General features: G+C 39.3%; 1 protein-coding gene across 3 annotated transcripts; it reads right to left on the bottom strand.

Annotated features, from left to right (window-relative positions):
• Nucleotides 1-1,064: 1,064 nt before the first annotated feature.
• On the bottom strand, nt 1,065-50,669 carry pkn1a (protein kinase N1a). Of its 3 annotated transcripts, none has more exons than XM_088341732.1 (23): nt 50,093-50,669; nt 28,940-29,134; nt 27,239-27,344; nt 27,007-27,155; nt 24,923-25,043; nt 21,388-21,533; nt 19,242-19,455; nt 18,971-19,165; nt 17,964-18,073; nt 17,625-17,768; nt 17,366-17,441; nt 16,306-16,441; nt 16,040-16,124; nt 10,827-10,906; nt 9,220-9,295; nt 9,060-9,151; nt 8,800-8,976; nt 8,227-8,289; nt 5,202-5,278; nt 4,227-4,369; nt 4,012-4,119; nt 3,850-3,930; nt 1,065-1,868 (listed from the first exon to the last, which is right to left on the bottom strand). In XM_088341732.1, exons 1-23 carry the CDS (start codon nt 50,111-50,113, stop codon nt 1,665-1,667), a joined length of 2,799 nt encoding a protein of 932 aa, XP_088197858.1. In that variant the 5' UTR covers nt 50,114-50,669; the 3' UTR covers nt 1,065-1,664. The 3 variants fall into 3 exon arrangements, with proteins under 3 accessions (XP_088197858.1, XP_088197857.1, XP_088197859.1); XM_088341731.1 differs by lacking the exon at nt 50,093-50,669 and adding an exon at nt 30,624-30,757; XM_088341733.1 differs by lacking the exons at nt 10,827-10,906; nt 16,040-16,124; nt 50,093-50,669 and adding an exon at nt 30,624-30,757.
• Between the last annotated feature and the right edge of the window lie 2,699 nt (nt 50,670-53,368).

The raw sequence follows: 53,368 nt of genomic DNA, 5'->3' as shown, positions 1-53,368 counted from the left end.
TGTTCCACTTCATGATTGTGTCCCACTTATCGTTGATTCTTCACAAGAAATTACAGTTTTATATTCAGTATTTATGTTTGAAGTCTGAAATATGGCAAAAGGTCACAAAGTTCAAGGGGGCCAAATAGTTTTGCAAGCCACTGTATGTGTCTAGGAAGACACAAGTTTAATGTAACTTTGTGCATGAATAAAACAAGCATGGACAGACCCTCATCATGGAAAAGGTGTCAATCGAAAGTGGAGTGCAAACAATCATATTGGCTTTATTTGTAACTGGAATTAATGTGGCGAAACAAACGTCCAACAAAGCAGAAATGTTTTAGGCAGATTCCTATTCATCTGTTGTCATTATCGTGTTTTGGAGTACGGTAAATATTTTACACAGTTGAATTCTATGGATTGTCCTTGATGTAACGAAGCCATTTTTGCAGCCATTCAAAGAAGTTGAAGACGGCCCAGGGGACAGGAGTTATGCTGGCTTTATAGTTTTTGAGTATCTTGTTCCAGACTGATTGTGGTGTTTCTCTGATGAGTATATTTTAAAATGCTCATCATTTCTTGAATCCCAATCGTTTACACTTTCCAATGATATGTGGCATCTTACAGATAGTATTTGTTTATCAAAAGGCCGGGGGTCAACCAGTAAGCCATCGGAACGTTAGGGGTTAAGGTACCGTATGTTATTAAAACTATTTTTGTGTAGTCTTTCTTTGTAAATATCTCATGTTCAATGTGGGCACATGCTGCTTATAAACGGATGCGATCATGTATGTACAAAATGGGTTTTCCTTTAAAAATGTACTGGGTGCGGCTTATAATCAGGTGCAGCTTATAATCATTTTGACATCCTTTAACCCTATGTAAACAGCGCCCTCTTCTGGGAAACTTTGTTATGGTTGCAGTCTGCTCACACAAGGATAAAACCGCAGTGTCTTGCGATGACACAATCGCACAACATCACTTCGTAATATCAATAAGATTTTGGTTAATCGTGCAGCCCCCAGTTGGTAGGTATGCTCATGGCACCGCTATATGCATTTATTTAATGACAACTACTAAGAGGCTTTATGAGTGTGCGCTGACTGCACTCGGATGTTTTATTGCAATCATCATACCCCAAACAAATCCAACCAGAAAACAAACTTCAGGGTATTATTGCAAATGCCTGAAGTCCATTTGCGACAAACGCAGCGGTTAGGTGTGAAAATCCGTACAGCATAAATAAGGAGACACGTTGACATCAAGACAGTGGTCGTTTACCCCTTGTGATCAAAATCCTGCCACATTGACCATTCTCCATCACTCAATTCACTCTCGACAGGAGGTCATCATTTCGGATTTAAAAAAAACGAAAGAAACAGTGGAGAGTACGCGTAAAGCTCATCTCATCACTCTTCCGGCTGCTCTATTGTATACAAAGATTTCACAACATAAAAACTCAGCTGGTCCATGTGTCTGACACGAGTACAAATGTAAGGCATCTAAAACGGGAGGCAGCGAGTCGACGGTTAAGTACTTCATCCCGCTGAGAATTTCCTTCAGCCTAGAACAGCCTACAGACGTGGAAAACTGAACTTCAGTGCTAACCACATTCTTTCACAGTGTTTTAATGAAACAATCATACGGGAGGGAGTCGGTGCCACCGAGTAATATCTCCAGCACCACTAGCAGATGTCCGAGACGTAGTCAAAGTCCAGGAAGCTGTCTTGGTCCTTCCGGGTGAGGACGCGGGGCTCCCTCGGGGGCGTGAGAGCAGGTCTCTCCGTGGTGAACTCCTCGTCAAAGTTGCTGACGTCTTCCTTATCTCCTACGGAGGGGACGAAAGGTGGGGGCACCTTCCTCTGCAGCAGTAACTCCCAGTCCATGTTCTGAGAGAAACGGGTAGACAAGCAAAAAAAAAAACAGAAATTATGAAGACATAAAGTAAAATGTTGATGCGCTTTATTGGCACATGGTTTCAATGCACTGTGCAGTAATTCCTTGCTGTATAGAGGTTTACTTGTCCCGGTTTCTCTTGGTCTCAGATTTTTATCGTGCATTCTGCTCTGCATTGTTATCGCTCCGCCTCTTTTACACATACGTATAACAGCTTGACAAATCTACATTATGTACGCTCAAATCTTTTTCAACTCCAAGTTTCTCTAAAAGCCATGTCAACAAAACACTCTGACCGACAAAAGCATCAAAAGGCAGCAAAAGGAGGATGCTTTCTATCGCTAACAAAGTTGGACTTCTCAACCCGCTAAACTTGCTCTGGGCCACATTCAGTTCTTTTGCACCCCACAGTTGGCTCCCTGGCACGTTTTAAAAATGTTTGATTATGAATAGAATAGAATATACCTTTATTGTCATTGTTACAAAATGGGTTAACATATTGTGACAACGAAATTGGAAAAATATATGATTATTGTATGACAGTGGTTTTCAAATAGTATGGCGGGCTGGGGCTGGCAGCGAACCTCCGTCAACGAAGGCGCGGCTGCATTTGACTTTGGGGACCTTTTTTTTTTAACTTTACCAGAATAAAGTGCAATTGAACGTCCACTATACTAGGGGCCAGTGGCGTTCTCTGTGGTAGTGTTTTGTTTCCATCTGGTCTCCACGCAGTCCATTAAGCACACAGAGGATAAGCATTGAGTATTAAACACAGACGCGAATACATGCAAAGAGAAATGGAGTAAAGAACCAAAGAAAAGTCTCCACCCGTAGCACTTCACAGCAACCTTCGAGGGAGACAAGCAAAGACTGGTGTTCTTGGTATGTTAAAAATGTTGGCAGCAGACAGCACAAAGCCAAATTAATTACGCTGTCGCTGAAGACATTCATAATCCAATTACACTGATAAGACATTTCAGTTTTTATTCAGCGAAAATGTGCTGGAAGGCGCGGATTTGGTATGGACGGAGGTGACATGTTACCACTGAGATAGCGCCATCTTTGTTTCTTCCCCACCAATAATAGGTGATCACTTAAAAAAAAAAGGGGGGGTGCATGAGAGGATTTCTTCTTCTAAGGGGAGGCGTGACAAAAATACTTGAGAAGCGCTGCTGTAGGAGAACAAGATATAGTATGTGTTTCCTTCCTTATCAGGTTTATATAAGCCTTTTAATTTTTTGCGGTTCCAGTCTTATCCAATTGTTTGTTTTGTGGTCCAATACAGCTCTTTCAACTTTTTGGTTTATTCTTAAAATTATAATTTGACACTACAGAGGTTATTTTGATTTTAATTATTTTTACAAAGTACAGTACTTTTTATTTAACAAATACTTGTAAATTGGATTTGTTCTTTGTGTTCAAGGTATAATAGAGAATTTAATAAACAAATAAAGGCTTCTACTCTGCGGGTTTTGACTATTGAGGGACCTTTTTGGAACGCAACCCCCATGGGGAAGGTAATTAAAGCCTCAATAACATGTCCACCCATTTTGTGGGTTTAATCCCGTAATGTTCCAGTAAAATTCGCCTAAAATTCCAGACTACCCAAAGTAACTTGAATGCTGTTCTTAAACTATTAGGAGAATATGAACAGTTTTGGTTTCTTTTGAAAGGTCAGACTTAGAGGTTTTGTCCCAAACAGAAATAATCACTGAAAATGCTAATGTGTCACGAAATGTCATTAAAATAATGGTTCATTCGGGCAGTTTTGGTTGTACAATTTTAACTGTGAGACTTTATAGGCTATTGCGATTCCAATTGAACAGTTTTTGCTTTATTTGGACTCTTGTTTATCAAATTTAGTCCGTTGTAATTTGTCCTGTTTTTAGAAGAGTGTTATTTTTATGACTGCTGCAAAGACCCGATTATTTTCGAACTATTTCATGTTCAATTTTTGTAAGTGAAACTTCTTACCCTGAAGAAAGGCTGCTTCTTCACTTCCTCCGCATCCTTCTCGCCGGAGCCCAGTCGTCTTTCTGGGTTTCTTCTGAGCAGCTGTTTGTGTTCACATACACAAAAAATGTGTCACTAATTTGAGTGTGTTTTATGTATTTGAGCGTTTGGGTATAATCTCACCCGTCTCATGATACCGATGGCTTCGGTTGAGAGGAAACGCGGGTAGCGGACCTCGTCATTTACGATGCTGTCGAACACCTCCTCTTCATCGTCCCCGGGGAATGGAGACTGCAAGCATGCAATGATTAGGTTATAATCACGACGTGACGTGGTGAAGATTTAGCAAAACAGTCTTATTTTGTCTTGTGTTTTATGATGCAAATAGCAGTTCTTACCTCTCCCACCAACATCTCATAGATTAAGACCCCTAACCCCCACCAATCCACTGCCCTGGTATAGGACGTGTCTGTCAGGACCTCGGGCGCCAAAAACTCTGGTGTCCCGCAGAAAGTGCTGGTGCGGTCCCCGTAGCCCATACCTACATGTCAGGAGAAGATTTGTTGTAAGATGTCACTCTAGATATATAGTCATGATTGTAAAATTTCCTAATTTATAACCCATTAACTATTTCAGTCATTTATAAGTTCTTTAATTATTTAGTTGCAAGTGTGTAACTAAGTTCTGTTTTATTTCATAGGTAGAAGTGGACTTGAGAATATTTTTTGGACCATCACCCTACTTCTTTAGGTATAACACACAATGAGACACAGGAAACATTTATTTCAGTTTATGAGGAGATGTGAGCAGCTCCCCGTCTTGATTATAAACAACTTAGACACAGTCAGGGAAAGGGCTTTCTAACATAACAAAGGGACACAGATGTAAACAGGCACATTACTGAATGCCGGTATGGGGTAAGATGATCACGTGAAACAAACTCCAGGTCTTATCCCTGTTAACAAAATATAAGAGCTCAGCTCAGGCAAAGGTTAAGCGGCTTGAGCAAGACTAATACCTGAGGTGACAGGCCATCTCTCACGAGGACACTGCTCCTTTCAACTGTAGGATCCCTTTAATGGTTAACCTTGTCGAAAATACTCATGGACCGCCCATTAATTCAAGAATTATAGTCAGCCATTTTGGTCTAATTATTTACAGCCATCGTCATTTATGCCCAAAATGTTCGGTAAATCAAACCTCCGAAGGAACTGCTCATCCTTTTTTTTGATAAACTACTTTCATGCTACCAAGAACTAAAAAAACAGTCTTAAGAACAAAAAGACCGTTTACAACACAGTCAAGGACTACGGGGACTGGATCGACTGGATCCGACGCCGCTCCCCTTCTATCTGGATCTAATCAATATTCACCTTCTTTACACAGGCCAAAGTCAGCGATCTTCACGTAGCCGTCTGTGTCCAGCAGAAGGTTGTCCAGCTTCAAATCTCTGTAAAAGAATGAAACTTAGTACGGGTAGATTTTGAACCGGTTCTTTTCCAATTCTCTGTATCTGGGAATCGACACCAAACTTCACTCTTTTGTTACTTTTTCTATGTTGTTGGCGGAGATGTATGTTTATTCAACAATTAATCCATCCATCCATCCATTATCTGCACCTCAGTAGGGTCGCGGGGGTGCTGGAGCCCATTCCAGCTATCTCCGGGCAGTGGGCAGGGGACACCCTGAACTGGTTGCCAGCCAGTCGCAGGGCACACATGGACAGACAATTCACTCGCTCATTCACACCTAGGGACAATTTAAACCAGCCAATTAACCTGACATGCATATTTTTGGAATGTGGGCGGAAACCGGAGCGCCCGGAGGAAGCCCACGCAAGCACGGGGAGAACATGCAAACTCCACACAGGAGGTTCGATCTCATGACCTCAGAACTGTGCCGCACACGCGTCAACCACTGCGCCGCTGTGCTGCCTCAACAATATGCTATTATATATTAAAGAAAAAATCCAAGCGAGGTCAACCCAGCAGCAAAATTCACCCGTTCTATCCATATCAGGGGGTGGTCATTTTGATCCTCACTGTGAAGATGATTTCATAATTTAGTCAAACCTCAGGTAAAAAACAATCTACGCTCAGCTTAAAAAAAAGGCATACTATGATTGGTCGTTATTTGAGTCTTGGGAAACGTAAATATAATTTACAGTAGGCAGGAAGTTACAAAGTAGCCACCTCCTGAATAGGATTATAAAAAAGGAAGATGACGCGTTTCAACGCAATTGAATATTTATTTTAACAATTACAAACTTTAGAATAAAAAAATGTCATGAATTCAAAGCACATGTGCCCTGCAATTGGCTGGCAACCAGTTCAGGGTGTCCCCTGCCCACTGCCCGGAGATGGCTGGGATGGGCTCCAGCCCCCCCCGCGACCCTAATGAGGATAAGCGGTACGGCTGATGAGATGAGATGAGATGTACCTGATAAAGGAGTAAGCAAGATCAATACAATTAATTAAATATTGTATTAGTAAACTGAGATATTTTTTGTGTTTGTTTTAGTTTTTAACGAGTCATACATCTAAGAAATCTTGAGTAGCCCAAGGACAAGTTCTAAAAATGTCTCACCAGTGATGGGTAATTGTGATTTTCTAGAAAATATCAATTCTAACTGGAATGAATTGATCAATTCATCAATTTTTTTAAAATGGATATGACTCAGTGAGTGCCCTTACACAAGGAATATGCTTGAGAGGTTGACTGAGCTTATTTTAGCCTTACTTCTATTACTCAAAAAAACTGTAATAAAAACTTTGCTATAAGAGTAAAATAATAGTAAAAACATAGCAATAACATTATTATTATTTTATTTTAGAAAAGCATATCAAACTGAGAGCCCTATGCACTTATCAGCAGTGTTGGGAATAACGCAGTTATAGATAACACTGTTAAGTAAGGACATAATTTTTTTAGTAACAGGGTAATCTAACAAATTACTTTTTCTGACGTCACAACGCTGACTGATGGTCAAAAGCGGTGCGTTACTTTGAATACAGCAATTTTCCGCTGTCCTCCGAGTTGTTTATGTCACATATTTCCAGATCAAATAACCATTCAAAATAGAGACTACTCTATGGTTAGATAACTATTATGAATAGAGTATTGACTACAGTGCTGAAAGAAAAGGCGTATTGGTGAACGCGGCGGGAACGGACTCATGTCGTTCGGTAACAAAACGGCTTTAAGTGCCGGCACTTGGAAGTGCTAGCAGGCTACCTAACAATCGAGAGCCAGTTACCTTCGAGACGCTATTTTTCGCTTGTGATTGGTCAAAATGATTTTTTTTTCAGGAATTCTGTGCAGTTGACTTTTAATTTGTTGAGTATAAAAAAGGTTAAAATTGTATTGTGGGCAGCACGGTGGCGCAGTGGTTAGCGCATGTGCGGCACAGTTCTTGTCTTGGGAACCTCCTGCGTGGGTTCAAATCCAGCTCCAGACTTCCTGTGCGGAGTTTGTACGTCCTCCCCGTGCTTGCGTGGGTTTCCTCCGGGCACTCCGGTTTCCTCCCACATTCCAAAAACATGCATTTCAAGTGAATTGGCCGGTCCAAATTGTCCCCAGGTGCGAATGAGCGAGTGAGTTGTCTGTCCCCGTGTACCCTGCGATTGGCTGGCAACCAGTTCAGGGTGTCCCCTGCCCACTGCCCGATGATTGCTGGGATGGGCTCCAGCACCCCCGCGACCCTACTGAGGATAAGCGGTTGCAGCTAATGAGATGAGATAATGAGATGAGAAAATTGTATTGTAGTTCTTCTGTGTTTTTCAGTGTTAATTTTGCTCTTTTTAATTCATTCATAATAATACGTAATCAATGGTAATATAAGGTTTGTCTAACACAACAACCTGTCTGTTTTCTCTTCCACTGATTCAAACACTGCTCAGAAAATTTCAAACTCATTAACATACAACAACTTTTTTAAAGTAATGAAAAGAGATACATACCCTGGTAACTTGTTACTTTTACTATAGAGTAACTCAGTTACTAACTCAGTTACCCTCTGGAAGAAGTAGTGAGTAACTAGAACTAATTACTTTTTTAAAGTAACATTCCCAACACTGCTCATCAGTGACAAAAAAATTGAGCAATTAACTTCAAAACAATTGGTGACCCGTGGTTTAGAGTATACCAACTGCATGGATCAAATTCTTAATTGTAAGCATCATTTGTGTGAAGTTTAGGCACGAGGCTACAATGCCGAGTTCAAGTGTGTTACAAAAAAACTGCCAACTCTACTCATTCCTGCTCAGTCACATAGTATGAAATCCCAGTTTGGAAAAAAAACATGCCGCTATTTGATTTTAAACTAATTTAGGTTGTAAAGAACATAGTTGGACTATATACTCCAACTTAGCGTTGGTCGTTTTTATAACATGCACTCACCTGTACACAATCTTATGGTCATGCAAAAACTGAAGTCCAAGAACCACACAGGCAGCATAAAACCTGAAAATTCAAGAAAAGATGTATTATTTCCTCTAATGTACTTAAGTCCAGTCAAGTCATGTTTATTTGTATAGCCCTTAATCACAAAGAGTCTCAAAGGGCTGCACAGGTTATTGCACAGACCATTATTACACAATCCCCTGATTTGAAACCAACATGAGGGCAAGGAAAAACTCAAAAACCTCAACATGAGGAAAATGAAGAAACCATGAAAAGGGACCGCACATGAGGTAATCCCCCTTTCCGGATGACCAGGCTGCAATGGATGTTGCAATATCAAATAATACACAGATATTGTGAACATAAAATATAGGTTATTCATATGCTATAGAATAGAAGTGTGTTTTAAAAATAGATTTAAACAATTCCATTGAGGTTGCAGATCGAATCTCAGGGGAAAGAGCATTCCACAATTATTATTACATATATTTTACCGCGTCCCCAAAGTAGCTGTTCTATTTTGGTTTTGGCATGCTGCTAGATACCTTCAAAAGATTTGAAAGTACTTACACGGCTCGTGGCTCTGTGAAGACGTCGGTGTGGATGTGCATCATCAGGTCACCCCCCGCCGTGTACTCCATGACGAAACACACGTGCTCTGGAGTCTGGAAGCAGGCAAACAGGTTGACCAGGAAAGGGTGCTGTGACATGTTGACCGTCTCGAAGATGCGCTTCTCACACATCAAACTGGATCAGGAAAGAAACATTGCTTTATTTCCGGGGTCACCAGGCAAATTACAATGCAAGATACAGTGGAATTTAACACGAACCTTTCAACCTCATCACGCGCTATGATATCGCCTTTCTTAAGAGCTTTGATGGCAAACATGGTCCCTGTCTTCTTGTACTCGGACAATAGCACCTGCAGACAACGTGATTTGGTTTCTAAGGATTATGATCAGTGAGGCTGAGGTCGGCAAGTTTACAGACCTTCCCAAAATGGCCACGTCCCAACACAGCTATCAGCCTGAAGTCCTGAAGGGACAGAGGGCCTTTCTTCTGCCTACTGGAGACACAATGAAACGTTTGATGAGATGCTGATTTATGTAAATACTACGATTGCTTTATTACAATGCTTTAATAGTTGCAATGCTTTTTGGAAAATTGTGCTAAAGAAGTCCAAGTAATCCGATTAATTCAGCATTTGAAATCATTTTCATCCAGCCTGGATCTTTGATGTCAATAGCAGTCCATGGCAGCCTAACTTAAACGGATATTTGACTTCTCTAGTTCTATTGAATTGTCCTTATTGTCATTGATAACAACGTAGTGAAACATCACATGCTACGAGATTAGACATGGCCCTCCAAGTTAAACACGTGATAAAGACTTTACAGAGAAAAATAAGAGAAAAAGCATGCAAAAATATTTACACCGTTGTGCTTAGAGACTGGCCTCAGTTATAATAATAGTGCAATAAAAAGTAGAGCAATAACATTTAGCAGCAATCGAATTCCCAAATAAGTTGATTATATATGCAAGATAGATTCCCCAATTCATTTGAAATTAACTGGAATATTGCAAGACTTTGATTGTTTTAATATTTCTTCTTATGGCTTACAGTTTACTAGTATACTTTTTCATGATATTCTAATATTTTGAGGTATTTTAGTTTTTACCACAATATCAAAATTATAACAATAAAAAACTTATATTATATAATATTTCGGTTGATCTGAGATTAATCCAGACATTTTGTTTTTTAATTACTACACAAATAATAAAGTAAAATAAAATAAATTTTAACACAATATTCTAATCTTCTGGGGATGTCCTGACCATGGCACTTTAGCTAAAATGTATGTTTGATGTTTAAAGCTGTCTATGGTAGCAAATGTGTTGAAATCTGAGAATGTAAACATTTGCTAAGCTGTGAAATCGAAGGAAGTATTTCAAATTTTGCCCACGCTAAACGGGTGCTGATATTTAAAGGTTTTGGCTCATATAGGGTGATTTAAAAAGACACATTTACGATATTATACACTTAATTATGGTTAAGGCAAAAGCTATATGCCATTCTTTTTGCACAAGCTATTGTTAAGTTTGAGTTAAAAGTGATTCCAAAACAGTTAAAGTGAACCCTTGTTTATCGCGAGTGTTACATTTAAAAAAGAACTCGTGCTAGGCAAAATTCGTGAAGTAGAAACCTTTCTTCTTTAACCTTATTTTAAATTGAAATATTCAATTACAAATTAAAACCAAAGAGCAGACTCTCTTTACAGGCCCAAACACTCGTTTAACAACTACAATTGCTGGATACTGTGTCTGTAAATATACAGTATTATGATAATATATCATCATACTATATTAAGGATTACTGTATTGAGCTTTTTTAAACTCTTTTTTGCAATCAAACTTTACCCAAACAAATTTTTATTGGGTTGAAATTATTACTTTGTCTAAAACTAATTAAAACAAACGGATTGTAAAATCGAGATTGTTTTTATTTTTGACGGCATCGCCCAGCCCTAGTTTGTGCAAATATTCCAAAAAAGGAGTAACCAGTTGTGAACACGTTCCAGCATGCAAGGGCGTACCTGCTGACATTTGGGGTTCGGGCGGGGCACTCAGGGATGAAGTCTGGCGGGGAAAAGGGCTCGATGATGGGTGGCCGTTCCTGGCAGGGAACGCAAGAGGAACGAAGGAGAAGGTGTGGGGATGACATCAAAAGACAACAAAACGTGATGTTGTAGCAGGCCACACACACACACACACACACACACACACACACACACACACACACACACACACACACACACACACACACACACACACGAAGTTCTATTGAAGGATTTTGGGTCATTATTACACTATTTTCCACACTATAAAGCACACCCGATTATAAGGCGCACACCAAAAAATAGTTTTTGGTGATTTTTTTTTTAAATATCTAATGTGCACCGGGCTTTAGGGTGCATGAAATAAAACTACTGCAAGGGCTAGGGTTCCCAGAAATGAATAACTTCTGTTTTTGTGCATTGATTCATCAGCTGGAATAAATCACTGATCATAACTGAATAACATTGGATGCAATTGGAATGCAACCATAAAAGTGGTGTGGGGTGTGCCAGATCCTATTCACTGGACCAATAAGGACACAAATGACACATGAAAAGGCAATAGGTCTCATCATCACACTTTTTTTGTCACGGTACCAAACTGTTGACTTTATTGGTCCGGGCCGCGAGAATATCGTCTCACATTAAAACTGGTCAGTTGTACTGCCGACTCGGAAAGTCTTTAACAAGCTCATGAGATACTAAACTAAATGATGAAAAGAGCGTTGTTTTAAGTAATCAAGTTGTTCTGGAATGAATGAAGAGAACGGCGTTGTGGGAAGTAATTTGGTAGTCCCGAAATATGTAAACACATCGCCGCACATATTCAAAACGGGCATCACTTCCAATGCTTAGTTTGAACAAATAAAAAGTGAAACAACATTCTTTCTGCTCTAACATACAGGACTGTCTCAGAAAATTAGAATATTGTGATAAAGTTCTTTATTTTCTGTAATGCAATTAAAAAAACAAAAATGTCATACATTCTGGATTCATTACACATCAACTGAACTATTTCAAGCCTTTTATTATTTTAATATTGCTGAATTTGGCTTACAGCTTAAGAAAACTCAAAAATCCTATCTCAAAATATTAGAATATCATGAAAAAGTATACAAGTAGGCTATTCAACTAATCACCTGAATCATCTAATTAACTCGAAACACCTTGCGAGGGTTTCCTGAGCCTTAAAAACACTCAGCTTGGTTCAGTAAACTAAATCACAAGTATGGGGAAGACTGCTGATCTGACTGCTGTCCAGAGGACCATCATTGATACCCTCCATCAGGAGGGTAAGACACAAAAAGAAATTTCTCAAAGAGCAGGCTGTTCACAGAGTGCAGTTTTAAAGCATATCCACAAAAAGTCTGTTGGAAGGGAAAAATGTGGCCGGAAACGCTGCACAACCAAGAGAGATGACCGCAGCCTTAACAAAATTGTGAAGAAGAGCCGCTTCCAGAATTTGGGGGAGCTTCAAAGACAGTGGGCTGAAGCTGGAGTCCAGGTATCAAAAGCCACAGTTCACAGACGTGTCCGGGAAATGGGCTACAATAGCCGTATTCCCATGGTCAAGCCACTTCTGAACTCAAGACAACGGAAGAAGCGTCTGACTTGGGCTATGGAGAAGAAGCACTGGACAGTTGCAGAGTGGTCCAAAGTCCTCTTTTCAGACGAAAGCAAGTTTTGCATTTCATTTGGAAGTCAAGGCGCCAGAGTCTGGAGAAAGGCTGGAGAGGAGCAAAATCCAAGTTGCTTGAAATCCAGTGTGAAATTCCCACAGTCAGCAATGGTTTGGGGAGCCATGTCAGCTGCTGGTGTTGGTCCACTGTGTTTCATCAAGTCCAGAGTAAATGCAACTGTGTACCAAGAGATTTTAGAGCACTACATGCTTCCATCTGCTGAAAAGCTATATGGAGATGAGGATTTCATTTTCCAGCATGATCTGGCACCTGCCCACAGTGCCAAGACCACCAGTAACTGGTGCAATGACCATGGCATCACGGTCCTTGATTGGCCTGCTAATTCCCCTGACCTGAACCCCATCGAGAATTTGTGGGGTATAGTTAAGAAGAAGATGAAAGACACCAGACCTACAAATGCAAATGAGCTGAAGGCCGCTATCGAAGCATCCTGGGCATCAATAACACCTCAGCAATGCCACAGGCTGATTGCCTCCATGCCACGCCGAAATGATGCAGTAATCCGTGCAAAAGGATTCCCAACCAAGTACTGAGTGCATCAATGGACATTTTCAAATGTTTGATTTAGTTTTGCTGTTATAAAATTATTTTTTTACTTGGTCTGAGGAAGTATTCTAATATTTTGAGATAGGATTTTTGAGTTTTTTTCAGCTGTAAGCCAAATTCAGCAATATTAAAATAATAAAAGGCTTGAAATAGTTCAGTTGATGTGTAATGAATCCAGAATGTATGACATTTTTGTTTTTTTAATTGCATTACAGAAAATAAAGAACTTTGTCACAATATTCTAATTTTCTGAGACAGTCCTGTATATGGCACCGTGACTAAAAATACTGTAATGATGAGAAGACCCAATGCCTTTTCATGTTAGTATCCCTAGTCGTCTACTAGACATGAATCATCCCCCAAACCCCGCCACAATTTGGGTTTGATTGCATTCAATATTATGCAATTGTAAACTACCATCCATATTTCCATATCCTTAGCGACTTGGTAGTTAGGAAACAGTGATCTTTCCATTGCTATCCGATTCGAGCACTTTTGCTGAATTTGATATGCAATTAGATAGATAGATAGATAGATAGATAGATACTTTGTTCATCCCCGAAGGGAAATTCACATTTCATTAGGGTCAGAGATTAAATTAATTGACTAATCAATGATATCACAAATAAGGTAATGCATTTCCAATTTTGTCCACATATTAGGTGCATCAGATTATAAAGCGCGCATCCACATTTCTGGCCAATTTGGGGTGTTTGTGTGCACCATAAGTCTGGAGAATTGGAAACTGAATACTGTGGGTGCTCATTGTAGCCACTGGAGGTCGCTTTATGATATTTATGTGAAAATGTTTTGAAGAACAGTGGTAATATTGTGGGACACTTAACATTGTATAATACCACCAGCACCATCTCAAAAGAGGCTCATCATGCAATAATTGTTTTGTCTCCACCGGTATTGTATCATCACTTAAATAAATGTGTCATGTCCTCACCAATTCCAACACCAAGCTTTGCAACCTTGATCCAGGAACCGCTACAACTTTTAAAATGTTTGATTTGCACATTCGCAATACATCGAGATAACTTTTTCCCCCAAAACATAGTTCTGATTTGAGGTTTTTATAGTTTTAAGATGAGGAGGTTTTAGTTTTAAGTGATTATTAAATCCTAACAGTTGTAATGAAAATATTCATATTGCTGGCATCGGGTCAATTAGAAAAGTATTCTGTGAAAAATGTTCATTATAGTAAATAATTTTACTTAATTTAATTAAGTTTTAGTCTTGTTGTTTTAATAAAAATACATTTTGGGTAAAAAACGTGTTTTAAAATTATGTTTGAATAGTGAATTACTTCTTTTAGGAAATATAATTGAACTACAAAAGTAAAATACAAATTGAAAAAAAAAACAAGTAGAAATTTTATCTACCAGTGGAGTAACAACATCTGACTTGAAAATAAATCATGAATAATTGTGTTTCTGTAGTGGCTACAACAGTCCAAATCTTTAATTATTTTTAGTTTTTTATATAGTGGTCTTTCATATACTTATAATAGTAATAATAATAATAATAATAAGAATAATAATATTGATAATACAATTATACTTTCAAGCACATACTTATATGTGTCAACTTATACGTTTTTATACTTTTTTAATGACTTCAAATTGTGTACGCCGTATAAAAAAAGTTTATATGTGGAAAATATTTTTGAATAAGGCTCGTCTTGTCCATTTTGGCTCTAATCTGGATCATCTTGGTCACTAGTAGCAGACAACTACTTCCTTGTAGATTGCTAATATTATCACGAAATTCTACATAATCTGTCTTGCGGAAATAGGTGCTGTGTTCGGTTTATAAGGTTTATTATTTTCTTAATATGGGAAATTGCAACCATCAATGTGGGGTGTACAGTAATAGGCCAAGGTATAGTATCTACTAATTTTGAAAAGTCCACCCATCCATTATCTGCACCGCTTATCCTCAGTAGGGTCACGGTGGTGCTGGAGCCCATCCTAGCCATCTTCGGGCAGTGGGCATGGGACATCCTGAACTGGTTTCCAGCCAGTCGCAGGGCACACAGGGACCGACAATGCACTCAATCATTCACAGCTAAAGACAATTTTGTAACAGCCAATTAACCTGTCATACGTGTTTGTGGAATGTGGCAGGAAACCGGGGTGCCCGGAGGAAACCCATCCGTTCCATTATCTGCAACGCTTATCCTCTGTAGAGTTGCGGGGGAGCTGGAGCCCATCCCAGCTATCTTCGGGCAGTGGGCAGGGGACACCCTGAACTGGTTGCCAGCCAGTTACAGGGGACACAGAGACAGACAATTCGCTCACTCATTCACACCTAGGGACAATTTGGACCGGCCAATTTTCCTGACATGCATATTTTGGAATGTGGGAGGAAACCGGAGAGCCCGGAGGAAACCCACGCAAGCACGGGGAGAACATGCAAACTCCACACATGCGGTTCGATCTCATGACCTCAGAACTGTGCCGCACAAGCTCTAACCACTGCGCTGCCGTGCTGCCCTGGAGGAAACCCACACAGGCAAAGTCTGCAAGGGAAGGCTGGAATTGAACCCTGGACCGCCGCAGTTTGGGCCTGCGCGCTACTACCCATCTGCCGTGCCACCCCATCTACTCATCAAAACAACACAGTCCCGATTCTGAATAAAACCTATGCCTACAATAAAATGGTTTTGAAACTGAATTATAACATTATACTGGATAAATAAATGGTGAAGTCAAGAGCAGAGAAGTTGAATGTTTACTAACACTTCCCTCGCTAAATAAAATAACTACAATACATAATTGAATTACAATGCGAATTTTGAACTGTTTAATAATCTCTTAATAATAAGAAGATTTAAATTAGCCCCTATTACCATGACTCAAAACATGTGGACCTTACTACAACACACTTTCAAACACACCCCCGGACAACCCCATGTCTGTGTCTGTCTTTCCATCTCACCGGTGTTTGCAATTCGCCGTCTCGCTTGTAATCGCCCCTTATCGGCGAGTCGCTATCCAGACTTAGCTTTTCCACGGAGATCTCTCTGAGAACGCCCCACAAAACACCAGAGGGAAAGCGACAGCAGCGGCAGGAGACGGCACAAATGAACAGAGGGGATAAACATGAAAGGAAGATTAGACGTGAGGGTGGGTGCGCTTTCAACAAAAAAAGGGTTGGCGATGGGCACGAAGGGTCGAGCGACAACCGGTGCCGGGGGTTCTCACCCGGAATTAAGCGGCAGGTTGTTCGCGCTGGGACTGTAGGTTCCCGAGTTGTTGGCGGTGGGGATGGCGTTTCGGAGGAGCCGCACCCAAGTCCCGATGTCAACGTTCATTTGCCGGGCTCGCAGGAAAGCCTTGCCTGGAAATCGAAACAAAGCCAACAGCTTGAAAGAAATGCACCACCCAACCATCATGATATCATTCATTGAAGTTCCAAAAATAAGACTATTGTGAATGTATTGTATGGTGTCATTGTTTGTATTGGGATTGTTTTATTGTGTGGGGTGCACACGCATGTGTGGAGTGTGTGGCATTTTTAATTTAAAAACGTATAAGGTTTTGTTCAGCATAACGAAGACCTTATTTTTCAGCTATTACAAAAGTTTATCAATGCCCTGTCATTGTGAGGAGACGTCATCAAGGACTGTTGCTGAATTTAAATAAAATTATATTTTTTTGTCATTAGTTCATTCATTTAATGTCAAGAGCCAACTAAATGTATTCAATTGATGATCTTTCATTTCATTCATTTTTATTAATTTATATATATGTAATCAAGTCCAAAGTCAGCTTTACCAAACCTAACAATTTTTTGATAGATATTCTGAAGTAATGACCAATGGTATCCTTCATTTGACATTTTGTTTCTGATATTGTAATTTGTATTTATAAAATTTTTTAGAAATAGTGCCCAAAAGGACCTGGTCTAAAGGTAAACTGCAAACTAGAAAACATCAAACCCCAAAATACAACTTTCCTGTTTGAAAAAACAAAATCAAAGGATAAATAAAAACTGAATCATTAGTACAACTTTTGTATTGGACCTTTTGCTATTTGCGTACCTAAAACGTGTGAATATGTAAACGTGGCATTAACACATGCAGTACAATATTTCTTTAGTAAATGAAAATGAACAACGGTGGTTGTAGTTAGAAAATGTAGTTAGATTATTCAGTCACTGAAAAAAAAACCCCGTTGCGTTGCGTTATTCCCAACACTGGTCATCAAAGATTCACTCAAAGTATTTAAATCAGATAAGTGGTTGGAGGGCTGATATTTTTACCTTGCTGCTTGGAGAAAATCTTCTTCTGCCTTTGTAAGCGAGGAACTCGCTCAATGACTGGGTTGAAGAATGTGACCTGGTGAGCATGTGTTAAAGATACATTTGAGCCTGTGTTGTAGTCCAAGCAAACAAATGTTTCATTCATGCTGAGATCTTCTTTTTCCACTAAATTCACTTAAAGAGTGATGTTTGACGCACATGGCCGTCAATGAGACCAAGTGTAAAAAGTTGCATGGAATGTGAGATGAATGTGTTGTACCTCAGCTAACAAAAGGCCCTGAGGTTCCAGCTCTAGCTGAACGGTGTGCTTCTGGTTGTCCAGGAACTCTTCAAGCTTCAGGTATTTCACAGCACACAGAGAGCGGTAGTCCTTCCAGTACACAGCAATCTCCATTTCCCTTGACTACAACATTGAAAAGAGTGTTTTTAGCCAACGTCTATAACAAGAACTAGAAAACTAAAACTAAACTAAAAACAAATAGTAAAAAAAAAAGAGATTTTACAAAATAAACTCTTGATGTGTGCCATTATATGTAGAGCCAAAAATGACTAATAAATATACTGTATGCATTAACATGAATACTCATGTGTGGCTGACCCTCTCCAATTCTACAGTGAAGGTCTGGTCCCACGCCTGCTCCCCGACAGTCTTCCAGGCTGTTTGGCCCACCACGGTGTTATCCAGCTTGAGAACGGCGCTCACCTCGGCTACACGCACACAAACAATAGATTTGGTAAACATAACTACAACGTGATGGCGAGATTGGTAACTAGCCAAGTATTGACAATTCTCAGCGCGTCTCACATCTTTGGTATCATTTCAATCAATATGGATTTGCTTGACCCTTATCAGGCAACACATTGTGCTGTATTGATGTATACTGTATTTATTTAGATATGTATTCATTTTTAGTCAAGGACTTTTTTTTTCTCTCGCTAAGATCTCCCAAGTTATTCAGTGGCTATTGAAAAAGAGAAAGCAGAAATTGCTCAAAATTTAAAAATGTGAAAACAACAAGGATCGACTACTAATACAATTACAAAAAACATGAATACACAAACAACTACGAGCACAATTGATATAAAATTTAAAATAAGGTTTAAATCAATAAAAATATATCAGCATCTTCAGTCTGAAATAAATACAAGTCTAGCATGATTTTATGTATGGCTTATGAAGTAATTGTTTTTATATTATTTTTTGTATTCAGTGTTTCTTTTTTTGCATTTATTTTTATTTATTTATGTGTACTTTTATTTTTAATTTTAATATATATATTTTGAATTTCAATGTATTTGAGTTGTATTTATATTTCTGTAAATATTTACATGTGGTTGTAGTTCCGTTTCTATTTCTCATTTTAATGTATGTTGCCATTTGTTTTTCTTAAAAAGCACATTTATAGTTTAAGGATCACATGCGCGAAATGACAACTGAACATTCTCATAGAAAGGTGTTTTGTAAGCTCTGAAGTAAGAACAACAGCAGCCTCGAGTGACAATTTCCGATCTCTGTATCGTACAGCGGATATTACACTTATCCAACTGCAACATCTGGTATTTGTGGACTTTCTAGATTATGACTAAAGTTCATGTGTTACTTACACGAGAGCTCCTCTGTCTTGCTGGGTGTTTTCCCGCTGACTGAACCAGTCCGTCCGTAGAGTCCCTTGTTGCCCCTCATGAAGGACCGTGTATCTCCTGGACTGTAGCAGGGCAACATAACAGCTGTCCCTTTATTGCGCCCTGGGACCGCTTCCAACAACCCCACGCAGCCCAGCAGCTGCACCTGCAAAGTACCTGAGGGCGCAATCGAATCCATTTTCATTTCAGATCGTGCTACTCATGGGATTTAGTCTTGTTTATGGCCTCCTACCAGTAAGAGGGGAAGGCTTGTTGAGGGTGCTGTATTGGTTGTGTATGTAGGGGGCGCCGTGGCGAGAGCTGAAGGCCGGCGAGGAGGACAGAACCATCTCCTCTTTGATGATGTTGGCTTTGGGGTGGTCCTCGGGTAGCTCGGCCAGACGGTGGTCCAAAGAATCCCTGAGAAGGTCCAAGCGTTGGGAGGCCTCGCTCAATCGAGATTGTGCCTGTGCATGCGAAGAAACATGCTTGGTGAGTTTTAAAAATAATCAATTAATACTGCTGAATACTGTCGATTGACTTGCAAATATTTGAACCATAGTTACCAAATAGTTAGCAGCATAACTGACTAAATGGTATATTGAATGTATTTAAGAAAAGTAATTATTTTTCCCCAAAAACATTCCTAAAGGTGTGGTCGGCTGTTCGGCCTTTTGTTAAAAAAATTGAAAGTTAAATATTTTCTCTACTAAGTATGTGTTAACAATGCCCCACTGAACCCTTATACTTTATTTTCCACTGGGCTTATGTGCTTTTATGTCACTTCTATCAAATCTGATCGGGGCGGAACACAATAGGTAGGAGGAGTGAGGGGCGGGTTGGTGGGCTGCTGGAGAGTGAGGTCATGCTTGTTCCGCGGGATTTTTATTATTTGTAATTGCAAGTGAAGCATGAAAATTGTGATAGTGCAGTAAAAAGATGCTTTTTTTCAAGTACAGTCCAAATGCCAACCAAACCCTAAGAAATATGAAAAAAAGAAGAGTCCATTTGAGCGCGTCTAACAAATGCACGTACTTGCACGCGCATCATGAACAAGCTGACAGAGGCTGCAATGATAACACAAGCCTAAAGATGACGGCAGTGAGTAAAAAGGTTCCAAATTACATACAGCTCCTTTTATGTGGTTGTCAGCTTTTATAGTCTAGTCAAGTCATGTTTATTTGTATAGCCCTTAATCACAAGAAGTCTCAAAGATCTGTACAGACTAAAGACTATTATTACACCATCATCTAATGTAGAACCTACATGAAGGCAAGAAAAACTCAAACCCTCAGCATGAGGAAATTAAGAAAACATTGAGTAGATTAAAAAAATATTATAGATGAACCAAAAGCCTAGATAGTTCAAATATTAACATTTATCAGCTTCTGTTTCAGTGTAAAATGCCAGACTGTATTAAAATGCATCTCGCAGCTAAAAAAAATGCTGTCAATGACGATGTCTGATGTCTATAGCAGGCGACAGACGGATCCAGTGTGTTCGTATGTGCTTGCCGAAAGCATAGACTTACACTACATGTGGATGGATGCAACTATGGCCTTTTCGCCAAGGAGACAGAAATTAAAATGGAAATATCAGAGAAAATGTTAGCGAGTAAGGCAGGTTTGCGTGTGTTTCAAGTCTCACAGTGCTTTTCGGCAAATAATATCTCAGAAGAGAGAAATTGCGCATGCACACAAGCAATTGGATTACTCTAATGCATATACGTGCACTAATATACGTGCTAACTCAACCATTGTGTTTGGAATAATTGCATTTGGACTAAGGCCTTTATCGGATTTCTGTGGGCGTTTACATGGATTTTAAAAAAAAATCACAGGCAATATTTGGTTTCCAATTGCATTATGGACTATGTAAATGTATCGATGCTCATACTTTTGGTCCTGGATAATTGCCATCATCAAAGATTTGCGCAGAATGAATTTAACAATGGCAGATTAATTTATAGCTTTTTGATTTTTAGCATTCCAACTAATCAATGATGAACCAAAGTAGAAATTCTGATGCTAAATAAGCAGAAGTTGAATAATCCAACCCTGTGTTGTGAAAAAGGGGCTCAGTCCAGGAAGTGCCACTAACATTAGCAACTAAAATTAGCATCAGGTGTGCTTGAGCTGCAACCAATTGCAGCACTCTCACGCACTGAGCATCGCTACATACCGATGGTAGCCATTGCGTCAGCATTATCATTAGTAAGATGCACCACCAGTGCTTTTTGTGCAGAGAAACAATCACACAATTTTAAATAAAATGCATCCGTTAAAAGTTTTAGAAGTAACTAAACACAAAACAATACAAATAAAACAAATACGACGTGTACTATAATTTCATTATTACAATTAGCCTTTTGGCACTGATCAGATATGTATTCTTCATACCTCAGAAAGCGCTTTCTTGTCCTGAACTTTGCTGGCCCCCAGGAGCCGAAGCACGTTTTTGGCCCCCTCAGCAACAGCATGTTCCACCCTGTAATGATGCCTCAATTCCTCGATGCGAAGCTCCACTCCGCACATGTCGTGGTTGCCTGCAGTGACACCGGAAACATTTTGTTACTGCGATCCGTTACCTTTCACTTAATGCAGAGCCCCGATTCGCTTGCTCAGTAACTGTTTCAATGAGATAGGCGCAGAACCGGAGGCATGTTGAGTGATGATAACATCAGTAAGTGTTACAGATTAGGTACAGAAAAGATACACAAGCAGAGCTTAGAGGCGTATTTGTAATCTATTTACTGCACACTTGTCATTCACCATAACTTCACATCAGTAAAATAATCCCATAATATTATAATATTCCACATCTGAGGGGGTCCTTGGAGATAAATTTCCCAAGATTAAAAAGGAAAACGCAGAAGATAAACATAAACCAAGGAAATCTACTTCCAGCTGTTGATCATGATTATGAATACAACCGTACTGTCTGTGATTTAGGAGGGGTTCATAATGCATGAAGAGGGGCTTAATAAGAGCGGTGGGAGTAGAGGTGGTTTATGCGTACTTTATCTCCTAATAAGGTGTTCTGCCTTGAGCATGGCCTCCGCTAGATGACCCCTGCAGGGGGTGTGGTGCCTGGAGACTGTCTGTGTACATTAGACACACAACCCACTCCCCTGTGTGTGGGGGTGAGTGTGTATGCTTTAAATAAACCAGAATAACTCTAGACCAGGGGTCGGGAACCTATGGCTCGCGAGCCATATATGGCTCTTTCTATGAATATCTATGGCTCAGAGACAAATTTGATTGCATGCAAAATATCTCTATCTTGTTCGAAACTTGAGTTATTCATCCTATTCAGGTACACGCAAATCCAATCCAAAGCTAAGCAGCCGACGTTACTTCGCAGTATATATAGGGCACGTTTTTCACTACAATTTACAGTCAAGGTGTCACACAAAAAGGGGGGAAAAAAATCGTTTTGGCTGTACAACGCTAAAGAATCCTTTATATAAAAGTTCACTATATAATCTGTGTTCAGTGTTCAGATACCTTATGATGAATCCACAGAACACACTGTAAATACGCCAAAACACCGGAAGAGAACTTAGTCTTTTGATTGGGTGAGTGGGAGGGATGGGTGGAGCCATGCAAAAAGCGCAAGCACTCCCTCCCATCTCTCGCCCTACGCCATCTGCGCCAAAAGTGAGCTCATCAGGCTCCCTATTTGCAGAATGTTGTGACGTTTTTACACAATAACTGCTTGCAACTGGTTTTGAAACCAATATGTATGAAAAAAAGGGTCAAAAGGAGTTTAACCGATCTTGAGTAATTGCAAGAAAGAGACAAGTTTAAAGTGGTCTGTTTGTTGAATTTGGGACAGGGGCTCTGGCATTATTCTCTTTTCATAATTTTTATCAAATCATCAAAAATAAATGTGCTGAAGACTGAGCTTTTGTCTGGGGTGCGGGTTTAGCAATTTTGTAAATTTGTCTCATAATATATGGTGTGGCTCTTTCCCAAAATAAAATTAATATTTTTTGCTTTTATGGCTCTTTGAGTCAAAAAGGTTCCCGACCCCTGCTCTAGACCGTCTATGTGGGAGCACGGCTTGGAAGAAAAAAACAACAACTCTGACTTCAAGATGTGAAGACCCATGGTGGCATTGAATGAGAAAAACTTTTTGTCCAGAGTACATGAAAGAAAAAAATCGGATTTTCTGCATGATCGAGAGGATGTTGCATAATGAATTGCACGCTACAGTGACTTTACTAAGGAGATGAGTGTTACTGAATTCCCTTCGACATTTCATGTCTACATAAGCCAATGAGGTGTGTTTCGACGTCAAATCTTAATTTTTCATTTATGCAGGCTGGCAGTGAATACTGTATTTTTCAGACTGTACAGCGTACCTACAAACTCAAAATTGGCCATAAATTTGAAACTGCGCCTTATAATCCTGGGTACCTCAAATATTGGAAAATGCGGTGGATGAAATTGGAAATGCATTGTTACAAATAAATGATACTGCATATGGTAACTGTTCTGCCTTTAAGAATCATCTAGACTGGTCTTTGGGTGCCCTCTTATGGCTAAGATGGTAATTGTTTGTTGATAAAAGAAAAGTAACCATTTACGAATGAATTTTAGTGGTGAAACCAGATGTCAAAATTTTAAATTATGTTCTATTAAATAAATTATTTTAATCTATATGTATTTATATGTATTTATTTACTTTTTATGTAACCCTAGCTAGTACTGTAGTAATTCCATGCACTTTATTGCCCATTGTGCTTTATATATAAAAAAAAATCTACCACAAATGACTAAATTTTGGAAGTGCACCTTATAATCCAGTTTGCCTTTTAGCGCAAAAAATTTGGTAACTCAATATAGCTTGGTTTCAAACCATTTGGGGAAAACTGGACTCTTCAGTTAAGAACAATCAACGCATTGGTGAACGCTTGCATGTTTAGTTTCTAGAGTCAATGGAACAAAACTTTGATGAGTGAGAATAAAAACAATGTCAAATCAAACAAACACCTACGTGGTGAACTCAAATTCTGAACCAAATTTTGGTTCCTTTGCCAATTTGCATACTCGGCACCCAATCAGAAGCCTGCATCGAATAACTTCGTGCTTCCGGACTCTCTCTCGAGTTATAAGGTCGTGCATTTGCATATCTTTTTCCAAAGTAGACACAGAGAGAACACAAGAAAAATGGAGAAGTGGTTAGGAATCAAGCCAAAACCTCAGCCATAGAAGAAAGATTCAAAAGAAGCAAAATCTATGACGCTACTGAAAGTAAAAGTACATTCAAAGCATCGTGGAAAGAGGAGTTCACGTGGCTTGCAGCAGACAACGCGACGCAAACATTGCATGAATGAAGAGGAGTAAAAACAGGAACATACTGATGGCAGATGGAAAACAGCGATGTCATATACATGCAATGAACGTTATAAGTAGATTTATAATAAACTTAATTTTAAAGTATTTTTCTGTTATATATTCTGATTATCAATCCTTAATACTTTGCAACAATGGGTTTTTTGGCGATTAGTCGTCTTATTGTGTTTCAAGTTGGGAAAAATGGGGCAGGCAACTTTATGGCTGGGCAGGCAACTTTTTGTTGTCTGCCTTGGTGTCCGGTTACTGTAGGTGTAAAAATGCATTGCTCATCCTAGGGCAACTGCCCCGAACTCATTAACTCTGCCTTTTGAATGCTGTTCAGAGGATTGCACTAATTGCCTTACATAAACTCAGTCACTTACGCTGAAATGACATTGATTTTTTAATCTGGCCCCAAAAAGGACAAAACATTTCAATGAGCCACATCTATCGAATGGTGAGTTTATTGACTGTAATGGTTTTCTTGTCATTTTTAAATGTAAAAATGGTCAGATCCCATACACACAGAGGTTTGAGGCAATCACTCGTGTAAATTTTGTGTTCTCCTGCTAACCAAGTAACTTGAACCTACCCTGCGTGTCGTCATTGTGCTCAGTGGCTTGCACAGCTTTGCGGATTTGCATGCGGATGATGTCTATTTTGGTTTTACTGTCCTGCAGCATCTGCTGGGCCGTCTGCAGCATCTTCTTATCCTGATGGCGCAAACAGGGAGGTCAAACATCGTCAAACCTTTATACCGGATCGTTCCTGCCCTCAGTGAAACATAGATTAGATTCGCGGGAAGAATGTGGCGAGAATCTGAGAGGATAGAGATTCTATGCATTGTCTGATTAGTATTCCAGGGTTTGAGTCAGCAGGCTGTCGACTGTGAAGGTGAACTTAACTGAGTCATTTAGGGGACGGGCAGGGGAATGTGACCTTTTTTTCCTCCATTCAGGGCAAAATAAAAACAGTTTGCACAACTCGCACATTTGCAGAGTTAAGTAACGAGTAGGTCATAGGCTTCTTTGAAGCCAAATGCTTCCGTTTATCTCTCCCGCTGTGCTTTGTGCTACTGCCGAAAAGAAAGGAAAGGGGGTGGGGGCAGACAAAATGAGACACTGTAAAGTCGGATTGTCCCTATAAAAATGCATCTGTATAAATCTGTGCTTCTTCTTGGTTGTTGTCTTGTTGTTTCTTAATAAATAAAGTATAATATATGTAACAAAAAATAAAAATATATAACTCTTATTATAAATAGAGTTACACACAAAATTTATATAACTGCCCTCAGAGATCACTGTTAATATCTGTGGTAAATTAAAAAAATAATACCATACCATCACAGTTCCTCACGGTTATCATAGTGTCTGAGTGTCATATAAGCCAAACTTCATTAATTTCCTGCGAAAATGGCATTACTGACAGTAATTGGTTTCTCAGAAATAGGCTACAAGTTTTGTTTTTAAAATAATATTTGCACCTAATTTGTTTTAATTTTTGAAATCATCAATTGATACCACACAATGAGATTGAAATAATCACTAATTAGTGAATAATTCAATAAAACATTTTCCTATGCCAAAGTGGCCTTACCCTTTACAGATTTCTCGTGCAATAATGGCCTTACCGGGGAAATCCGATAATGGCCTTACAGTAAAGTCAGTGTGACAATTATCAAATATTAGCTAATGTAAGTCACTAGGGCTATCTTACATGCCAACTGTTAAATTACATAATCTAGAACATTTTATAAGTCCAATATCAAAATATTAATAAAAATATGAAAACCTGAGAGGATCTTTGCAAATGTGTATTATATTTTGTCTTATTTTTAGACATTGGGAAAGAGTTGTAAATGTTTGACTTCTCTTTCCAGAAGTCAAATCATAGATTGAGCACACTTGCGTGTAATAATGGTGCGTAAAAATGAATCACAGATTGACTCGTGCACGTTATTTTCGGCTCTCATTTGAATACACCCCCGGATAATGGCATAAAATTATGTTTGGATTTTCATTGGCCAACCAATGTGTCAATCATCATTCGATTTGGTTACTACTGGCCGAAGACTTTCGGAACTACAGGAGGCCATGTTTCTTTTATCAAACAAGCCCGTATAGGCTAATGCTGGCTGTGGACCATGAAAAAAAGCCTGGTATTGGTCGAAAGTGGTGTCAATCAAAAGGTCAGAGGGTAACAGATATACCAGAAGGCATCTTACGAGTCTGTTTATTTTAAAAGGGTAGTTTCGGAGCAAAAAAAAAAAAAACAAATTATAAGAAGAAACTACAAATGAAGCAGCATGCTTTTAAGCTTGATATTTTTTAATATGTTGTCATTATTGTGTGTTTTGGATTAAATATTTTACAAGGTTGGATTCACTAGACCTGCAGATGTAAGGAGGCCATGGTTGTGTACTTTCATTGAATTTGATGGCTGCAAGATGACGTCTTTGGTGAGTTCCGCTGGCTTTATAGTTTTCGGGTATTTTGTTTCTGTGATGAGTGTACTTTGAAATGAATCCCAAAAGTTTAAGCTTCCAATGATATGTTTAATGATGTATTTTAGCGACTGGTGACATCGTACAGACACGGTAAGGGGTTAAAAAACGTCTTCTATTTTGTGCACATACATCCAAAGCACACGACAACTCAACAACATAGAGTAAAGTACCTTAGTGGAGCCATTAGAATAAATGGGGATCATGTTCTCAACTCCTTGCTTGACCTTGAGCTCAATATTGAGCTGCCGCTCAAGGGCAGCGATGCGCTCTTTGTGCGCTGACGTTCGGCTCTCCGTCCCAGGAGATTGAGGACATTCATCTGGGACAAGAGAAATGTTGGTGTTCATCCAAAACTAGAGATAAACTGACAAAGCCTTTCAAATACTTTTGAGGACAGCCTACCTTTATTTTCATCTCCTCCTTTGACCACTATGTGAGCGTCCAATTCTTGGAGCTGGGCGTGAAGGTTATTTAGCTTGCGATTGGAACTTCGAAGCTGACTGTCCACCTGTAGGATGTATCCAAGAATGTTAGAGAGCTCACTTCACAACCTTCTGAAAGAAATGCCCAGCCTCACAGCAAGGGAATCTTTCTCCTGATCTGGGCTACTAGCATTTATCATTCCAGCAGTGGTAATTACCATATTTCCTCAGTGTCGTTTTTGCAAATAAACGTGGTGTCACAAATAGAACACACGTCATGCTCTAAGTTTGGCGACGTGGCTGCTGCAGCACTAAACTAAAATGTAACTTGGACGCTTACTGTTGAAGTGCTGTCACCAAGAAGGAAAATATAAAATGCCTTTCCTGTCTCTATGCGAATTCAAGAGTATTCAGGAGCCTGAGCCTGGCTGACAAAATAAAATACTGCAGTGTTATTTACATGCAATTCTGTGTTTCTTATTGATTTGCTGGATCCCAAATCCTGATACACAAAAAGCCTTATTACAGGATGTTTTTCAAATACTGTATTCCATGCTCTGTCCACAAAGAAGTCCAAGTTTTTTTCTATGAGGATAATTTTACAGAAATATTGTGATGCAAATTTTTAAGGGGCTAGTTTTGTGTTTTTCTGGATGCAGTAACACACCAAAATCCGTGTTTTTCTTTTCTTTTCCTTTAAACCTAAATATCTTTCTATAAACAGCAAAAACTAAACAATAGAAACACTGGCAGATAAGTTTGTCCCATTCAAAAGACTAGTTTTCTTACAAATTTTCTTAAAAGAATTCATTGAAAAAGGAAAAATGGGGGCGGCAGTAGCTCAGGAGGTAGAGCGATCGTCTAAGGATTAAGGGATCCCAGTTCGAATCCCGGCTTGTCCGTGTTACATGTCGAAGTGTCCTTGGGTAAGACATTGAACCCCCAATTACCCCCAATAAGCAGGTTAGCGCCTTACATGGCTGCACAGATCACGGCCGCTATTGGGAAATGTGAAGCACAATGTAAAGCGCTTTGGGAAGTCATTGACTTGAAAAGCGCTATATAAATGCAGATCACTTCATTTCATTTCATAATGAGCTAAATTATTTGCTAGTGCAGGGGTCTCCAACCTTTTTCAAGATAAGAGCTATTTTGAGACTTAGTGCAAAGAGCGCCGAGTTTGTATGCATTTTCTAAAATGTTGTTACTATGTTACTACCAGGTTAATTATTGGAAATGGGGTTGAATAGACTCAACCACTAAAGAAAACGTTTTTTATGACTGGTCAGCTGTTCTCAGGGGGCACCCTGGTGCCTGCGGGCAACACGGTGGAGACCCCTGCCCTAGTGGAACAGCATATCTTTACTCGGAAGTACCAATATTTTAGGTGTTTTATTAGATTGTCTGCACATGTTTTGGACTCAGTTTGTTTTAAAATTTCAGAAAATGATCATTTTTTAGGTTGACTACTTTTTTTCACAGAACATTTTATAGCAAACCTGATTTAACACATTCACCGCCTTTGACAGCAATTTAAATTAATTATCCATTTTAATTGGATTGGTAGTGAATGATAATTTCTTAGAGGCAATTTCATGGCATAAGCTGCGAGCCCCAGGCCCAACTGTAGGCACTCCCTTAAATGTTTGGTCTCATAGTGAGAGATAATATCTGAACCAACCTGCTGAGCGTTCCTCTTGTCGGTGGTGGCCCTGCGCAGGTTCTCGGCCCCTTCTTTAATTTTCAATTCCTTGCGGATCTCACGGCGAATCCTCTCGCGCTGTTCGTCCAGGAGCTGTTGCACGCTAGAGTCCGAGAAGTCGGAGTTCTGGTCCAGACCCAGTTGCTCCAGTACCGACAGCCCTCCTGGGTCACTCTGAAAGAGAAACAGGTGTAAATAAATGAGTGCCGGGTGCTATGATATTGTTGGTGATTCAGAGTTTGGTCGGGGAAGGTGTTGATGGTGAGTTCAGCAAAAGAGGAAAAGATGTTGGACAGGAAACAGTAATGTGTAATGGAAGGAAGGAGATGATAGGGGTGAGATAATGATAGGGGATTTCAGAGGATAAAAGTACATATAAAAAGTTAAGTGAAAAGGTATGCAAATAAAGTAATAAATCCTTATGTTTCTAAATTCATCTTAACTGTAAAGCCGTGGTACTTCTATGCTGTTTTATTTCTTGGCAAAATAGTTTGAAGTAATGTTGTCTCTGCTCTAATTATCTCTTTAACTTTAAAGTAGCTTAACGCCATCATTCAAATTGTTGCTCAAACGAATTCCATCTATTGTTTTGCAGGATAGTATGTTACACTCTGACTTGATTTCCACTGTGTATTGGAGGATATCTAAAAAGTGATAATGAAGAGAAATTAGGGAAAAGAAGGTAAATACACGGAACTCTTGTTTATTGCGGGTTACAATCCAGAAGAACACATGACTGGCAAAATCCATGAAGTAAAAACTTTTGTTTTACAATTTTTATTGTGTCTCTCTCTTTATCCGAAAACAAGGTCACTATGAAATTCAAATCAACTTTATGAAACAATTGAGAAAAACAAAAAGAAAAAACAAATTGACAGAAAGAAGCTAGAGCTTATGTCCTGTCCTGTTGACAGTATTAACACTTTTAAAAACAATGCTCTATTATACACTGAAACCAAAGACCAACCCCTTTTTATAGGCTGAAGCATATCTTCAAGAGATAAAGTTACTGCATAATCATTTTTTACAAATTACTTTAATCATCAGGCGGAGAAGAAGCAGAAATGCTGTTTAGCTAATCAGAATACAGAACACAATGATGCAAATCAGTTAATTTTCAAGACTGCAAAAAGTGTTATAGCAAGAATCACTGTAAAAATCTATTTCTAAGTATAACACAAAGACAACAACTCATTTTTGACCAATCAATAAACTGCAGCATCTCTAACTCCAACCACAATCATTGACAGCTAGTATTAAGTGAATACCCACTTTAGGAGGCGACATAAAATGCTTGAAAAAAATCTGTTCGTGAACAAACATTGGTTAACTCCAAATAGTCACACAGTACGCTAATCGTAAGCAATTGGTCCACGGAATATGTTACGCAGAGGTGAGTGATCAGGAGGTTGCCATCTAAATAATCTCATTCACATGCATTCAAAAATGTTCATTTTCTTCCAGCAGTTAATATCATTATAACGATCAGACAAGCTTTGCTCATCACAAGACAGTTCCTGTGAACAAGCAACTCTTGTTTCATGTTCAAAGTCCCAACTGGACTGTCTGTAGGAACACTCCGGGCGTTAATCACAGTGAGCCCCAACGCTACTCGCCCTTACAGGAACACACAAAGCAAACAAACAAGCCGACAAAACATCACCTCCGAGCTGTCCTCGTCATCCTCGTCGCCATGCCAACACATAGTTTGCTGAGGTTTGATGATCCGAAAAACACGAGCGAACCGAGGCTCTTTCCTTCGGTGCCCCCAAGAGCCCGAATGTGACCAAAAATGTGGCTTGTTTGGAGGTGGGGAAACCCGATAAAAAGAGATAAAGAGAGAGAGTAAAGTGAGAGGGGTGGGGTCACGGCTCCTGAAGGGATATCCGTCCCAACACCAAGCGGCTCAGGCCTTTCCTGTTTCCTCTGCAAACTTCGCCGCGGCTGACAGCAGAGAGAAAAGGGCGAAACAGACTCCATACATCAAGAACATTTCCTCCCTGTCCGAGGTTTTGTAAATCATTTTAGAGATCCATCACACTTGGTTTATGTGACGCCAATAGTTGCATTTGAAATCTGTCCAATTAGGGCATCCTTTTTATGTTGAGGGTAGAAACAATGGAAGGATGTGTTTTCCAAGTATTAGATAAAAGCCAGAGAATAAAGTCGAAATCATTATCTAGTGCAACATTAATGGTAGCTCGCAAAATTTCATAGATAATGGTCTATATCGTTTTTTTCCCCCCCAGAGCTATGCACCTTCTTGTTTACTACCATTGACGTCAACTATTTTGACAGGATTGGCAGGGAACAAGTCATTACAATGAGTAGTGCTTGACGAACTGCGATATTTCACCAGATACTTCAAAAACGGGCTGGTCTATTATTACAGTGTTTATTATATTACCACTAGATGTCCCTCTATTATATCGTGCAACTGAAAACAAGTGCTAAAAATCTGAGGGAAGGATACAAACAACCAAGACTCAAGGTAACCAAAACGCACCATCTCATCTCATCTCATTAGCCGTACCGCTTATCCTCATTAGGGTCACGGAGGGGCTGGAGCCCATCCCAGCCATCTCCGGGCAGTGGGCAGGGGACACCCTGAACTGGTTGCTAGCCAGTTGCAGGGCACACGGGGACAGACAACTCACTCCCTCATTCACACCTAGGGACAATTTGGACCGGCCAATTCACCTGAAATGTATGTTTTTGGAATGTGGGAGGAAACCGGAGTGCCCGGGGGAAACCCACGCAAGCACGGGGAGAACATACAAACTCCGCACAGGAAGTCTGGAGCTGGATTTGAACCCTCGCAGGAGGTTCCCATGACATGAACTGTGCCGCACAAGCGCTAACCACTGCGCCGCCGTGCTGCCCACGCACCATATAAGTTTTAATTTTTTTTTGCCCGGGCTTTTACAATGTTTTTGCTTTTTGGGTTAGCAGCAAGGTGGGGTAAGATCATGTCAAGCTCCCTAAGCCTAATGTTATGTAAAACAAATACAAATTTCCGCACTCACAAAAAAATGTGTAGGATAGCTCTTGTAATTTTGATTATTATTCAAATCACAATAGGTTTTTTTTAATGAATGTAGTTTTTTTAACCACTAGGAGGCCTTATATAATTACCAATGTCCCTTTATTCTAAGTTTTTTTAAATTCCTTTTTTTTATTGAATATTGCATAATTGTAAACAAAATTGTCATGAAACAGCCAAACAACAATACAAAGTCATCAAGATCAAGGGAACTAAAAGTGCTGTAGTAATACAGAGAAAAAGTAAATACATGAAGTAAAAATCTAAATGATGAGATGTTTAATTCAATAGAAGAGGGGGTTTCTTAAGTACTCTTAGATAAATTATATATATTTTGGACATTGGGATTGTTTATCAAACTGAAAGATTCAACCCAAAGAACAAATTCGCTGACAAAATTCTAAAAAACACCTTTGATAATTTTTATGGATGAAAAATTTTGCCCTACGTCCAATAAGACTTATATCATTATTTTCGTCATTCCTGTTCTGTATAATAAGTCCAAACGTTATATGATTTCTAGACAAGTTAATGGGAAAACTGGAGCTGTCAGGAGTGAGCCGGAGCTGAACATCCTGTCAGAACTGTTGTACAATTAATGGAAGTACCTATACTGTAATAAATAAACATGAAAAATAATATTTTTTGTGCCATTGAAAGATAATTTTGATATGGACATATGGACAATTATTATTTTTTCACATCATACATACATCAAAAGTGTTACAATAAGTAGTAAAGTAAAAGAAAAAAAAAAAAAATAAAAAAATATATATATATATATATATATATATATATAAACAAAAACAAGTCAAATTAGAATAAAACCTTTTAGATTATCAAAATTATGTCATTTACTTGATCAGATAATCTGGCTATTTCTAAAGACAATTTCCACATGTTACGAGAAAAATAAGATTTAAAATTAAACTATAAGAGTATACTTTAAAGTGGCATGATTACTTTTGAAGTTGAGCTCTGTTTAAAATGGTAGTGAATAAAGATGAAATTTGAATGTGAACCAAAAAAAACATAACACCAGAATGGTAATCAAGGATCAAACTCCATAGATATTAGAGTTTTTTTAAACTTCAATTACTTCATTAATATGATAAAATAAAATTTAGAATGTTTTCATTTTTGCTATGTATGAATCCTATTATTGTTGTAGAGGGGGGAAATAGATGAGACATTGTTTTTATCAGCTTCCTGAAATGGAATAACTTATTAAATACCTCTATGACATAATAAAGCAGGTGAGTGGCCGGGTCAACTCCATGTAAAAACAGAATATTTGCACCTTCAACCTGATGTTACCTTAGCAAAACTGTGACAGCTCAAGGCAGAAATGACTCAGCCCGCAGGTCTTATTGAAGAACTAAAGGAACCTCTGCAGAGCTAATTTAACGCAACAGTGTGAACCGCAGGGGCTAAGACCTCGGGTCGGACTGAGAAGACTATGTTATGTGTCTGTGGAAAACTATCACTCACGATAAGACATGCTCGTTGTGTGTGATGGTAACCATGATGTTTGGATCACGAAAGGAACTGTTGTAGGTGTCAAGCAAGGCTACAAATCTCCACCTAATGTTGTGTTATTATAAAAGGTGTGCACAGAGTATTCACAGAGCTCAAATTTAGTGAGAGCGTACAGAAATGAAAATATAACTCCAAAAGGCAATGGTGAGATTCCTCAATTGCTGATACAACAGATCGAGGTCACTGTTGGTATAGCGCTTTACTTGGTTGACAGTTTGTCATATGCCTGAAGAAAACCGGCTTGTGGGAATGAAGATTGACATGCATTAAGTTATGTTTGAGACTCTGCAACCTGTCAGAATATAACTAAATGACACCCATCAAGTTTGTTGCTGAGGACACTAGAAACATTTAAATTCAATTTCTGTAAGAAATGATTGATTTTCTAGCATGAAAATGCACTGTGAACCCTCCCGTTTATGCAAGGTAGCGATCTTTTGAGAAAAATGCCACCTCAGAGACAAGAAGAACCAAAGTTGAGGTTTATTTTAGATGCAGCAAACGTTCCCTACTGTGGCATAAGCGATTCTCAGGAGAAAAAAACCTGCACAGAATGTCAAGTTGAGTCATTAAAAGGCAACACTGCAGGGAAATATGCAGAAGGGAATAAGACTTCCTGATAATGATGATCGCAGGTATAAAAAAAGAATAGTTGTGCAGCAGCCTCAGCAGGTATGCCCAGACCTCCCTATCCCCAGCCACTCGTTCCAGCTCAGACAACCAGTTCCCAAAGCGCTCCCTTCTACCGGTGGGACATGCCTAGAACACCTTCCGAGCGAGCCGTTTAGGAAGCATCCTCACACACAAATCCTGAACCACATTCACAGGCTGCTCTCACCACCAAGGGGTTTGCATGTCTTAACGATTCTAGGATTTACAGTATATTGTCTAGGGCTTTAAGACCCTGGCAGGCTCATCCGTGACAAATAGGTCATAGGTGACTTTATGATAATTAAGAATCGTGGTCCACAATTTCCCCCGCCTGAACACCGGCTCCACTGCTGTTGGCCAGGTCTACTGTCAAAGATTCCGGCTGAGCTCTGCCTGAAAGAACTATGTGGGGGTCCCTCTTTCCATGGGCTTATCTTCTGTGGGAAGGGCCAAATGGGCCAGGTTCGTAGAGAGGTAGCCAAGGGAAGGGACTTTGGCGAACTGATCCAGGCCATAGACGAGTTCAGTGGAATTCACACCAAAGGAGTTCAAGAAGTTACTATTCTTTCTTTCATTTTGAGAATTTCGTGTGAAAATAACATTTCAGTTGTTCAGGCTAGCAGCAGTTAAGATAATTACAAATCATGGTTGGGCTTTAGAAAGCAGGTGATTGGTCGCTGGGTGAAGCCTGAGAAACTGTGATGTCTCTTTCACTCAACAACCTTCTCAAAAGGTCTGCCCCAAGATATAGATTAAAAACAGGCGGATATTGCCTTTTGACTCAATCTTCAAACAAAAAAATCCATGTTTAAATTGTGAGGAAATCCTATGGGGTTGACTTCCATTTGCAGTAAATGATCAAAAAAAGGATTTTGTGGACGCCAGGAAACTGTGGTTTTTCACCAGCAGACAAGCAAAAATGTGGCGAGTGAGGCAGCGTCTGACGCAGTCGAACAAAAGCGAGAGCATGACGGGGACAGGAAGAGAGGGAGGAGAGATAGATGAGGCCCCGCCGAGAGGGTCACGGGGTGTAGGCACACACGAGACAAACAATCACAAGGGGAGGGAGAGATAGAAAAGGGAGCCCAATCTTAGAACTGAGTTGAATCAACAAGTGCATTACTCAGGTGTTGCTGATGCTGAAGTGAAAGTAAGTAAAGGTGCAAGTCTCTCTGTCAACTTATCAAGAGGAATATATCATAAAAATCTTACGTTAGACTAATCAACAACTGCACCGGCTGGATTTTCCTGGACTGAAAAATATCTGCGTTTCTGTTTCTAGCGAGTCCAGGTAGGAATGTAAACACAAATTGGCCTTGTGTGAAATACTTTACTCAACTGAAAATCCATTTTTGAGGGCTTCTGCACAATCTTACCTTGGATTAATATTTGAAGGACACTTTACTAAAGAATGTGCACAAGTGATTTGTCTAATATCAGAAGCTAGATCAGGGTTTCTTTTCCAAGAATGAAGCCGATTATAGTACATTAGAACTAGTCACGAAAAGGATGTTAAATATTTAGTTTAAAAATTGTATTATTTATGGTTACTGAGCTTAAAGAGAAGAACAGGGAAATAAAGAGAAGCTTTTATATTTCTTTGGCATGCTCATGTTACAAAAAGAGTTATGATTCGTAATTAAGATAAGTTAATCAGAGCTTAACGGTAAATGTTCTGACAGCGCTCGGCTATCTGCCGGTGCCACGAAAGGCTGCTATACCGACTTAAAGAGCTGAAAATGGGTCGCCACGGCAGATTAGCCTCTAGTGCTGATATGATGTCAGGTTTGCTTTAAATCATTTCTTGCGGAAAGGAGAATAGAGTCGCTGTTCTATCTGAGGTCATAAAGAACTCCAATTCTACACTGGATCCAAACAGTTGGTGATGCATACAAGTATGGCAAGGGAAATGTGACTGATATTGGCATGTTTGTGCAGCTTCACACAGGGAAACATCTGCAGGCATTCTTGAGACTTGGTAATGACATCAGGTAAACTGTCTGGTAAATAGGAGGAAGGGGCAGCTAAGGAATGATAAATCAGTGACGACAGACGATTACAACTGCAATAACTGATATAGTAAGAAGCAGGAAGAACGCCACACAGTTGAAAAAACGTTTTAGCATGATTTGGGGCGGCGGTAGCTCAGGAAGTAGAGCTCGTCTTGGGATCAAGGGATCCCCGTTCGAATCCTGGCTCGTCCGTGTTACATGTCGAAGTGTCCTTGGGTAAGACACTGAACCCCTAAAACCCCCAATAAGCAGGTTAGCGTCTTACATGGCTGCAATACAAGGCTGTTATTGGGAAATGTAGAGCACATTGTAAAGCGCTTTGGGAAGTCATTGACTTGAAAAGCGCTATATAAATGCAGATCATTTCATTTTCATTTCATTTCATTAGAAATTGATGGAAAAATAGGTTTGAAACCTTGCAGCAGTAAGCAAAAACGCCAAATGACAGCGAAAGAACATGTTTTTTTTTTCAGGCAAACAATTTCAAAGCCCACCCCTGTCTGAAAGAAGCCACCACCACCATGAGAGGACAAAAAGAGCAGCCTCGCCAGTTGGAGAACATAGGCAGCCTAGGAGAAAAAAACAGGTGCTGGTAGAAACGATAGCGGGAATGAAAGTAGCTGTAAAAGACGGTGTCAGCGCTCGAGGCCAGGAACGGATAAAAGCCCATGTGAGAGGCCGTTGGCAGTACCGACGGACATCAGAAAGGCGGACGGACGACCAAGCAGACCTCATGAAAAAGACCATTCAAGGCTATACATGACATTAATGTCAAGACTTTTCCTTGCTTGCAAATGTGGGCATCACAGTCATAGCATTGATCAAATAATGCAAAAAATAAAAAGTTTGAATTGTGGCCTTGGCTTTCAGCTACGCTCTTTGTGGTGGAGAGAAGGACTGCACTGGGATGAAAATGGGATGGATGCGGCCTGTAGATGCATTTTTCGGTGGCAACTTTCTTTTTATTGTGCTTTATTTTTATTTTTTGAACATGCGGCAAACAAAAGACAGAAACAGTTTTACATGACTCACCAGAACACACATATATACATCTATATCTATACAAATATAGATATAGATCTGGTCAAAATTGTTGAGAAATGGATGGCAGATTATATACAGTATATATATCCATCCATCCATTATCTGCACAGCTTATCCTCAGTAAGGTCGCGGGGGTGCTGGAGCCCATCCCAGCTATCTTCAGGGAGTGGGCAGTGGACACTCTGAACTGGTTGCCAGCCAGTCGCAGAGCACACAGGGACAGACAATTTGCTCGCTCATTCACACCGAGGGACACTTTAGACCAGCCAATTAACCTGTATTGCATGTTTTTGGAACGTGGGAGGAAACCGGAGTGCCCGGAGAAAACCTACGCAAGCACGGGGAGAACATGCAAACTCCACACAGGAGTTTCGATCTCATGACCTGAGAACTGTAACGCACATGTGCTAACCACTGCGCCGCCGTGTTGCCAGATGAAAAGTATTATATATATGGGTCAAAACGTTACATCGGAACCAACTTGTGTGTACATTTCTTTTCTGGAAGTCCCAACCCTACCAAGACACACAGTCTTAAAATGAATAATACACACACACACATATATTATATATATATATATATATATATGTTTATTTAATATCAATTAAAATTGGGACTATCATTTGTTTCCCTTCTGTGAGTTACGCTACTAGCTAACCCTTCTACTAAAGCATTGCCCACAAAGCAGGGCATCTTGAGTTATGTAATTATTCAACATAACCGGACTGGTTTGTCTTGCCAGACCGGTCATGCGTGTCATATTAAGTTAATACCACCATGTGACTCTCCTTTTGGCACAAACAATAAAATACCCACGTATGATTTGTAATTGACCCGCTCGGATTGCCCAATTTGAAACAGTGTTGGGAATAGGTCTAAGAAAATCTTTGAGGAATTCAATTCCTGAACAAGTTTGCCTCGCTTTTTTGGGTGTGCCAGGTGAATCAGTGGAGCGGGCCCTGAGCAGTTTTTGCAACAACGCTTTGTTTTGTGCACAGCTAAAGGGAGCGACAAATATAGACGCAAATGCTTTTGTGTCAAGATTAAAACGTTACATCATTTGTGTTAAATCCCTGAAAAGCGCTTATATGTAATTCTGATAAAAGCATGCAGCTTTTGATGATCATTTCATAGCCATCCATTTTCAGTGCCGCTGTTTTGTCTGGACATTACTGGCATAAACAAGTGGGCAGGGTCTACTGAGCTATTGTCTCTGGAGGAGATGTTACAGTCAAAGTAGTCTTTGATTGACACTACAAATACAGTTGGGGCACTATACCATTAGGCTTGGCTCAATTACACCTTAATAAGATGACCTCGGGTTGTGTAAAAAAAAAATGATTGAATAGAATTGAAGTTAGGGATAATTACATTAAAGAGGAGCAAAATGATTAAGTTCAGGAGTCTCTAACTCGCGCCCCCCAGGATAATAGTACGAGGCCCCGGCCTTTATATGAAAGTTAAAAGGGACATTGTGTGTTTTTTTCCCCCCATTAAATGTCGCTGTATTCTGCCATGCCACGGAAAAAGAGTGCTAAAAGCACATTGGAAGAAGACAAAATACGGAGACTCAAAGTGACCAAAACGCACCTCGTTGATGTTGAAGAGAAATAAGAAAATAAAAAATACATAAGAAAAGAAAACAAGGACAAAAGAGAAAAAAGAAAAAGGAAAGAGTAAAACCCAAGAAAAAAGGAAAAGAAAAATAAAAAAAAGAAAAGAGAAAAATCAAAAATTAAAAGAAAATTGCTTTTTTGTCTTTAATTCTTTTCTTCGTTTCTTTCCTTTTTTGCTTTCTTTTCTTCTCCTTTTTGCACCTTTTTCTTATTTCTTCTCCCCTATTTTTATTCTTTTTTCTCATCATTTTGTCTATCCCTAGTAAAAGGCTGGGTAGAAATTGAAAGAATAAGAGTGCCTTTTGCTCACTCCGTAGTTTATAGTCTTCCTTGGACTCATTTTTGGTTGCACTACACATTGCAGCGACATCTAGTGGACAAATATAAAACTCTGTTCCTTTAAGAACAACTGAATGTGTTTATCATCGCTATATTTGTGGGGAAAAAAACAAGATAAGTAGTGAAACCCCAAGAAAAAAGGAAAAGAAAAAAGAAGAAAAGAAAAATCAAAAATTAAAAGAAAATTGCATGATTCTTCTTTTTTGTATTTAATTCTTTTTTTCTTTTCTTTCCTCTTTTTTGCTTTCTAATCTGCTACTTTTATTTTCATTCCTGTGTTCCTTTTGTCTCTTTTTTGTATTTTTACCCCTAAAAAAAATAAAAAATGAAAGAATAATTCCTTGGACTTATTTTTGGTTGCACTACAAATTGCAGCGACATCTAGTGGACAAATATTAAACCCTGTTCCTTTAAGAGCAACTGAATGTTTTTATCAGCGCTGTATTTGTGGAAAACCCCATTTGGCCCAACCCCACCCACATGCTAGCAACAGCGGCCCCTGACTGACTGAGTTTGAGACCCCTGATTTAAAACCATCACCTGAACTATATACTGTACATTACAATTGACAGGAGACACTGAGTGATGTGCCCCTTGAGAGAGGCTTGTTGGTTGTTGAGAGCATCACTACTGGTCATAAAACTGACAAAGCAAAAAAAAAAAAAACATTTGAAGTCAACATTATAATCTTGTTTTTTTTTGTTCTGTGCTTTAAACCAGGTCTTAAGTTTGACAGCCATGCCCAGGAACTTGCAAGTAAGCAGCCAGGTGTGCATGTGTTATCGGTTCATTGGGTGAAGATAAATCAAGATATGAGCTCATCCTACTGACGGCTAATTCCGTCACGGACCCCCTTTTAGGTATGGCAGAACTAATTCTTCCCAGAAAATGTTTTTGGGAAATTTGGAGGCCTGCCTCACTGAGATAAAAGAGTGTATGTCACTCAACTTCTTGTGCCTTATTAACTCTGAAAAGACCTAAATGTTACGTCCATCTAAATGCCGTGACTTGTTCTCAAAAACTGCTCTGAACATTGACGAATGTAATATCACCCAGTGTGAATCCGTCAAAAATATAGGTGTCACATCTGACCCCAATCTGTCCTTTCAAACACACTTTTACCTCCGCCAGGAATGCTGTTTTATTTGTTCTTTTATTTCCATCTTCGCAACACTGCTAAAATTCGCCCTATGCTGAGGTTATAATTCATAATTTGTTACCTCCCGTCTCGATTAAGCTAATGCAGTACTCTCCGGTCTCCCGAAGTCCAAAATCAAGAGCCTTCAGCTGGTACAAAGTGCTGCAGCGAGGCTTTTAACCAAGACAAGAAAGTTTGATCACATTACCCCGATTTTAGCTAACCTGCATTGGCTACCAGTTAGCTTAAGATTAAGATTTTAAGGTACTGTTGGTAGTATACAAAATCATGCATGGACTTGCTCCCTTATATCTTTCAGATTTAATTTCCCCCTATGTTCCAGTACGGAGCCTCCACTCTGAAAATGCTGGTCTACTCGTGATCCCAAGAGGCAAGAAGAGATCCGCAGGTTCGAGAGCGTTCTCCATTCGGACCCCGGTGCTTTGGAATGCTCTCCCCCCTGAGATTAGATCTGCAACCTCAGTGGAAATGTTTAAATCTAAGCTTAAAACACACTTTTATTCCATTGCATATGGATAACCTATGGTCTATGTTGACAACATCTCAAGGTTCTTTCATTTTCCTCATGTTGAGGTTTGAGTTTTTCCTTGCCCTCATGTAGGTTTTAGATCAGGTGATGGTGTAATAGTAGTCTGTGGTTTGCAATAATCTGTGGTCTGTGCAGCCCTTTGAGACTCTTTGTAATTAAGGGCTATACAAATAAACATGACTTGACTTAACAAAAGGCACTTGTCATGAAGCTGGCGGTGGGAATAATGTGTTTCGTTTAAGAGCAGAGACCACCAAAAGGCAGGTCTAACGCCAAACAATCGCAGAAATAGGAAACAATTTAAATATACAGGTTTTGTTCAGGGTTTTACCATTCCCTCTTCACATGGACTCGCAAAAATAACACCATTTACATGCTGGGCCGGCAGCTGGCGATGTCATTTTGTAAATAAGCGGTACACAGGCGACAATGCAATAGTGCATAGCAAACACTGAGAACTGCTAAAAACACAAAGGCAACAATAATGCCATTTTATGGCATCCATTTGTAAGAGAAGGTTAAAAGGTTATGAACAACTTTACGGAAAATATAAAATTTCTAGACACCCCCTCCTAAAAAGAAAATGTTCTGTGCAGGGAAAAAATATATACTTTCTTTCTTTAAAGAACTTAACATAAGGTTGGATTTGCAGCAACTAATATGTTTACAGTTGGGTGCAAACATCCTTTAATCCACACTCACAAAAGGGGTTCCCCCTTGTCTCAGTTGTATATCTTTCCCTCAACCTTCAGCAAACGTTTTGGAACGATTTACCATGGTCGTGATCTCGTTACATTTTGTCCCACCTTCAGCACAAATCTTATTTGAACAGAACTAAAGATTTTTATAGCATACGTGGAATTGTTTGTTATGGCTATTTTTGTATATCTGCATTTAAGAGGATACAGGATTCATATTTGAGATGAGCAGCAATGTAATTACTTCAATCTGTCATTCCAAAGCTAGAATGCTTAAATGTGTGTCCTCAATGCGACTTGATCGTCACGCTACTGAGATCAGGGATTGTCTAGGAAATTTTCTTCAACCGATTATAAAAGTCACATGCTCACACACAAACACGCACATGCATACATGAAAAGACTGAATGACATATATTACGACTTTTACTTGCAGGCAATAATTCAAAAGTGAGTTATTGCTGCATCTCAAGATGAGCTCTGTGTACTTGACCAGCATTTTTGTTCTGTTCTTGTGTGCTACAGTTTGTTCTGGGGGTTTTCATCATAAAATGTCTCAACAGTGAACATACTCTAGATAGTTTAACTAGGTTCAATATAATTGATTCCTCAACGACATATTGCCAAAATGGACTCTGTTTGAAACTATATTTCGGACTGTGCTCTTTATATACTGGACCGAACCGCCCATACTGCCAACGTGACGGCAGCTATGCATGCACCAAACTCAACTCTGCGCTTATCAAAATTGGAACGCGATTGAAAAAATCTGCATGATCAGAATTTTATCTCCTAGCCATGTATAATTATGAAATGAATCATATCTGGCTCGCAAGCCATAAGTTCCTGACCTACATTTGGAAAGTGACCCATATTTATCCTAAAAGTGATGTTTGTGGGATCAACAAGCCTTTTCCTTCTAATTAACCCCCAGTTGACGACAGCTCTTGAGGTTGAACCCAAATAGGAAAACAAAGAGGTGGCTTCAGAGAGAAGGGGGGGCGAACAAGAGGGAAGGCAACAGCTGTAGTTTGGAGAGAAGGGAGTACAAGTGGGAGGAAAGTTGAGCAAACACAACATAGTAGACGTCTTAATTCAAAGTCTTCCTCCAGATGGCAGTTTGGTCAAGAATATTTCTGCAAAAGATGGTTTGAAATACGGAAAGGTTGACAATTCAATGTGAAATCCTTCAGTCATGTGGAACTTGGTTGTGGTACAAAAACACTGCCTTGTTTATACAAACAGGCCTCCACTTTCTAGATTCCCTTTCGGATTAATGGACAAAGATGAACTAGCGGCAGCTGCTGCGAGGAAAGTCGTTCGTTCTTGTCTGTGTTCTGTGCTCAAGTGCAGAATTTGGGGCCAGAAACAGGTGATGGGGGTTCATTCTGGATTTCGTGCACGGCTAATCTCTGCTACACTGAACACGGTTCACAATGAAGGAAACAACTCAACATCCTTCTTCTCATTGTTTGGTCTTTATCTTAAACGTCCGGACTGGGATTTTACCTCTGCCAGGAATGCTGTTATTATTTGTTCTTCGGCGGGTAGAATCAAACAAAGCTGAAGTTGAGAGCAAGCCAATGCTGTGAGATAGTTAACATCTGATTTGTTCAAGGTTCCAGACTTTTTAATGGTTACCTTTTATTTTTTAAGTAAAAGCCAAATTATATTGCTGTTGATAGTGATATTTGCATAGAACAACATTTTTGCAAATGAATTGGTCAAACCTTAGTTGTCGTTTAATTCTTATCTTTACCAATACTTTTTCATGGTGGAGAGTCAAAATAAAAAATAAAATAAAATAAGCAACTTTCTCTGAAATAGGGAGATTCTGTGACTTTCAGGGTACAATGACAATTTGTAGTTGACGTTCCAGGTCTATTTTTCCCTTAAATATGAGCTGAATCCAAATGAGCTGCAAGATCTGAGGTTTGAGCATATCGGAGGTTTAGTATTCAAATATCTACTTTGACCTTCCTGTGTGGAGTTTGGATGTTTTCCTTGTTACTTTTCTTAGACATTCTAATAATCATGCAGATTACTGTTTTCAATCAAGACTCTATTGGGTGCTATTATGAGTGTTCAGTGATATTTATCAAAAGCCTCACGATGGCATTTTGCAAATGATTACTCTTGGATTGAATTTAATAGCTCTGTGTTGTTGTCCTGAAAAGCTACTTTCCACCAAGATGCACGTGCTTTCAACAATGGCAACTGAGCTTTGTGTTTGTTGAGTCAGCTCGAGGAAAGCATACTTAATTTATCCTGTTAAGGCAGCCCATTGTTTCGCTCAAGAACTTTTTACCAGCCAGACCCCCGCTGGGGAGATGTGGGACTCAACTGTGTAAGAATGTATGAATAAAATCAAAGGAAGGCGCTTGTTCCGAGTTTCTTTGCAAGCGTCCTGGCAAAGAAATTTCCAACGTCTACAATGCATTATAGCAAAGCTACCATAGTGAGGGAGGGTCAAGGTTCAGAGTATGTCAGGGTGGGAGTACGCCGGCGTCAGGCCTGGCTCCAAGTGAGGGTGAGAATCTTCATTTTCACCCGGATGGATGATTTTAGAGAACAAAAATACTCATCTAGGGCTGTTCCCTTATTGTTCAATTGTTAGCGCTCGTGTGACTAAGTGTTTTATGAATATGACATCTTTCAAGTACCACATTTTTAACAAACTGCAGAGGGTGTTTATTACACTTGCGTTGTGTGACTGTAAATCTGTCCGCATTTGCGGCTAAATTAGTCGCAGGGTCCAGCCATCATTGGTGGATGAAAGATTTGCTTCAATCAGAATAATATCAACTTGTGAAAAATGAATACAACTGTTCCATTCACTATATAGTGATAGATAGAACAATTTCACCATGGAGGGCCTTGATAAAACACTCATGTCCTAGAGTAAGTAGCCAATATTCAGGAGACTTTTTAGCGAGTAGGTTGGTGTATGCATGTAACATCTCTTTATTACCAGTCCCACAGTGCTTTGCTGCATAAAATATCTTAGAATAGTTCTTACTTTGTAGAATTTTACTTAATCGTTTGAGGTGGGGTGAAAATTCTAAAGTTTAATATTTTCTGCAAGTATGTGTTAACAATGCCTAAGTGAGTTCAAAGAGCCCTTTTCCTTTTTTCCCAATACACCCATCTGCTTATATTTTCCTTTTATCAAAGCTGTTTAGTGCAGAGCACATTAGATAGGGGGAACGTCACGCACATTGTTTGTATTTGTTTGTGTATGGTTCTTCATTTGCCCTACATTTGCTTGAAAGATGAGGTGTTTTGAAACATTACTCACTAAAAAATAACTAAAAGTATAATTCCAAGCTTTTAGCCATCAAGGTAACATTGGCAGTCGGGTAATGTTAAGCAGTTGGTTTGCTACTATGAAGAGATTGTAGAAACAGTAGGAAAACAATCGTCTAGAGAAAAATAATACAATTAGTTAGATAGTTGATTGCTGTGCTACCTAACAAAAACACGTATCACAGCATTGCAGTTACACAAGAACCATAGGTGCACGCACCATTGGCACCATGAGAAAATGACGGGAAGAAAATATTTCAGAACAAGAATAGAAGTATTTTCTTTTTTTCAAGGTGAAACCCCCATTTAATGCCCGTGCTTAACTCAAACTAGCCTCCTTCTGTAAAAATCCTGCAATTTGCCGAACATATCCACAATCATCCAAAATTTTGTCATGTAGCCCTTGGTAATTTACCAGATCAATGCACATTTGGTTGTGACACTGTTGCATTTATTACAATACAAATCCCTTGTTATCGAGTCTGTTAACATGCACATACTTGCACGCGCATCATGAACTCGTTCAACAGAGGCGGCAATGAAGACACAATCCAGAGGTGGCGGCCGCGAGAAAGAAAAGATAAAATTATAAACAACTCATTTATTGCGGTAGATTATGGAACGGATTAACCGTGAATATTGAGGGAATACTGTAATACAAATACCAAAAAGCATAAAAGAACATTGCTTCCCAAGATCTTTAGGAAAACAAGTCAAATAAATGACAAGAACCAGACAGGGTTTGGTTGGTCAGCTGGTGAGGGCGTGGTTGCCAACCGCCTCAGCTAAAGGATACGGGGAAATGAACTGGCAGTGAACTGAATGTGATCTAGGTTGCGGGTGTCAGACAATAGGTGCCATTGTACCGCTGAGGCTGCAGAGCACTGTCGGCATCGGCATAATGCCCTTTTTTGAACACTCTACCCTCTGCCCTCGGGGCCGGGGCCATGTGAGCCTCAGAGGACGCCCCCTCTCCCAACAACTAGTGCTGAACTCTGAAAAGTGGTCAGTGCTCATCCATGATGTAATGCAATTTAGCTAGCCGTCAAACAAATGAGCTGAATTGCAAGGTGGAAACACGGCTACTAAGTAACGTAATATGATCTACTCCTTTGCCAAAGACATCCAAGACGAGCGCAGTTAAAAGGTTAGTTTACTTAACAGCTACGACTCGTAACTGTGCAGTTAGTAGTAACGTATTGAAATATTTTGCGGGACATAAAATACAAAGCGGGGGTCATTTCCAGGATTAGATATGAGGAAGTGAAGCTGTGTTTCAAATCTAAATACAGAAAAAAGATATTGTGGAGAAATAACATTGTGTGATTGCAAGTCCACAGTCCTGTTTAACAGGATTTCTGACACTGGAATGAAAACGAATGATCTGTGTGTCTTCAGGTGCTTTATTGTTACTTCAAGCTTTCCTGTGGATTGTGAATGCATGTCTGTCCGCAGGCTAGTGACGTCAGAGACAAAAGAAAAAAAAGACTATGTGCATATCTGTCTACTTATGTCATGGTAAGGCCTTGTAAGGAGTACTCCAGCCCATTCCCCAGAGCGGTCTAAATCTGAGCGAACATAGACGTGCGAAAACATTAGGAACAAGACAAAACAACCGCAAATCCGTATATCTTAATTGTTCTCATACTTGTTCCACAATATTAGAGGAAGTCTGAAATGGGTGTTTCTCTTAATTGCGCCTTCCTGTAGGTTCATCAAATCACACGTCATGAGAAGATTAGTCAGGGACAGTTTAAAATTAGAAACCCGTGTAAAAATTTGACCAACAAAACACAATGAAACCAAAAGATTGGAAGTGTGCCAAGGTGGAATTTCCCAGAATACAAGAGATATGGTATTTGCTCTTTTATGTATGATAAGTTCATGCGGGACACTTGAACAATCTCACAAAAACGTATTTCACTCAAAAAACGGAATTGGGCATTAAGCTTTGCAGTGTGAAACTCACCTAATACACATGCCCACACCTAGCCCTTTAGAGCTGCACAATTTAAAGAAAATCTGAGACTGTTATATGTCACGTGAAAATATGGTATGTACATATTTTTCGGGCATTTTAGCCTTTGAAGGACAGGAGAATGAATAGTGACAAGAAAACAAGAGGAAGGAAGTTAGGATTCAACAAACGAGTCACATATTTTTCTCCAAAGTAAAATATTAATAATACACTAAATAATTACACTCTCTGTACAAGACTAAGCGCCAGCCAATAGACTTTGTGGTCTAATGGAATAAATGACACACACAAAGTATGTGTTTACTAATTAAAACGGCTCAGCTGTATCAAGTTGGATCTGTAGTCTTAGCATGTAAATATTAGCCAAAGTGCGGCTAGCGGCTAACAAAAACTTGGAAACAGATGTACAAACAAACTTGAATCGTTTTTGGTAAAGGCTTGTCATATCTCCTGTTTTGACAGTGTCCTCCATCTCATTCTTTCTCTTGTGTGCAAAATAAGAAGTGAGAAGTCTCATCGTGAACCAACTCCGCCCCAAGTGAAAGCGTCCTTCGGGGAGATCGCCTTACGGTCGACGTGATGTCATGACAACAAGGTTCTTTCGACAGCCTATTTTTCTTTCGGACAAAATTGAAAATGCCACTTTGGTTATATTCAGAAGAATATGTTCTAATTGAGTGCAACCGTGATAGAAACTGTTGTTGGATAACGTCATCAGATCATTTCACTTTTGAAACGTTTCTACCATCTTTATGGACTTAAGATGACCGACCTTAGTCCTAGTTGGTAAACCAATACGCCAAGATGTATTGGTTTGGCCCATTTTCCCAACAGGTTGTTTTCCACGTACCAAGAGTAATGGAACAATTACATTCATGCCGGAACTCTTCTATCTAGCCTGGAGACACGGCGGCGTCAAAGCAAAGGGTTAGGACCACTTCAAATGGAAAAGACACCAGACTTGAAGCTTTTAAACGTGGTCAGATAACAGCCAAGTATTTCAGCGGCATAATTAAACTCAGCCCGTCTGATTTTACTACCTGCTGCTAAACATGTGCGACCCGTGAGCTCCGGTTGCAAATAAAAACAAAGCTTGACTAGCTATTGTGGGTAAATGCACAAACTTCCCTAAGAGTAAACATATACTCTACCATGAAATATGATTCCAACAATTGTAGAGGATGAAGAGGTCTTGATGCAATGAACGCCATACACATGAAAAGAAAGATATACAACTTCCCCTTATTGCATCAAGAATGCAAGATTGCTCAACCAACAAAGTTCTTGTGCTGTCAGATGTGTGGCTATGCCTAATGACATGTTTCAACCCTGCACTTAAAACGTCAACTATACACTTGTAAAATGATGCCTCGTAGAATAGAACTAGAGTAAATGGAATGTATCAATGTATTTCTGTATTGTGGACCCTGATTGTCTTCCAAATGGGGATTTACTGTGAACGTTAAAACGACTTTCCAATTCACTTGTTTTTTCCTACGATGCTATTACATGTGAACTGAAAATATCTTAAAATGTTTAAAAAAAACTGGTCCTGTAAGATGTGGACATCATAATGTTTTCTCCATGCCGCTGGACACAAATCTCCCAGGCCAAAGCATTTTATTAAAAACAACAACTATGTATATATGACACACATTAAAGACGACTGAAACCAAAGTTGGATCTGAAAATGCTGACGTGTCCCACATTCAATAATTAATAAGAAACAAACTATCCATTTCCAATTCAACTGAGTACCACGGCATTCTTAGAGCATTAATGCATTCTGTCACCTCCAGAGGAAAAATGTCAATATAAATTCAGGAGAGCCCCCTAAACACTTGAAAATTGATCAGTTTATCAACGATTCCCGGCATATAATTGATTATTGTCTCTCTGCATGTACCCAAATTTAGCAGAGGTGGCACTGGTATAAATCACAAAGAGGGAAAAGGTTTATTTTTCTGAATTTGTGTTTAAAAGTAGGGGTGTCCCAATCTGATATGGGAAATAAATTATATCAGCCCAAAAAAAAATACAGAATAGGATTTTATCCAAAGATTTCAAGATATTGGAGCTAATATGCATAGCAATCATTTCCAGATCTGCCTTTTTATAATACAGTTTCTTGATTTAGCACGCAGAAACTACACGATCAAAACAACTGTTCATTGGAAGGAAAAAAAGGCCTGTCTCATAAATTTAGAATGTTGTGATGTAACACAAACACAAAATTAACCCAAACCCCACTTCAAGTCCCGCGATTGAAACGAAATGTCCTTCATTAAAGTCCACAGTTCAAATATCACAGCCGGCAAAATGAACGGAAAATGATACCGGTACTTAAGGTTTGATGCAGACCTGCAGAGTCCGGGTCCCGTTGACAGTAATCCAAGGAAAAAAGTGTATATTTCCAAAGGTAAGGGTGGGAAAATATATCAGATGAACACATTTACTCACGCAACTCCTTTTTCTTTAACCAACTTTTTAACCCCTCTTCTTTCCTTGTCTGTCCCTCACCTTTAGCTGTCCCCACTTAAACTCGGCACCCCGCGTTTGTTCCGCCCCTCATTTTTCGTTTACCCGTGCAAAACATATCAGAAAAGGTGTCTAAAATAAATACATTACAAAAATATACAGTTACAAATACATATTATACATGGGTTACACATATTTACAAAGAAAGACGGTACACCGAGAGAGTTTTCAAAGCTTTATTAATAATAATATAGCTTTGACAGGGCAGTTAATGGTAGCAACACTCGAGCGCCGCTAGCAGGCGTTAGAAAAATTACATAAATTGGCCGCATCACTGAATAAGCCGCAGGGTTGAAAGTTAGGGGAAAAAAGTAGCGGCTTGTAGTCCGGAATTTACGGTATATCGAAAAGTCACCGCCATGTTTGTCTGGCATCTTGCTGCTCAATGTGCTCTTAGCAATGGTTTTCATTCGCATTAGACATTACAGTGCCGTCTAGTGGTCAATTACTACACACTGGGGCTTTAAGTGAAATGGAAAAAATGTGTTTAAACAGCCAGACACTCTGGGGTGCTCAACACCCCCAAAATTTTAAACCTAAAATCGTCCATGTTGAAAGTTGAAGTAAAAATAGGTATGGGGTAACCTCCCAATTTAACCTTCTTGTGCGACTTTAACAGAAAGCAGCACTCAAAAAACTACCCGAGTGAATAAAAGGCCATTTTAACGAAGTGGACTTACTTGTACTGAGTCGTTGGCCATCCCGGTTCCTGTCGCCGTGTCTCAGCCGGGCGACCAGTGCTCATATGGGGCTTATCTTCCCCACCCCGAAGCGAACAATAGCAGGCGATAATGGACGTTTGTCTACAACTTTTGTCCGAACAGCCTGTTGACACAAAAGGCGGCCCAAGAGGTAATCCTTGCCCGGGTGTGGGTGGACCCACCCTGCTTGTTGTTTTCTCTATCCTCCCCCTCGGACTTTGTTTTTTAAAATTGACATGAATTTTAAAAAAGAAAGATTGGAAAATGGTCGTTGCATTTACGTCTCGCGGTCAACCATCCCAACCGAACATGCGGACATCCACAATGGCAGCTTATAACAATGAACCCCGCTGAAGAAAGAAAGGAAAGCCCCTAACGCGGCGGCGCTTGACTCTCGTCCTGCCGTGGGGGAAAATCGCATCCGCTGGAGGAGTTTTGAGAGAAAAATGACATAAATGAGAGCTTCTTCTTCCTTGTGAGTTGCGCCGCCGGTAACATCCGTGAACCTTCTCAAACACGCCTCGCTCGCTGGCTGGCTCGCTAGTAATGTGTGGGTCGCGAACGAAACGCCTCTATGGGCAAGCTTTTCGAAGTGAACGACGGAAGCCGGGTTCCCGCCAATAGAGTGCGGGTTCCCATGGAGACGCTTTTTCCTCCTCTTGTGATTGGTCAAGATCACACTTGTTAAGACTACCGCTTTGGCTACGATTTTCCCGCCTACCGATCTGAGAGCAACATCTACCGATTTCTAAAAATTTCATTTTTTAAATTGTTTTTGGTCGCCGAAATTTTTAGGTGAATAAAGTTTTGCCGATTAAAATGTAGCCGTATTATCCATAGTCTTTATCATCGTCTTTTTCGCCGTTCTGCACCGTAAAAAGCTTTGATCGAGACTTGGCAATTATAATCTCGAACGTGATCTCATTCCTTCGAGAGCAGCAGACGAATAAGAGTGCTACATATGACTATGTTAAAGAAAACCAGAAAATTTGGAATAATTAAACATTGTAATAATCACATGCAAACATGAAATAACAGTAAAGTAGATTGAAAAACAATTTTATTGTTGTCTTTTCAAATAATAATAATAATAATCGCGGCGAAAAAAAAAATCTCCCGATTTCCCATTTCTGAAACTTGACATGCATGCAAGATGCATTTGTTCGTGATCCCGTGTTGTTGATTTAAAAATTGTTGATTAATTCGATCAGGAAACGATTGAAAGATGATAAATAATAGCAATCTACAGTGAACTTTTAGCCTACTTCATTTAAGCTTTCATGTTTTTTTCTACTAAGCAACTTTAAAGTCAAGTAACCTAGAAATCACGAAAAACACACAACACAACAAAATATAAAGTAAAAATATTTACCTTTCAGTGCAACAACAACTGTAGTTGGCTATCGCGTACAAAAATACACTTTTAGCTTATTTTAAGGGTTAACGGATCCCTTGTTTTCATATTTTTGGTTGAAAACTAAACTCCATGGCCAAGAGCCAAGAAGAAATCTGCGCGTTTGAGATCAAGGGAAGGTTTAATAGTAGTCTGTACAGCCCTTTGAGACTTCTTGTGATTAAGGGCTACATAAATATACATGACTTGACAAGATATAAGTGAAAAAAAAACAAGAATTGTCCAAAAAACAAATACAAATTGACCAGGGAAAAAGAAATACGACTAGAAACAACCAAAAAACACACCAAAACCGAAAATTGTCCAAGAAAATGAACAAAAAATAACGACAAGGATACACTCAACACATGACACGAAATGACAATAAGAATCAAATCAAAGTTGCCCAAAAACTACTAAAAACAAACAAATTGACCAGGAAACAACAAAAGTACAACAACAAAAAGACTGTCATGAACCAGAACAGGATCAGGACCCAAACGCGTGACGTTTCTCACACAAGCGTTTTATTTTACAGGAAATGGGGAGTCATGCACGTTAGGCAGCAGTCTGGCGTAGAATGACAGGAAGCTCGAGGACGACGAGATCGATACCAATTGCCCGAGCAGATATCGGACTGATGGGGTAGATACCAGACAGGACGGGACAGACAGGATTGATATCAAAACAGGATATCAAAATTAAACAGGAAAAACGAGATGGGAACGAAACTGGAAACCGATATTAAACAGGACAAAATAAATGGGAACAATACCGGACAGGAAATACCAACAGGAAACAGGACCGAGTCAAAACCCACGTCTTGCGGGGCAGAGGTTCGTTCACGGACTGACAAAGGGAGAGTGTGAGCACTGAGCTTAAATAGAAGGGAAGTCAATCTGTCAACGAGCTGCAGTTGGCGCCACACAGGCGGGGCCAATTGGGCGCTATGGCAACGTGACAAAAACAACACAAAGAAAACACACAAAACTGACCAAAAAAAAAAAACTAACCAAAAATGAACAAAAATTGACCTGGAAACAACACAAATATGACAAGAAATGACCAAAAATTGAACCAATCCGAAAAAAATTACAAAAATTGACCAGGAAAAAAACAACATCAAACGAAAATTGTCAAAAAGAAAAAAGAAGAAAAAAAATACTACAAAACAAAAAAACGACCAAAAAAATCTACAAAACAGATCCAAATTAACGACAACATTTGACCAAAAAAATTAAAAAGAATTGACCAGGAAACAACCAAAATACAATTAAAAACGAAACAAAACAAGGTCCCAAAACCCCATACAAAACTGAATGAAAAACAAACAAATATTGACCCACAAATGAACAATAATAAATCAGGAAACAAACAAAATACGACAACAAACAGACAAGAATGTCCACCAAAAAGAACAAAACAAAAAAAAAACAGAAATGAACACAAATTTCAAATGAACCAACTATTTTACGACAAAAACAAACAAATAAACAACAAAAACAATCATGACTGACGAAAAAAAAAGAATACTTTTTTTAAAATCCAAAATATGACAAAAAAAAACCTATTTATATAAAGCACTTTGGGTGATCTTCAGTGACTAGAATGGTGCTATGTAATTGCAGACCGTTTACCATTTCCACTTTTTTTAAAAAAATTCATTTTTATCCCTAATTTGATTTTCTTTTTCTTCTTTAGTTTCTTTTTCTCCTGTTTTGTCTTTTAAAAAAAAACCTTTATTCCCCCCGTCTTTAAGTCATTCTGTGCATACTGTTGCATAATAATTGCTAATCTATTCTGAAAGAACGTAAAAACAATCTGCTGAGCCGTTTGGGAGCCAAAAGAGCCTCCTCATTTTA

The sequence above is a fragment of the Urocampus carinirostris genome, chromosome 8, assembly GCF_059441175.1.
Source record: "Urocampus carinirostris isolate Australia breed hairy pipefish chromosome 8, RoL_Ucar_1.0, whole genome shotgun sequence".
NCBI classification, from domain to species: Eukaryota; Metazoa; Chordata; class Actinopteri; order Syngnathiformes; family Syngnathidae; genus Urocampus; species Urocampus carinirostris.
Note: the sequence above shows the minus strand (reverse complement) of the source record. Positions and strands in the feature narration are given on the sequence as shown.

Excerpts from the sequence above, each read along its gene's own strand:
- pkn1a (XM_088341731.1), bottom strand. The coding sequence starts at position 30,665 with ATGTGTTGGCATGGCGACGAGGATGACGAGGACAGCTCGGAG. Across the intron at positions 18,074-18,970 it reads CAAGACAGAGGAGCTCTCGT|CCGAGGTGAGCGCCGTTCTC; the intron begins GTAAGTAACACA and ends GTGTGCGTGTAG. Across the intron at positions 4,370-5,201 it reads CTTTGGCCTGTGTAAAGAAG|GTATGGGCTACGGGGACCGC; the intron begins GTGAATATTGAT and ends CCTGACATGTAG.